A 69,563-nucleotide genomic window follows, 5' to 3' on the forward strand; every position below is an offset into this window, starting at 1 on the left:
TTTTGGTCGCTGAGCTGTAAACAGGTAGCTCTGAATGACAGACTCTGAGACTCCTGGGAGGCCTGGCTTCCCAGAAGGGAAAAAAAAAAAAAAAAGAAAAAAAAAGTCAAATGCATCCAGAATGAAGCAAAAAAAGGTGAATAGGCTCGGCCTGGCAGAGCTAGCCAGTGAATGCTCAGCGCTGTCCTAAGTGATTACATGATGTTGTGCCACCCCCTCTCATTGAGTTATCTTTACACTGCTTTTGTCTCCTCTAATTGAAGCTGATGAGGTGCTAATTGGTTGCTTTTTTCAAAAAGCACAACTTAAGACAGTGTGAGTAGAGTTAATGAGGGCTTAGCAAAAAAACAAAAACTGAAACAACCCCACCCAAAAAAACCCCACCAAAACCAACCAACCTCAAAAGTCCAAACCTAAACCAACTCCCATTGTTCAAAACTAAACCGAGAAATGAAATGACTGCATGAGGGAAATGGCCATGATGGTTTGAGTTTTGGGAGTGAAAGGGACAATTCCAGCATTAAATGAATGCCCATATTTTGGCCAGCGTTCTTGGCATTCTATCTTTTTTTTTGTTGTTTGAAGTGATGCCATCAAAGTGTTAAACCTGTTGTCACTACAGCAGTGGGTTAATACTAGCTCCTTTTTTTCAAGACCGATTCTGTCGTTCCCAGCAACTGAGAGTATTCTGAGTGCTAAAGGAGAGTACAAAAAGGCCTTGCTGTATTGCTGATGTTGCCTGGCAAGACACAGAAATAATTCTGTGAGCTTTTTGAAGGTGTTATGTTATAAATGCCAATACAATAATCCAATTAAAATATAAATTTTAGTTTTTTAAACAGGATCTAATTACAGAATTTCGGCAAAACCACCCACAGGGGAGATACATTGACGATTGACCCGGGATTCGTCAAGGGTGAACTGGGACGCAGTATCTGGCCAACTGCAGTCCGTCCCCCCCCCCCCCCCCCCGAGTTCACGAATTGGCCTTGTTCGGGGCTTAGTTTTTATACACTTTATTCCGCCTCTGGCAAAAATTTCCTCATAGTCCTTTTGTTTTCAGGCTAGTCGTTTGAATTCATAGTCGCCTCTGGCTTAGCTGAAAAGGGTTTCCTCCTCTGTTGCAAAGTGTGAATTTTTGGTTTCCCTTGAGTGAATGGACGCCAAAGTTTATGAATGGTAAAAGTTCATCTTCCGAGATATTGATGATGATTGTTATAAACGCCAGGACAAATTTATTGCTAAATTCAATAGTTTGGTTTATTAACATCTAAATTACAAAATTTAGAATCAAATTATAACAATTTTAAACAATAAAAACAAAACAATACGAACCCTACGAACAGCAAACTTACTTGACCGAAGTTCTCTCGGGAAAAGTAGAGCCAAGGGTGACCCCAGAGACACAGGACTTGGCAGCCTTGTCTCTAGCTGGGTTCACAAATTTGCCCACTTAAAGGCTCAACTTAAATACTTTTAACTTTCTCTTCGGCAATCTTCTTCCCATTGTTTCTCTAATCGTCGGCTATTAACTTTATTTACATTAAATCTCGAAAGGGTCTCCAGGCATATTCAAATGCTAATGTCTAGAGTTAGTCCTTGCTTTGAGTAACTGTGTGATGACCGGTGTGAGTCTTCGCTGGCACGTCTTTGCTGGCACGTAGCGTTTGACCTGTTGCGAGTCCAGATGAATTGAGCTGCACGTAGGCAGGGGCAAGTCGTTCTCACTTTCCATTTTTAGAACCCGGAAGATCAGGGAGGTGCTTTCCAGAAGTTCGTGAAACGTGCGGGTTGAGCATACACACACATACCTTTATATAATATATATCACAGTTCCCAATCTATAATTATTTATAAAACATGAATTAAATAACCATATTTCCCACAACTCCCCCATTTCTTTTCTTTTGTCAATAATTTTAATTCATGTTTTGTATTTAACTTAATTGTTTTCTTCTCTCGAGTTTCTCGTTCTTTGGAGAAACACTTGACTAGCGATTCCTGAACTATGTTTGCTTTTTTTGCTTTTCTTCTATCTTTCTAATTCCTATGTCTCTGACTGCTTTTGAGTGCCAGCTAGTTACTTGTGTCTTAACAGGGGTAACTTTTTTGGAGGAGCTTTATGTCACAGGGCTAGCTCTTCACTGAGCGCACAGCTTGGTTCACACTCCCTAGAGTGATCCGCAGAGGCTTCCCTCTGTCTGGCTTAGCGTCTGTCGGGTTGCAACTGAACAACGGGGAAGTTTCTTCGCGACAGCAGGGGCTCTCTGCTCGGACCCTCGGGGTGGTTCGGACGGCACACCTCCTTTTCAAAAATTCTTTACTGAGATTACTTTACTTGTTTTGGCACTACATTAGTTCGACGGCACTTTGTGGCTAACACTTGGGCTTTTAGATCTAATTTTCTCTTTAACCCTTTTTCATATATTGAATACTACCCGGGATATTTTGGTTCTATCAATCTCAAACGTGTGGCACAGTTTAAGAATCGCATAGTCAGAGTCTGTTTTTCTTCAGAACACTTGGGGCATAACTCTAGCGGCTCCCCCCACCCCCACTTGCAGTGCACTACTCAAATTTCAAGACAATAATTGTATTTGAAATGGATATATGGATTGCAGGGGGGCATCTAGGTTCAGAGCAGCGCATGGATATTTCTTCTGCCATTTGTTTCTGATATCCTGGGGTTGGAGTTCTTTCTCTTTAAATTTCTGGAGCTCCGGATTCACCCTTCCTGATGTTCTAACACTTTCCTTTTGGTTACCCTTCTTTCTCTCAGTCTTCCTTGTCGGGTGGTTATTAAGTTTCTTTTGAGGCTCTTTTAGGCTGCAGCTTAATGTTTCTAGGGTGTTGGCATCTTCGGTGCAGCCGGACCCTCAGATCTCCGGGGGAAGAGATGACCTTTTATTCGGGGTTTTCCCTCGGGGCTGTTAGTTTCTTAACCCTGGAGGCGTGTGTCTAGCCTCTTTCAGCTGTTCGGATGGCTGTATCTGTAGTTAAAAGGACAAGAAAGGGTCCCTCCTAATGAGGGGTTAATGACACTGCTTTCTAAGCTCTGATCAGTACTTTACTTCTTGGTTGTATCTCATGAATATACATTGAAATCTTGTAACTTCTTTAGATTGAATTTACTTAATACAAAATTCTAAACCAGCCTAATACTACAAGAATATTGTATAAAGAGAATCTCTGTCATGTCTACCATTCAGAAAATTTGAATATTAGAACAAGTTATCTAATAGTACATTCACACTTTTACTATAAAAACAATTTTGTCCTTGGATCACTATGATTCTCACTTCACTATTTACTTAATGTACTATACCATCTAGAATTTTTCTCCTTTTTTGTACTGTTACAGGAAAAATCAGAAAGAAAATTTTACTTCTTATTAAACATACAAACAATTCTTTTTACATCTTACTAATACTTCTGACAGTGTCTACTGGATATATAGCGAGCAAACAATAAACACTAAGACTACTCTAAATCTCATAGTATTAACACAGGTTTTAGCTTTTTAAAGAAAAATTCAGTTTAAAAAATCATAGATGAGCACAAACAATTTGGGCTTATTTCAAGAATTAAACTCAGCACATTCAGAGTGATTTGGCATACAAACAAACATTCATAAAACTCAGTATCTTACAATGCTCGGTGACAACAGCAGTTTCTAGGACAATCAGCTGTTAAGGTTACACACATCTTCACTCAGTTTCTACAGCTTCAGTGTAATGAGTCTGCACTGCTGCTAATTAACTGAACTACAAATTTATATTCTAGACCCCTACTCAGCACATTCTCAGATACACACAGCCAAAAGAAGGACGCAACTTGAGTGAGACAATGAGACTACCTTGTCCCTATTTTTGATGTGCACCCTGCCATGGCTATTCTCACTCAGCCTCCAAGAAGCATCTGCCTTCACAACTGCTTCTCACCTTTGCTTTAGCCACCCCTAATGATTAGCAAAATTAACACAATTCTAGAAGCACTATCGGACCTTTCAGCTCTGCTGTTAGCTTGATGGCGACACTTCTTATTTTGGTTTGTAATTCTACTGCCTCGTAGCAATTGTGACTACACTCCTCAGATCCTCCCCAGGACCGAAACTGGGCGGGGTTTCAAGCAGCAGCAGTACGGAGTTCTAACTCCGGGGAATTTACTAGAATTGCCTCATATTTCAATAGCTGGGATTCAGTAAGCTATTTAAAACATACTCCACCGGTTTCTTGGCTCCTGCCTACTCTTGTGTAAGAACTCTATACGCTGTGTGATTGCTAACATCTACGAAAAGCTGGAACTCCCGGTTAATATACCGGGGCAGTTCTCATCAACTACTCGTGCAGATCCGTCTATAAACTATTTCTCACAGACAGGATCAGCTGCAGACCCCTATTTCAGCGTGGCAAGATACAATCTTGCAGCAGTAGCTGAAGTGACTTCTTCTCTTCATTAGAGAGCTAATTCAAACAGTCAGTGAGTAGTACAACTTAATAAAGGATAACTTTAAGCAAAATTTGTACAAATTAAGAGAAAAACTTAAGACCTCACCCATAATCCTGGGGGAGTATTTTAACAAGACAGAAAAAAACAAAGCACACTAAATAGAAGAAACTATTACAAAGAGCAGAACTTACTCTGTAATAAACCATACATTACTTAAATTTGGAACTTAAAACTTAGAAAAGTTTTCTAAAGCTAGGAGTCACTGTAAACATCAGGCCCTGGTAATCAGACAGCTTTATCTAGTACAATTATCAGAACATTAACACTACTGCTTTTTACTTCAGTCTAAAAAACTTCACAAACTTAGCCTTTCTTAACAAACAAACTCGAGATAACTTGTGCCTAATTCCCAAAGTAAAGCTCTTGTATTTGTTATCTATTCTTGCGTATTATTAAACTTAGATACACAAGCAAACACTGACTAAACTTAACACCGGTGACAAAATGCTGCCTCTCATGCTTCACTTACTCTCTACCCCTGAAAACACTGGCACTAGGGCAACTTCAAGGTTTACATCCTCCAAATTGAGGAGCAAGTAAGAAGACATAATATCAAAGGGACAACACAAACTATCTTTTTCTAAGGAGTCAATAATTAAAATTAAGAATCTCGGTTCCCAACTAGATAAAATACATACAGAATAGGAACTGCAAAGAATAAAGAAAAATCTTGTAACTACTAACACAGAGAATTATACTACTTTCTCAACTTAATACTAGAATCCTGACTCCAATTACTATTCTAACACAGAAAGATTTAGTTTCCTGCCTCTCAACAGCCACTTTAATTTTGGCTTCACTGGCTACATGCTTCAACCTTTTGAAAGAAAAACTGAAATACACAAAACTTTTGCAGTACACTGTCTGCTAACACAAATGTCATATTTTTGCTCAAGCTGACAATCTGAATTTAAAATGTAGCAATTGTTTTAAACATAGACGAGCTACATCTACTATACTATCAACCTTTTGATTTGCACAAAATCCTCACATACAGTAGATAGACAACTAAAAGGAAGATATATTTTCAGCTTTTCAAGAACAAACACTTAGGTATTTTTTACGCATAAGTATAGCTCTCATTCTTGGTCTCTTCTCTCAATACTTTTATTTATTTTTGCTTCTTATTTCGCCTTACAGGGCGGTTTTCTGCCCCGGGCAGCCTTGTCTAATCACTTTAAAACTGCTGCTTTCTTTCGTCTCTCGGCAACTATGGACTGACTCGCCCTGCCGCTTGCGGGAAGGGGCGGGTTTCGTTCTATTCTCACGTTAGTGAAAAGAAAAAGAAAAAAAAACAACTCTGCCGATCTCGTCTAGGAGAAAAAAAACTCTTAAAGCAAAATACACAACTCTAGGGAGTCTCCAAAATGTATTCAGCTTGAAGTAAAAGATCTACCACCACTAAGGAAAAGAGTAGGCAAGATTCTTTTTAATCTCTTTTCTATCTTTTTCTCTTTTTGCAGACTCACGTGAATTTTCGCATTTCTAATTTGCACGCTTCTCAACACCACTAGTTATTCTCTAATGCATTCTAATTCACCTTTGGTAATTTCTGTTTTGCTCTACTGTCAAATTTCTTACGGGAATGCTTCTTTTCCCCCATTTTTCCTCTCGGGCCATTCTTGCTCTCACACTAACTGTCCCACCCCGAATCCTTCCTGGGCTCTTCAAGATCTCCTTCGGGGGTCTTGGTTTTAGCTAGGGCTCTAACTGGTATATACTTGTCTGGTTTATTCTTCCACTCTTCGTTTTCTTTACCCTTCTTCTCTTTTTCTCCATATTTTAGCGTCGGTGGCCGAGGTGCGGGGTCAGGACTAGAAACGGGGGCAGGATTCCCTCTCGGGAATCTCTTTGAACGGGAGGGAGGTTTCTGGAGTGGCTGCTGAGCTCGGGGCTCTGCATGGGTCTCGGATGGCAGTGTTAACTCTGCCCCTGAGAAGGCCGGGGAGGAGGAAGTGGTAGGGGTAGGGGCTGGCAGGACGGGGGCCACCGAGCCGTGAGAGAAGTTTATCTCGTAGTCCAGTTTATTCTGTGTTTCCCTTTCTTCAGAACACAGCTTTACTCGTACTTCATACCATAACAGAACATATGCTAATTCCTCAAATTCTCTCCTTTTCTTCTTCGCTACATGTTTCTACAGAGCTTCTTACGCCTATTTGTCAAAAGTACTAAACACAGGCCATATAATATTAGGTCTTATCTCCTTTCTTCCCCAAACATTCATACACAAATAAATCATCTGATCTTTAGATGCTCCTCTCCTAATTGGGCATTCTTGCCAACCTTGCAACAACTTTCTTAATGGACTTTTCTGAGGAATTTCAAGATCAGCCCTCGCTGAGGTTTCCTTTAAAGAATCCTCCCGATCTCTGCTGAGATCTGATCCCATACTCCCCGTGGCACAGAAGTTATGGGATACTAAAAATTAAATCTCGAGTTTCCGAACTCGATGCTGTTAACTTAATGATCTAGCGGATGACTGTTCCGTGGATGTTCGGTTAACGGCGGGGCTCTGTAACTGCCACTGAAAAAATTAAGCGACCCCCCTGGTCGCGGTCAAGAAGGCTTACTCGTCTCTGAACTCAAAAAGGGACGTCCTCTTTCTTTCAGGACTCCTGGTGACCTCTCCCACCCCGTCGGGTAGCACTCACACACAAAGCGAAATATTACACGTTCCAATCGCTTCCCTGTCGGTCGGCCGTGTCTCTCGCGGGAGCAGCGGAAACGCGACCTTAAGGTCCGCTCTCGCTTCGTGATAAATTACGTCTCATTCACACACACACTCACACACACATACACGTTCTCAAGCACTTGGTCACTCCTACTCAACCACGCTATACTTACGGTCCTTTTCCTGCGTGGATTCTTCGTGCACTTAGATTTTTACGAGTGAAACAATACCGCGGTTCTAGGGGAAAACCCCTGCTGAGTTCCCGAGCTCCCCCAAGCTAGCTTGTCTTAATGCCTAATCCCTTTGCTGTTGTGGGTTCTGGGTTCGTAAAGCCAGTTCGTTCTTCCGGACTTACCCGCTCTGCCAGGCCGCTTTTTACGGCGGGGCGCTCCCCGGTCAGAAGCAGGGATCTGTAGAATATTCAAAACTGGCCCCACGTTGGGCGCCAAAATTGTTATAAACGCCAGGACAAATTTATTGCTAAATTCAATAGTTTGGTTTATTAACATCTAAATTACAAAATTTAGAATCAAATTATAACAATTTTAAACAATAAAAACAAAACAATACGAACCCCACGAACAGCAAACTTACTTGACCGAAGTTCTCTCGGGAAAAGTAGAGCCAAGGGTGACCCCAGAGACACAGGACTTGGCAGCCTTGTCTCTAGCTGGGTTCACAAATTTGCCCACTTAAAGGCTCAACTTAAATACTTTTAACTTTCTCTTCGGCAATCTTCCTCCCATTGTTTCTCTAATCGTCGGCTATTAACTTTATTTACATTAAATCTCGAAAGGGTCTCCAGGCATATTCAAATGCTAATGTCTAGAGTTAGTCCTTGCTTTGAGTAACTGTGTGATGACCGGTGTGAGTCTTCGCTGGCACGTCTTTGCTGGCACGTAGCGTTTGACCTGTTGCGAGTCCAGATGAATTGAGCTGCACGTAGGCAGGGGCAAGTCGTTCTCACTTTCCATTTTTAGAACCCGGAAGATCAGGGAGGTGCTTTCCAGAAGTTCGTGAAACGTGCGGGTTGAGCATACACACACATACCTTTATATAATATATATCACAGTTCCCAATCTATAATTATTTATAAAACATGAATTAAATAACCATATTTCCCACAATGATGGTCCTCTAATGGTGGTGTTCGGATAAGGGTGTTGGCTGAAGATAATGATCTGAGGACTGTCATCCAAGGACGGGAAGACTGATAGCTTATCTTAATGTGTCCTCTCCTGATGCCAAGGAGATGGCCCGGTTTTCTGTAAATCCTTTGTCTCCTTTCTAAATGTTAAATTCCAGGGTGGTGCCTGCTTTTTGTCTTAGCGAATTTTCAAGGCAGACTGAAACTTGTATTCTCATATAACATATATGCAGTGATTGTCATAATTTTAATATGTCATAACCCATAAGAACATGAATTAACATCCCATATTTTTCACAGTTATGAATGACTAGCCAATTAAATTAATAAAGAATTTTATTAATAATTTACAATATAGAATTTCCAAAAAGCCGCAAGCAAAAATCAGTGTAGAGCCCTGGATTGGCACTGGGTGAACTTTAGTTTCAGCCTCTATTGCACCGGAGCTCCCCTGTTCACGAATTCAGTCTCTGCAGAACCAGTTTATATACAGTTTTTTTCAGCTGGACAGGGTATTGCCTCATACTTCTTTTGTCCCTTCAGTTTCTTTTTCATATTCATGTAGTCTTTTTCCTCCCTGCCGGTTGGTGGAAGGTTGGTTGAATAGGTTTCCATATGTTTCTGAGGAGAGGTGAATACTTGATTTCTGGGAACCCTGTATTGGGATGCACACCCCGATGATGGAGGCTAGATCCATATCATTGTTAATCACTGGGTCGTTGTCAGGTCCATCTCCGGAGAGGGCCCATCTCTTCTCGGAGCCACCCTTCTTTCTATTGCAAATTTTAGTCCTTGCCTGAGTTCCTGGCAAGGACTTACTGTATAACTTATAAAACGTGAATTGTTTTACACCACAGATTACAAACACGAATTATTTCACATCATAAATCACCAAGGTGACACTGCAAATCCCTGTGTTAAACACAATCCTCTGCCGTTTCTGATTTTTTTTTTATATCCAATCTAGGCACACGCGGGCACAGGATGCTTTTTCAGGCTGTTTGTCCAAATAAGCAACACCTTTAGGGCTCCAGGGAGAAGCTGCCCAATGATGATGGGTTCAGAGTCTCTGGCACAGGCTCAGGACCAACAGTCAACTCTCAAAATTCTTCAAAATCTAGCAACTGTTTCCTATTGGATGGAAAGAGGAAAGTGGAGCTGAAACGCCTCCAGTCAGCTCAAGAAGACAATGAACTCTTCACTAAGACCATTTCTATTATCTATTTATGTAGATGCGCAATAAAGTGTCAGGGCTCTTCCTTTCCTCTTTTTTTTTTTTTTTTTTTTAACCTATGTATAGAAAACCCAATCAGTGTACAAACAGCAAGTTCCTTGGGTTTCTGTTTATGCTTGGTAACTTGTAGCTCTGTTCACATTCTAAACTGGATTCTTTTCACTTTAATGCATGGTCACTTGCTTTTCTTTTAGTTGTCATGAAAATGAGGGTTTCTTGCTGGGTGCTAGAAAGAAACTTCCTAGAGAACAAAGTTACAACCAGTTCCTCCAAATGGGTGCCCATAGCCATCGAGCTATAAAACAGCTGAGAAAGATGCAAAACTCGAAACCCTGCTTCTTCCTGCAGAGGCAGAGAGCAATTCAGTGTCTGCAAAGTTCCTGGAGTGTCACATGCCAAATCATCTTTGTAATCAGCATTGCACTTGCTAGAGCAGAGCATCATTTGATTTGTTTCTGGTCGGACCTGAGTGCATTTTCAGGCCATCTCATCTGTGGCTTCTACCATCAGGGGCCAATAAATCTCATCTTTGACCTCAGAGGGAATCTGGCAGCTATCCCTGCAGGAGAGGTGGCAGATGGCAGGGTATCCATCAATTGCTGACATCAATAAAGCTGGAGAAAGCAAGCAGCAGAGGAGAGGCTGGGAAGTGAAGCCCCCCTGCCTTTCCCTGTCCTCCTTCCTGATACTTTGTCTTGTTATAAATGCCAATCCAATAGTCCAATTAAGAATATAATTTTGGTTTATTAAAAAAAGAACCAAATTACAGAATTTCGGCAAAACCCCCCCAGCGGAGTTACATTGACGATTGACCCAGGGAATCGTCAAGGGTGAACTGGGATGCAGTATCTAGCACACTGCTGTCCCCCCAGAGTTAACAAATTTGCCTTGTTCAGGGCTGGGGTTTTATACACTTTATTTTGCCCCGGGCACAAGATTTCCCCACAGTCTCTTTGTTCCCAGGGCTGGTTATTCGAATTCATAGTCGTCCTGGCCAACTGAAAAGATTTCCCCCTGTGTTGCAAGGTGTCAATTTCTGGCTTCCCGTGGGTGAATGGACACCGAACTTTATGAATGGGAGTTCTCCTCCGGGGATCCCGGTCGATGAGGATGATCTTGATGGCTCTGCAGCCCATGGGAGGAGAACTGATTTCTTATCATAATGTGTTCTTCTTTCAGATGCCAATTTCTTCATCTCCAGTTCCCGGCATCTTATTGTGTCCCCCTGAATAGTAGTTACTGGGTGTTGCTGCCTAGGAATTCTAATTCCACGCCTGGCTGGAATTTAAGTTGCAATTTATTTTATATTTTACCAAACCATGATTTTATTGTGTTACTATCCCCAAGAAACACAAATTAACCTGCTATATTTATTACAGTCTCATAGTTTGAAAATGGCTTTTCCTCAGTTTTGGTCACTCTGGAAATGTTAGTTCAGTAAGAATTCACTTGGGATAATGTTTAATAGGTTTACAAATTTCATTTGAAGGCAAAAAGCACAAGGGGTGACAGCAAAGGACTTGGTGTAGCTGTGTCAGTGGGTGTGTCTATTTTCCCCTGAGTTCCACAGGTTTCTTTGTGGTATTTCCGAGAACTCATCTCAACAAAACTCAGTTGAAGGGGACTTCCCCTGACTTATTCCTTTGGGTACCAAACCCACTGAGAACGCCTTCCTGCTCACATACAGAAATAGAGAAAAGTGACAGTGACATGCTTGCACTGAAAATGATCTGGATGGTTCTCTGTTCATCAAGAGATGTATTAGGGATCATGCCCTATATTGCCCTCCCCACAGAGACTGGGACATGTAGGGCTTTAGAGAAATGATAAGAACATGGAAACTTGTGCAGACCTGAGGGAAGGCCTATAGTCAGCAGAGAGAGAAATGTGCTGGAGAAAGCAAACAGCAAAGGTAGGGAGAGGAGATAAAACAAGGGAGATAAAAGTGTAGCAGAGGTGAGGCTCAGAGTCTGGGGGAGACATCTGACAAGTGACAGGGACTTGTCACACAACCAGAAGAGAGGCAGCAGTGAGAAATTGGGTGGTTAAAGCTGTGCTGAGAATCACATGAGCAGCTCACCCAGAGCCTGCACTCCAGAAGCCAAAGTTCAAAGGCAGGGATGTCCCCATGGTTTTTATGGCTCACTTCTGGGTCATTCAATGATAGAGATTCTAAATTTGACAATTCTTAATGTTCAGAGAGGTTTAGATGGTTTAAAACCTGTTCAGCTCATCCCTGTTTGAGATAAACACGAGTGGTTCAATTGTTCATTTTAATAAAATTCAAATTAAAAAAAGATCATCCAGCACCACAGAAGGACATGTTAGAAGGGGATCTCTCACTGATGAGGAAAGTGAGGATGGTGCAGCTTCATTCCATGTCCCGATGGCCAAACTCTGGTCACTATCAAAACAGTAATTGCCACCATGAGGCTTCTACAGGCCAAATTTGGATTAAGGCATTTGATTTTCCAAAGCATGTTAAGCTCTTTGCAGTTCCGTTAGTGGATTTAGCCACCCAATTGATGCATACTTTTGAAATCTAGCCTTTTTTATGAAGTGGGCTGTGGAAGGCATGATGCCCTTTATTAATTGATGCCTATTATAATAAATGATGTGGGATAATTCATGTTTATAATGTATGTATAATATAAATCAAGTTGTGCCCTTTGAAATAAATGGTAAAATCATTCGAGACTGGGGTAAACAGATTCAGGAATCGAAGAATGACTTTGCTGGGAACTGGGGAACGACCAAATTTACAAGAGAAATGGAGAGAAGGTCCAAGGAAGATGGGTCCTCTCTGGAGATGGGATTGTGAGCGACCCAACCATTACCACCAAAATGGGCCTTGCTCCACCATCAGGGACAAGCATCTCAATACACGGTTCCCAGAAGTCATATTTAATATTCATCTCTGTAGCAAGAGCAGGATGTCTTATGGAATGAAGGTTGAGCTATCCCAGACTGGGCCTCAGATTTGGGCCTGCAAGGCCTCAGATTTGGGCCCATGTAGTAGTAGATAAACCTGTGGCGCAGTTAGAAATTAAGGTGTGTGCATGCTTCAGCTAGGACAGTTAGAATAGAAACACGGTGGCTGCCTTAAGCTAAGATTGTTTGCATTCTTTCTCACGCTGAATGCCAATAGAAATGCACCTGCAACTGTAAACTATCTGACACTGTATAAAACCGGCCATTTTGGGAATAAACGGGGAGAACGTATGTTATAACCACATTGGTCGGACCTGCGTTTGCTCCGTCTCCAATCCCAATTAGAGTCCCTGATTTTACATCTCCCCACGGAAGAACTGTTCAACTGATCGAACGGCAAGGACAAATCTCCATGAATATGAAGGAAAACTGAAGGGACAAAGAAAGCATGAAGTAATGCTCTGTCCCGCTAAAGAAACTATAAAAACTGGACTCACAGAACTGAAGGTGTGAACAGGGGGAGCTACAGTGCGATAGAGGCCGCAGCTAAGGTTCACCCAGTGTCGATCCCGAGACTCGACACTGATTCTTTGATTGTTGGCTTACCCAAAATTCTGTTCATTGATTTTTTTTAAATTAATAAAATCATTTATTAATTTAGAATTGGCTTTACATTTATTACACCTATCCATTATTTGTAAGATTTAGCACTGATCTAGGAATAATTATCAAATTGTGTCTCCAAAAAAAAAAATCAACCAAAAAAACTGTGATGGCATCCTCAAAAATCTTGTGTAGTGAGGCTATGGCCTTGCTGGCCTTCTCGCCAGGTATTTGGCAGTTGGAAGAAAAGCAAAATATCCCCTAATATTTTGCATAAATTCTCCTTGCCACTGTTCAGACCTTTAACTTATTTAAGACTACTACTTTTTTTTTCTTCTTCTGGCAACCTGTGTGCAAATAAGGTAAATTCCCTTCTGGATGTTTGTTTGTTAGCCTGGTTTAGAGTTGTTTTTTTTTTGGTTGGTGGTTTTTTTTGTGTGTTGGTTTGTTTTTGAATATTGTTACGGGCTTAGATTTTGCCAGCTCATCTTCAGCACAGTCTTACTTTAACTGAAAGTCCTACAGTTCATGTTTGACAGAGCAGAGCATTTCAATTTCCACTGTGCAAACAGGTGGCCTAATGTAACATCACCTGCTTTTATGCCAAGGCTACACAGAAGAAAAACAGAGATCAGCTGGCCTCTAAAATTGTCCTGATTTATACATCCACATATTTCCAAAAAGCATGACAAAGTTAGAGGTGCCTGTGTTCCTGCCACAAGAACACCTCAGCTGTTACAGAATATCCCGTTGTTATGAACGAATTAAAAACTGCCCATGGTTGCTGCTGTGGTCCTGGGAGGAGGCTGGGCTATCCCTGTCCTAGCCTCATAGCAGACAGCCGAGACAGCCCCAGAGGAAAACACCGAGCACCCATTAGCATATTAAAAGAGCTCTGAATGCAACCCCTCTCCTCCCAATTTGTGCCATCACCCAGCCTTTTAGAAAAATGGGGTTTTTTCCTTTTTGCAGAGAACCCCATAGCTGGGGTGAGGCTGCTGTCCCTCGAAAGCCGCTGACCCCCTCCCGGCTAGAGGTAACCCCCACACCCCAGCAAGTTTGAGGACGGAGGGAAGCTGCCCTGAAGGAAAGTCGCCAGGCAACATTCTCCTACCTCATTAAAATGTGAAAAGAAGCAGCCCATACCTAGATAGCCCTGTCATTGTTCTCTGTAACTACCTCCTTCAGCAGGAATACCTCTGCTGCAACCAGGACAAATGCATATGCATTTGTATATGCAAATCAAACCGACCCTGTGAATCCTGGGAGTGTTTTTTAGAGAAACTGCACCCCAAGACAAGAAGCTAGATGCGTCAGAGGAGAATTAGATAGTGCCCTGGCCGAGCAAGAAGTGGACGCACCCTCTGGCCTGGTTTGAAGATTCACCATGACCTATGAGGAGTTTGGATGGAATGGGAATCGGCTAGCTGAAGTGACTGAGTCAGAAAACGGGGAGCTCTCAAGGTTTTCTCCTGAGGGTAAAGAGCTGACTCTGCACTCCAGAGGCAGACCCGTCACCGCTCTGCCTTGTGATGGTTGACCAGAGAGAACTCCCAGCTGCTTCTATGGGAACAAGGACTGGGCATCTACTGTTTGCAGTGGAATGATGAACTGGGACAGCACCTGCTCCTTCGGATGGCTGCAGCAGCGTGGAAAACTCTGATCGGACTCTGCAATCCTGTTGATGACTTTAATAATGAGCTGATCACTTTAATAAAGAGCTGAATATTAATAAAGGCATATGTCGTGTTCTTTTCACTGTGATTGTCCCAAAAAGCAGAGAATGCCTGTTTGTTTTAAAGAAAGCTTCGAAAAATGCCTGTGCAACTCTTTCTCTCACAGAGCTATGGTCCAAGTGAACTGAGAAAGTGGCAGATATTTAATGGGTCATCTCCCCTTTCTGTACTCTCTAATATTCTTCAAGCACAGTAATCTCATTCCCACCTGTTCCTTAGTCATACAGAACAAAACAATGTGAGAATCCATTTTGAAAATATTAACGTGTTTTACTAAATCCATCTATTTTGCTACAGATGAGCTGTTTGGCTATTTTATCCATGTCCATGGTATTTGTGTGTGAGATTTGCCCTGTCAAATCTCCCATGGGATCAATTCCCAGAGTCTAAAGTCCCAGGAGTGTATTGTGTCCTGAGCTCTTGGAAGAGCTGTCTTGCTTTTCAGAGTGCTAAATCCCACAGGGTGATTCCACAGGCAGAAACCTCCGGGCAGGACTAACCTCAGGAGGAAAAGAACACCCAGCACAGGGTGAGTGTGTCAGCAACGGCAGCTGATGCAAACAGTGACACCTTCACACTGGGAAGTCACGAAATCCATCAGTGCTGACTGAAGTATTTTGAGCTTGTCAAGGGTCATTTTTTTGGACTTCTCCTGACCTCACTTAGCAGAACGGTGCCACCGCCTGTAAGCTTTGTCTTCAGTATTTGCCATGATAAGTAGCTCTGTAGGCATTTGTTTTCTCTTATGAAATCATTAAATGGTAATTCAGTTTTTAGTTCGCCTTGCCCAGTTCAAATACATTTTGCAGCCAGTAACCATTCCCAGTTCATTAAGTCCCTGACCTCAACATTAACACCCCCTCTGCTCGGGTTGCCTTGGAAACAAAGCTTCCTGTGTAATCCAAGTTTATCTAGCTCTTTATCCTACATGTGACCCTTAATTACTTGCTAAATTAGAAAGGTTTTCTGAAAATCCCAAGAGGAGGTTAATATGTTCTTCCAGAGCTGGTCAAGCTAAGATGACACTAAATTCACAGGGAATTCAAATTCCATGATCCCTGAAGGCGTCTCTTTCAGAAGGAAGATGAACTTTCCAATGGGAGGCAGTGTGCCATGATAATGCTCCTGTCACTCACTTTCCTTGCCCTGCTTGTCCAGACCCAGCTTAAGCCAGTGTGAACAACGGAGTAAGTAAATATCAGGCTGATTAATTATGGTGCAAGATTCAGTAACCACTTGTCTTCTGTAATTAACATAGTAATTGAAATTCAACAATACACTTCATACACAGATTGCTGGCCTAGGAGGAGGACCAAAGGAGAATTCTCAAGGCTGTGACAGGGAGATGAAGCACAGAAAAACAGGGCTCAATATATTAATTGTCTTTTTTAAATTTTAAGAAATTCTTCCGTCAAAAAATAAGTTTTTTAAAGGCTGGGTTGACAATCTTAGAGGTCTTTTCCAACCTTAATACTTTTATTATTCTAAAAAGAAAAATTCTTACTTCCAGATGCCTTGGAGTAGAGATGAAATGGGGTTGGATTGTTGAAATACGGCTTAAAATTTCTTAAAGTCCACCTTCCCTTCACTGATTTGATAAACAGACATAATGAGAAAACGTAATGCTCTCTAAGATGCCCAGTGCTTTTCCTATCCATTGTTTCCAGTGGCAACTCAAGGACAGTGAGTCTTTGGCTTCAGAGTGGCTTTTTAAAGCTATGCTAAGGCTCAAATGCTAAGGCATGGTCTCAGGAAAAACCAAAACTAAAATCCTCTCTGACTTCCACACAGCATTTAATTAGCTGCACATATATTCTAGCACAGCCGGTGTAAAAATCCCAGTCTGTTTCAGCATTCCCATCTATTGTGACACAGAAAAGAATTCTGCCTGTGTGCAAAGGCTTGCTTTCAGAGATATTTATAAAAATCATGGACTGATCACTGAGATGGGAAGAGACCAGACAGGTCCTCTGGGTACAGATACAGCCACTTGCATTTCTGCTCAAAATCCTCAAGTTCAACACAAGATACCTCAAAAGTTTATTAGCATAAGCAGTGGTTCTCCCCACACTTTTTAGGAAAGTTCAGTCACTGGAGCCTCATTTTTTCCATTTTTCTCCTCTGCCCTTTCCAGTGCGGGCTTGTTAATGTGCCCAAATGCTCAGAGCTCTGGAGGCTGAAGGAGACATTTATAGTTACGGTGTGTTCAGAGGGGTCTTGACTTCCCTGACGAGGCCGATGGAAAATATCATGGCATTTTTATAACAATAATGACAGAGAAATTAGACCAACTACTTCCAGGCAGAATTTGAGACAATGAAGGTATTTAATTTTTTATGATTGTACAGAATTATGATTATACAGATTAACATCCTGTCAATGCTCTCAGTCTCTGCCAATCCAAGTGTGTTTCAGGTCAGTGGGCCATTTTCTGTTCTCTTTGCTGAGGCTTCATTTCCCTGTTACTGAGTTTGAATTCAAATGTAATTTTCAGGACAGAATTCAAGAAAGCTCTTACAAATAGGAAACTTTCTTTGTTTCCTCTAGTGAGCTCATGTAGCAAAACAATTCGAAGAGACTTAACTCGAAGAGTCTAAACTACTAATATCTATAACTCTGGCAGTCTCTGGATGTTTTCCTGCATGTCACAGTAGATTGGAGGGCAGCTTTCCATGCCTGAGAAGAAGACTTTTAAAGGAGTTTCCATTTTCAAAGGGGTTTTACAAATCCTCCATGCTGTCTTGGGTTATGTAACCAAAAAATGTGTATTCTATTTCATTTGTAGAAAGCAGTTGGGAGATGGTTTCTTTTTTCTTTATCTCTTGTAACTCCAAGGGGGAGGAGGGTGGATACCTTCTGATAATAGACCAGATGTTAAAACCAGGTGGGGCAGTGTTTATCTCTTTCATCAACCTCGCCACCCTCCAGGGGGTATCTTCTGTTAATGGGCCATCGAGGCTCACCAATGACATGACACATTACATCATCCAATTGTGAGATGCTCTACCTAGTGGGGAGGAGCCAACCATTCCCTACCCAGACAAAAATGGGGACACAGGGACCCCAGACATCCTCTTTTCCACTGGATTCTCAGAGGAAGATGGGACTCATCACCACTGAACCTGTTTACAGGATCATCTCTACTCCAACAGAACCACATCTGTCACTCCAGGAGGACTTATTTGGACTGCTTCCAACACCCTGGCCGACAGGGTGTCAGGTCGTATTCCTGACTCCATCAAGGTTTTCTAGGACTTTTATTTGATTGTTTGCTTGGTGGTTTTGTGTTTTTTTGTATTACTGCATTTGCATTTTTAATATTCCTAGTAAAGAACTGTTACTCCTATTCCCATATTTTTTCCTGAAAGCTCCTAATTGCAAAATTATAATAATTTGTAGGGAGGAGTTTTTACATTCTCCATTCCAAGGGAAACTCCAGTTTTCCCTGACAGGTATCTGTCTTTCCAAACCAAGACACATGCACAATTGCTAAGAGAGTGTTTATGCCAATGCCGCTAAGTGGCAAAATTTCAGCCTGTTTTCACCTGTGTGGGTGAGTGGGTAAGACAGAATTGTTTCAAGGCTTGTGCTTTTGGGTTTCTAGTCTCCTTCTGTGTGGTTCTGGTATTTTATTGGCATCAATTCTGAGGTTACTGCCAAATGTAGGAAAGAGACAGGGCCTCATGCAACTCTGTTTGGATCTTTGATGCACACACCATTTTATCCTCCTGAAGTAATTCCAGAATTTTACGTCAAAATTACTGTCTAGATCTTTAAAGGACAGAAAAACAACTGAGTTTTCTGTGTCTAGAAAGCTGTCAAGAAGAGACTACCAATTCCCTTGACATCTCCCACATATATGCTCTAAAAATGCCAAATAGATTCATAAATCAGGGATGTTTTAGAGTATTGTTGGATGGAAGACACTAGGCAAAACAAAACATCAAGCACTTCTTTCTCTATAGAAACAAGTGTTAACTGATCAAGAATACTTAATATATTTATATATAGAAATTCTAAAATTTATCTCAGAAACATTTTGTTTGCCAGGTCTCATCTGGTCATATATTTGTTTACTCTTTTGTGTAGCTGAAAAAGAAGTGAGAATGTAAGGTTTTACTTTCCCCATGCTGAAGGAAATGTGTGCCATTTTAGAAAAAGAACTTAGTTATTGGCGATTGATTGAGAGATGGGAAGACTGATTCAGTGATCAGAATTCGATTTTACTCAGGTTTCCTAAAAGCTTATATACTATTTCAGACAGGTTAATTTCTACTACAATAATCAGGTTAAAAATCACACAGAAAACTCATGCATTTTACAATAATTCTTTGCTTGCAGAAGTTGATTGAATCTTCTCTCTTCCCGTAAGCAGGTTTAATCCCATCTCCTGTTATTTTCACAGTTCTGTTTGTTCTTGCCATGGCATCTTGGTTATCAAACCAGCTATGCTAATTAAGTCTGTTTGACTCTGTCTTGTGTATTCCCACACTTAATCTTTCCTGAATGTCTCCAAGATCATCCTCCTCTTTAGGAGGCTCTGAACCTACTTACCGAGTCTTAGGTTGCTCATACTCGCAGATTAAAAGAAGACATGTCAGAATCAAATGAGTATGAAAAATGTAGAACAAACCCCAAGGATGTAAAGAAACTGAAAAAAAAAACCCCACTCCTGATAATTATTTTCTTCTCCAATAAGGCTGTAAGACAGGCAGCTAAACGAAAATTGAGAGAATGAAAAAGGAATCTCTCTACTGTTGCTTCAGTGTTTCATTTAACTGAGACAAGCCCTGCCCCTGTTCTGTGACGCTGCACACCGACAAACAGCCGTGTTTCTCCTCGTGGCAGTGTCGAGGGCTCTCCCCACCTGTCACCACTGTCACCTGTTAGTGACAGCCCACGGTCGGGGCGTGCCTATCACCTGAGGTTTGTTTTGCTCACCTCTGCGGAAGGTTGGCCTCGCATGTTGGGAGAAACAGCGTGGATTTTTCTGCAGGAGTTCCGACTACTCTGCAAATGAACTGAAAAGACCCCGTCGAAAGAACCGTGCGGTCTTTGCTAAGAAAGCAATATTGAGGGGAAAGAACAGATTATTTATCTTTCAGACATTCTGTGCACTGTTAGCGGCTCGCAGCTGTCCGAGCGGCCGCACGAATGCAGCGGACCGGTACACCAGCTCACAGTGCGCGGCCCCTCGGACCCGGGGCAGCTCGGAAATTCGCCGGGAGGGGTCGGGATCGGGGCCACGCTCCGACAGTGCCCGATGGCCCGGCCCGCTCCCGCTGCCCGCCCTCACGGCGGCCCCGCCCCGCCCTCAGCCCGGCCCGGTTCCCGCCCTCCCCTCGGCCCCGCCTCTCTCCCCGCCCCTCGCGCGCCCGCCCCCGCGGCCGTCGAATCACCGGCCGCCCCGCTGGCCCTGTGCGTCGCACCCGCAGCTTGGCTAAGATGGCGGCGCCGTTCGCCCCGCTGGTGCTCTTGCTCGCCTTCGGCCGCCCGGTACTTTCCGGTGCGCAGGCCACGGAGGGCGCGGCGGCTGTGCCGCATCGGCGCTTCGAGTACAAGTACAGCTTCAAGGGGCCACACTTGGTGCAGGCGGACGGCACGGTGCCGTTCTGGGTGCACACGGGCAGTAAGTGTCGGGCGGGGATGGTGGGACCGGGCCGGTGGCGTTCCTGAGGCGGAGGCAGCAGTGTCCGGTCTGAGGACGCGGGGTCTCGGGGAGAAGCCGCGGGTGAAGCTGGCCGTTGGTGCCCTCCGTGCCCTCGGACTCCACGTGGCACCAGAGGCGCAGAGGAGATGCTGAGGTGTCGAGGGAGTGCCTGGGCCCGCCCGGGCTCCCACTCGCAGTGTGAAGGCACCTACGGTCTCCTGGTGTGGCGGCTGCGGGCCCTGGGTAGGGGACTCGTGGCGCTGCTGGGAAGTGTTGATGTGTCACTGCTGCCGCGCTCGAGGTCGGTCCGGGCCGTGCTGCCAGAAAAACTGTTGGGTTTCATCGTCTGAGAGCTCGAAATGCAAAGTGTGCCTTGGCAAATAGGACTTGGTTGAACGTTTGTACAGTTTCTCTGCGCTCTGGGTTAAGGGTTTCGTTGTGCTCTGAAAGGCTTGTTGCCCTTCCTGAGTGTCCCCCCTTGTGAAAGGTGTTGACGTTTACAGTTCCACCTTTGCATAGTTTCTCTGCAGTAACTTCTGCTGTGGTTTTGGTTTTTGTCAGACTGTAAGTTTGTTGCTACTGCTTAATTCTTAAATGTAACCTTTTTACTTGACATGCTGCAAGTGACATGAGGGAAACTGTCCATAGATGAGGGGTTTTGCCCCTGCTTTCTCAAGAAAATAATCCCTAAAAGAAATGTTATTTAATGCAAGCACATGAATCTCTGAATGTATGACTCTTGTTCTTTTACACTGCTAAACAGAAAGTTAGAACATCTTGTTTCCTTTCTAGATGCCATCCCAAGTGCAGATCAGATCCGTATAACAACCTCCTTGAAAAGCCAGAAAGGCTCAGTGTGGACAAAAAACAAATCAATGGTTGAATATTGGGAAGTGGAAGTGACCTTTCGAGTAACAGGAAGAGGCCGCATCGGAGCTGATGGATTGGTAGGAGCAGTTTCATCTAACTGAGAAAAATAGATATGCTTTAGAAGTGAATCTTGACTTATGACTTTTTGCTTTCTTCATAGGCAATCTGGTTTACAGAAGAGCAAGGCTTGGAAGGCCCTGTTTTTGGGGCAGCTGATAAATGGAATGGTGTTGGAATTTTCTTTGATTCGTTTGATAATGATGGAAAGGTTGGTTGGAAGGAAACTCTTGTAGTAAAGATGACAAATTAATTTCCTGCCCGTTGAGGAAAAAACTAAGATGTTGTTTTCCTACTCTTCCCCTCTTTCACTTCAAAGGGATAAAATAAAATAGTCAAGTTTCCCTTATACTGGAAACACCAATTTCTGTGTGTGTCTTCAGAGATGCTCTTTTTCTTGGAAGATATCTGCCTTGAGTAGCTCAGCAGCAAAGATTTTGTAGCAGATAGGGATGACAATTACTGTTTTCAGTTCTCAGTTTTCTAGTCCAGAATGATCCTGAAACTTAAACAATACATAGTAGGTCTGCTTTGGTGCTTTTGCTTTCCCTGCACAACTTTGGCTTGCTTTCAGACATTTAAGACTGATTTTAGTAGAAGGCTGTCAGAAATGTTGCTGATACTTCCCTTCAAATTAAACAAATCTATTTGTGTGCCATTTCTTTCCCTAGAAAAACAATCCTGGAGTAATTGTTGTAGGCAACAATGGAAAGCTGCTGTATGACCATCAGAAGTAAGTTTATTTTCAGTGTTATTGCTGAATGCTTGCTTTTGAATGATAAAATCTTCCATGAAACCCTTTGAGAAGCATTGTAAAAGCTTCTTTCATATGAAACTTTGTTGTTTCCTTTACATTTGACAGTTTCTATTTGTTAAAACGCTGCTTTGGCAGTAACAGCAGAGAAATTGGCAACTGATGAATATTTAAGTGGCATATGCCCTTCGGGATGGATGAACTCAGATAAATATAGGTACAGTACAGACTATTGCTTATGGGGATCCTCCACAAACAGCTAATAATTGGCAGAAGTTACTAACTGAAAGCTAATTGCTGTTACTAAAATGAGTTGAATTAATTTTGATTTCTGATTGTTTATCAACAGTGCACTGGACACCTTTTTCGATTTTGGAGAGGAGTGGTGTCCAGCTCAGTTGGTACAGTCTCTACAGCTTATTTCCATCTAGGTTCTCAGGTGCAGGAATATATCTGAAAATTATATCTTAGAATGTATCTTAGAAAACAGATTTCCCCATTGCTACATTCCCTCTGCATTGTGTCTTGTGTACAGCATGCAGTACTGGAGATCCCTGCAGAAAGCTTAGTGCAGCTACAGAACAGCCTTGGAAAAGCTTGCAGATTGAAAAACTGGGATGAGGTTGCTTAGTGAGTCAGACACTTTTGGCCCAGGTGATTAATAATAACACAGAGTATTATTGATATTATCTTTTTGCATAGTGATGGATCCACACAAGCACTGGCATCCTGTCAGAGGGACTTTCGGAACAAGCCCTATCCTGTGCGAGTAAAGATCACTTACTACCAAAAAACACTGACTGTAAGTCTGAAATAACAGAATTACTTGTCTTTCTCAGCTTCTTAAAGTGAGACAGGGTTTTCACAGAGTTGCAACAAATTGTCAGTTCCAGTGTTGGAAATGTGGAGCTTGGCAGCAGAGGTTGGAAGATGCTGTGTTTAAATGCTACACAGGTTCTTTTGGCTGCATTAGAATGCAGATATTGCTGATTTTTCGAATGTGACTTAAGAGGCAGTCATGCAAACACACTCATAATGTGCTCAAACCCTTCTGTTGCTCTTGACTTGCCTGGAGAGGTGTCCTAAAGTCAGGATCTGTTTAAGCTACAGGTGATTGAGCAGCTCCTAAGCTTGGTATTTCTCAAGCTGATGTAAGAGTTGCAGAGGGTTTTGTAGCTGATTTATGAACGAGAGGTTCTTGAAATGTGGCTAAAAAACTAAAACTATTTAAGAGTAGAATTAGATTTTCTACTTGAGGCTTCTCACCTCCAAAAAATAGTAGGGCTTTGAAGATAAAGGATTAAAAACCACTGGTATGAGGCAGTCTTTAAGACTTGTTAATTACTATTCAGCTGATTGTGAATTCCTTCTAGGTCAGGAGAGGAAAAATACTAATGTGGTGCTGGGGTGTGAAAACTACAGAATGTGTGTTTGTTGGCTTCTGATTCCTTCTGGAAAGGTGCTATTCATATATTCACAGGTAGTAGCCATAAAGTGCTGAGTTATCATTTTGTTGAAGTTTCTCTAAAAGTAAACATGACTGCACCTACAAGAGGGTAGACCTTGTACTGTGTTGTATTGGGAAAAGCTGCCTGTCACTCTTGAATGAAAGTTAAATTTCAGCCTCCAAGGCTGCTCTGTTTTCCCCTGGGCCCTGATGCCTCCTCTAGAAGCTCCTCTGTGTCAGATGTTGCTGTTAAACTTAGCAGATCTCTCTTTGTCTCCTGTCAAATACAGGAATGTATTTGCAGACTCTCCGTAAGCTTTGAATCAGAACTACAAGGGATGACTGGTGTAGATCAGTTGCCCAGAACCTTCTTAGGATGTGGACTTTGGCAAATAGAATGCTTATGTAAAATGTTGGTAAAATGTCTCTTTCAGAAAAGAAATAGTTTTTGGTTTCTGGTATGAGCTGCTGAGTTACCCAATAAGATGTATTTTGTGAGCATTACTGCAAACTGACAAAACAATTAACACAAATGTGGTGAAAATCCTAAGTGTTTGTCCTTTTAGGTATTAATTAATAATGGCTTTACTCCGGATAAAGAGGACTATGAATTTTGTGCCAAAGTGGAGGATATGGTGTTGCCATCACAAGGGTACTTTGGAATATCTGCAGCCACAGGGGGACTTGCAGGTAGGAAATGTTAAAAATTATGGCAAATGCTGTGGGGACTTGCAAGGCTTGCAGGAGAGGTTGGTTGGGTACTAGTGTTGAGCCATAATATAAATTTTTGACCATGATGATGTAATTAACCCTCTTGCAGTCTCAAATTACTGACATGCTTTGGACTTTTCCTGACTCCAGCTAAAGAATTTTTGGTTTTTCCTGACAAAGCCCCTGTATAGTCTCATTCCACACTGCACAAACTCTTGGGAGGATACTGTTTTTTGAAGATCCTTTGCAAGCGGAAGATTGGCTTGGGGATTACAGACATTTGTAAGGTGGCTTTGTTTTGTTTGTTGACTACAGATGACCATGATGTGCTGTCATTTCTGACCTTCCAGCTGACTGAGCCTGGAAAGGAAGCAGTAAGCATTTTTATGCATGATTAGTAAAACATTTTATTGTGCATGTTATTTTATGTGCAGCACCAGATTATGGTATTTCCTTTTAAGTCACATGTGGCATTCCTGTTTCACAATTTTGGCATGTAGCTGTGCTGTCATCTGGTTTAGAAAAATTAAACTAGCATTGTAATGTTTCAGTAATATTGTCATTAATATTCTCAAGACCAGAATTCTGGAAGCACCACTCAAGCAACAAAACTCATGATGTTAAATCAAACCATGCGGTACTACAGAGTACATTTTCTTTTGGAAGTGAGCAAATGTCTGTTCTCACTTTCAACTTTCCCTACTTCTAGAATGATTCTGTATTGCTAAACAGCATTTATTCTTGTAAAACTTGTTTTAAATTTCTATTTGATCTCCATGGGAATGTGTCTTGGTTTGGAAAGACAGGTATCTGTCAGGGAAAAACTGGAGTTTCTCTTGGAATGGAGAATGTAAAAACCCCTCCCTCCAGATTATAATTTTGCAATTAGGAGCTTTCAAGAAAAAAAATATGGGAATAGGAGTAAAAGTTCTGTACTAGGAATATTTAAAAAATGCAAATGCAGTAATACAAAAAAAAACAACCAAGCAAGCAAACAAACAAGAGTCCTAGAAAACCCTGATGGAGTCAGGAATACGACCTGACACCCTGTCGGCCAGGGTGTTGGAAGCAGTCCAAATAAGTCCTCCTGGAGTGACAAATGTGGTTCTGTTGGAGTAGAGATGATCCTGTAGTGGCAGTGCAATGAGTCCAGTCTTCCTCTGATAGTTCAGTGGAAAAGAGGATACTTGGTGTTCCTACATCTCAGTTTTTATCTTGGTAGGAACGGTTGGCTCCCTCCCCCACTGGATGGAGCATCTCACAATGGGGTGATGTAATGTGTCATGTCATTGGTGAGCCTTAATGGCCCAATAACAGAAGATTTCCACCCAGAGGGTGTACAGTGGTGGAAGAGATAAGAAACACTGCCCCACCTGGTTTTAACAGCTGGCTTAATATCAGAAGGCATCCGCCCCTTTCCCTCCTGCAGTTACAAGAGATAAAGAAAAAAAACCCCACCTCCCCTACTGGTTTCAACAGATGAAATAGAATACACATTTTTTGGTTACATAACCCAAGACAAATGTGTGGGTTTTCACTTCAGCTAAATGTATGCATGTGCTGCAGTAATTTTGTTATGTGTTCACATCTGAAATCTGAACAGCCTTGCTGCAGAGTCAGTTGTGTTAAGAATGGGGGAAAACATGAGAAAAACCTCACACGTGCCCTTCCCTCCAATAATGTTTTAAAGCCAACACCAGATGCAGAAATCCCTCAGAAAGATAAAGAGAAGTATCAAGAAGAGTTTGAACACTTTCAGCAAGAATTGGATAAGAAGAAGGAAGAATTTCAAAGGGAACATCCTGATGTGCAAGGACAACCAGGTAAGTTATTTGAGCTGGTTTTCAGTTGTCCAGGAAAATATTTGTTTTCCAGGATGTTCAGAATTAGGGTTACTCTGGCTGATCTTGCTAAGCTCCCACTGATGTTACTTAGATTATTTTAAAATATTTACTGTAGTATGTTTCCTGTTTCTAAAGTTATTCTGGTAGTGCCTGGATTGAGAACAAAAGAAATGACTGGAAACATGGTGGTAATTATGAACAACAGAAGGGAGAGAAGGTTGTGCATCCCTCTGTAATGTGGTGATTAAGAGAGCATGGCCTTTTTTCATTATTTAAAGAACATCTTTTTGGTCTGTTTCTGCACATTCATAGAAAACGTTTTTAAAGGTGGGCCAGTGCATATCTTGGAACACGTGCTTACCATGGAAAAGCTTTTTAATGCTTGCCTAATGCTGGCCAGACAAGAACCTGATTAGTTGAAAATATAATGGAAGCCATTTGTTACTTCCATGGATTTTAATAGCTGTATGTGACTGGAAATACACTGGGAATGTACTTTGGGCATCTAGATGTGAAATTTCAGGTTGTCATCTTTATTGCACAGTGATAAGTTATGACTGTTCTAAAGGTCGTGCACGTTATTTTGGTCTGCATTTTTGAGATACAGCTCAGCCTTTCTTTGATAAGATATTAATTCCTTTGCCATAGAGTCTTTTGGACTTTGGGATGGTGAAGTTGTAGGATAAGGTAGATGGATGTGCATATGTTAAGGGAGCAAGAAGAATGATCCAATGCAACTTGGGAGGAGCATGCACATGTGTAAGAACCCCTTGTGGTTTTTTTCCGAGCAGCAGATGATGTTTTTGAAACTGTGAGTGATCGTGAACTGAGGCAAATCTTTGAGGGGCAGAATCGAATTCATCTGGAAATCAAACAGCTTAACAGGCAACTGGACATGATTCTGGATGAGCAGAGAAAATACGTCTCTGCAGTCATAGAGGAGATTGCCAAAAGAGGACTAGGGTTTCCAGGTCTGCAGGGACAGGTAAATAAAACCCATGGTGATTCAGAGCCCAGCCTGATTTCAGCAGTGGGATCCATTTGTTTTTTCCAAGATATGTTGATCTTTTTTCTCCCCTGCCCCTACCAGGTTTCCCAGCAAGAGATACAGACAGTTGTGAAAACCCAAGCAGAGGTCGTTAGACAAGTAAAGGAAATAAGGTAAACGCCTTCCAAATATTATGGCTGTGTTTTGAATTTTACGATTTCTGTTAAAATCCTGTGTATTATTTCAGTGGGACAATATTGACAAACTTGACATTTGTGTCAGTTCCTTAGTGAAGACTCCCAGCATATATTGAATTTCTGTAATAAAATCAGCTCATGCCCCAAGAATTGCTAAGCACTCTAATTTGTCTCTTGTATCATGAAATTCCACTTCAACAGGTAAGTTCAGCCCCATTAAAAACAATGACATAAACCCCTTATCTTGAAGGTGCTATACTGCTAAAATAGATTTGTGAAGATGCTTGTGTTTGATTGGGATGTCTCAGTACTTCTAAGATGTTTTACTGTTGCTGTCTTAATCAGGAATGGTTTTAAGCTGGTTTAGCCCTTCATTTGTAGCAGCTAAAACATTCTTTACCTTGTATTTAAAAAAAAGGAGAAAAACAATTCCTTCAGTTGTGCTTTTTCCCCCCTGTATTAGTTTAGGGGCAGCTCTTGTGATTTATCTAAGTAGGGCAGTTTTTTGTAGAATGAAGATTAGAGTGCTTCCATTTTTGCACTTGTTCTTCCACAGAAGCTTTTATGTTAATATTCTTGACAAATCTTTATACCTTGCAAGCAAATTAGATTTTCTTGTTAACATTGGCAGTCTGCCCTTTTAGTGACTACTTACCAGATTGGAGTTTGCGTAACATCATCTTAATACTTTTCTTAGATTAAAGAAATGCCTTATTTAGAGAGAGAAATAAAAAGCCCCTCGGGGCATCACTTGTCATCCTGCAGGAAAAGGACTTAGGGGCCAAGTAATTTTCTTGGCAGGATTGTGGATTTCTTAATCACCTGATTACAGAAGAATCTTGCATGTTCCTGCGATAGAAACTGTCAGCAGGGTGTTATTAATGCAAAAATCAATATAAATTCCATTTGATACAACCCGTGTCTATTAAGGGAAATTATTTTGCTTTTAACAAAGGCTGGATCAGTCTGGGGGAAGGTGGGTGTGCAGATTTTTGTTCAGTATGTAGAGATGGTTCTCTTAGGAGGGAGAAGAACCAAATGAGTGTCCCACTTGTTTTGTAACACTGTGAGGTGTGTGGAAAGACAATTACTATCAGTGGTTATTAGGCAGTGGACATGATGAGTTATTTACGATACAACCTTCCAGTGAGAAATTTACTTCTAAAATATATTATTATCACACTAAGTCCAAGTCCAGGTAAATGAAAAATTGCTGACCACTCTTCAGAGAGTTAGGAGTGCTCCATGAAAGCATTGAAATACGCTCCTATCTGAACCAAATGGCAAGTTTTAAGTAAATTAAAAAGAAATCCAAAGGCATACATTTTGATTGTCTATTCTGTTAATTATGAAGAGATTATCATTCACATGATAAGTATTTTAGCTGTAGAATAATCCTCTTTGCAACTCAAAAGAAACAGCACAGTAGGGGAAAATTATATAAACATATTGATTAGAGATGAAGGCTTTTTTCTCTCATGGACTAGTTTACCTCAAACCAAATTAGTTATGAAACCTCAACTTTGTCTGGATTTAATTTCATTTGTTGTAAAAGCAAAATGAATCCACAATAATACAATATTAAGTATTATGACAATGCATATGGGAATTGAGTTCCTCATATAAATGGTAATCACGAAACAAGGATGTATCTAAATCTTTTCTTATCCTTAAAGCCTCTTCCTTATTTTTATTTCTTACATGACTGCTTTTATTTATTTGTTTGTTTGTTTTTCAGACAGCTTTTGGATTTCTTCAAAAATTGCATTAAACTCTGCTGATCCTAAAGCCTTGGCAGGCACCTCAGACAGAGCTCTTGTTCTATAGCCCTCATCAGTCAGGCAGGCAAAGCAGATGTCTGGCAACAGAATATTTGCTAGTTCTTATTCTCAGCATGACTGAGAGATGGGGCACTCTACAAATGGCAACTGTCTGCACAATTAACTACTGTTAAAAATCATAGTTTGACTAAAGGATTATTTCCTGAGAGGTATTTTTGAAAGCTAGAAAAAATTTGCTGCCTTTTGGTGCAACTATGTATTTCTGCCTAATTCTAATGAACTAAAAGCTGTCCAGAATAACTGCTGTTTGTAGAAAAGCTGGAGTGTGTTGAAAGCTGGTTTGTTATTTGTCTTGTTTCAGAAGTTCTGTGACTGATGCTCTGAGATCCATCAGTGGGGCTCAACACCCTGGCTCTGCAGGAGTCTACGAAACAACTCAGCACTTCAATGACATCAAAGAACATCTTCACGTAGTAAAGAGGGACATAGAGCATTTAGTACAACGCAACACGGTAATTTATGTGCTGGCAGTGTAAAGCATGAGTGTTACACAGCTCTCTTTGGCTGTTAGTGGAAAGCCGGGATGAGCCAGCATGCAATTTAGGGAGCAACTAATCCTTCATTAAGCTGCTTCGCTAAAACTATGCTGCCTTGACCTAACTGCATGATCTGGGTCTTGATGAGAAGTTTTGCACAAAGAGCATGATTTTTAGTCTAATTTCCCATGGAAACAAGGTCAAGCAATTAGGTTTTCTGGGTGCTTTTTTTTTGTGTTTGTCCCCCTACTTAGCAGCTCTATACAGAGGAGATTCTGTGGTGCTTCTGCACACAAGGGAGAGCTTTAATCAGGGGAAACTCAGGCAGGTTCTGCTTCAGGCTTCTTAATGCAAAAAAATTACTCTGTTCACATTCAGAAGTACTATAGTTTAACCTAGGCAGCAATTAAGTTGAATTAGCTTATGATCTGTAGAAGGTCCTTGATTAATTTACCATATTTATGTATTCTTTCCCACATAACCCTCAATTTAACATCAGGTAATTTGTCTGAGAAATGTAAAAATGGGAGGAGAAAGTGAGATGAGGAGTAAGGTTTATTTTCAGAGTACTGTCATTTTTCTCCGTTTTCTGCTTGCGCTCTGATTTTTACATCACATTGCAGAGCCCTTGTTTTGTAAGTCTTTTGATGGGACGTCTTGTTTGCCCTTTTCTTGATTTTTAGCCATCCAGTGAGAAACAGAAGTGTCCAGAGTTGCCACCATTTCCATCCTGCTTATCTACAATGCATTTCTTCATATTTGTGGCAATGCAAACTGTGTTATTCATTGGTTATGTCATGTATAGGTAAGTCTTGTGTGGCTTGAAGACAGCAGGGCAAGACAGTTTTGGAACTGCTGACTGATGCCATTGGAATGATATCATTGTGTTAATCTTGTTAAAACAAGCAATCATTGAGATTGGAAGAGACCTTGGGAGGTCTCCAGTTCAATCTTCTGCTCCAAACAGGGTCCACACTGAATTCAGACAGGGTCATTTGGGGTTTAAACTGGTCAGGTCTTCAAAACCTCTAAGAATGCAAAAATTACCACTGTCCCAGAACCCACTGGAAATGTTGAATTATCATAATGAAGTTTGGTTTATTTTACTCCCACTCACCCAATGTGTATCAAGTGGGAACCTGACCTGTTTCAACCTGACTGTTGTGTCTTTTTTTTCTTATCTAAGCAAATTGGGATGGTCTTTCTGTTCTCTTCCCCCTCCTTCTGATGTCATAATGTTGAAATTGTATTTGCATTGATGAAAAGGACAACTTCCATGCTTGGTAGTCTTTTTGCCATCAGCTGGAATGATGATTTCCAAGACAAACAAGGAGCTGGTCCCCTCCAGTTCTTTGTGATGTATTTGTAATTCCAGCACCTGGATGTGGTTTATCTGCAGTGTCTGTATCCACTAAGAAAATTAGTGATCTGTGCTAGAGGGAAAAGGAAATCCCACTTAAAGTCAATTCTTTCCCTGCTTAGGTGCACGGGTTTCCTTTTCTAAGATGATATTTAGGCCAATCAGATACTGGGAAGCTTGAGAAAATGTTCAAGAGTATTTCAAAAGTCAGTTTGTTTGTTCTTTCATTGTTTCTGGCTTGTGTCCAGAGTGTGGGGTTGTTTGGGGTTTTTTTCCTTTTGTGTCTGATGCAAAATTGGAAATAAGTGATGCTACCCATGTCTTTGTAAATAGAAAAAATATCCTCTTTTTGTGATATGATTTATATTTTTTCTGAGTCTCTATTGAAAAGGAATGGAATCCTCTAATCCTAGAATAAATGAAGATTTAAAGCAGTTAGCTAGTTTCAAATTAAAAAGACTTGAAGAATTCTTTTCTGCTTTTTCTTTCAGGAGCCAACAAGAAGCAGCAGCCAAAAAGTTCTTTTGATGACCTGTTCTGTTTGTGTGTACATAACAGCAGTCTGTATGCACAGAAAATTCTATACTTCTGTAAATGAGGGAAATTTTAGTGTTGGATATACTTCAATATTATAAATTATTGATTTTTTTTTAATAAAATGAGTTCTCATTTCAAGTGGTGATGCTAAAAACAGGAAGCAAATACTGGATGGGGGAAGACTGTGCACCCTATCTAGGTCTGTGTTTTCAGCTGACTTTTTCATAAATACTGAGAGGCAAACTCCCCATTCCTCTGCTGTTGTTAAAATTCCAGAGGAGGAGTTAAAACACCCAGGCTTGGTGTTTGTTCAGTGTGAATTTTAGATGGATGATTTGTGCAGAAAACTTGTGAGTAAGTGTCCTGATATAGCAGTTAAAATTAAAGAGAAGAAAAAGTAGGTAAAAAATCGTAAACCTCAAAGAACCGTTCTTCTGTGAGGTTTGGTGGGGTTTTTTTTGGCGTGTAGAAATTTATTATAAACATTTTATTTGTTTACCACTTGGATTTAACAGTATAAGAATATTTTAGTTATTTCTTATTTAAACACTTTTTAATATGTGGACACAAAGACAGGCCTGACTCTTGATAGCTGATATAAAAAATCAATTATACAGAACATGCAAAGAAAGACTTCTCTCCCTGTTTTGTGGTTTGATTTTGGGCAGTGAGAAAAAAAAAGTGATAAAGTTGTTTCTTCAAGTATATTGTGGGGTTGATTTCTTTTTTTCATAGTTTCAAGTATGTCTAATTTTTTGGGGAGATTTGTTGAATTTTTCCAGCAAAGATGATTGTTTTATCCATCTTCCAATCTGATTGTATCGAGGATATGTTTAGTATGTGAATTTGTCTTTACCTTTCTAAAGCTGTCTTGTGTCTTTCACGTATCAAGTACATATGCTTTGATTTAAATCTTGACATGGTATTTTAAACTGCAGATATTGAGTGTTAACCCATTTCTTCACAAACTTGCTTCGGACATGTTTGTTAATCTGTTGAACCAGTATTTTGTGTCAATTCCTGCTTGGATAGCAAAAGCATAAGACTGAACATCTGATTTTGATGTTGCTTATCAAGTGAACATTTGCTTCAGGAAAGAAAGCCGAGGGCCCAACCTAGGAATGTAAAATTAATTAATTTTGCCTTGTTTACATATCTGTGATAACTTTTTCCTTGAATAACTATTTGTTGTTTCCTAAATTCTATAAAATACACAAATGCATCAAGATATTTCACTTAGAACTGTTAATTTGTTTGTCTGAATCTGCAAAAATTATCTGTAATATGACTAGTGCTATTGCATTTTTACAGTCTGCTCCCTTGGAGTGCAACACGTGCTGCTAAAATTCACTGTAATGAAGAACACTTCAGTGTAGTGCCTGTCAGTTTGGAGAAATGATAAATCTATGCAATATATTTTGTTACTTCAAATACAGTGACCAAAACGTGAATGTCTGCGCTATACTAAGAAAATGACACTGGCTACACACCAATTAACACATATGCAGTATGGAGGATACTCCAAGTGGTATAGCTTTATAGATTCATTTCTAAATTTGAGCAGATTTTGCTGTACTAATGGGAGAAACTACTGCCTGAGGTTAATCAATGTGTAAAAAACTTTTCAGATAAAGCAGAATAACGCATGGGAATTTATCTCTTCAGTTCTTTCAACACCAGCAAATATTTCCAGGTGCCTTGAGTCTAAGCTATTACAACCCTGACTCTTGTAACGAAACTTAATATATTTTCTTAAATGGTTCTGAAATTTTGCAGTGGTGTTTCCTTTCAGTTGCAGACCTTGCATCAGTGCAACATCCAAACAGAACTCTTTCTCTCACAGCAAGCTTTGTAAAACCACTTTATGCAGAAAGTATTTTGATAAATAATGGGCAGAATGAGGAGCAGTTCTGATGTGTCAATTGGAATGAGCCTGGATTTTTGTTACTGTGAATTTACCCACCCATTCCTTTGATTTTAAGCTGGAGCAGCCCATACTTCTGTTTGTTTGGTTAGAAAGAAGAGCAGGTTGGGGGTGATATCTAGAGGCAAACTTGAAGCCTACAGTTTTCTCCTCAGGAGGAGGCTGCTGGATCAGACATGTCTCCCACGTGTAATGAGAAAACTTCTGTGGTAGGGAACAGAAGGTCTAACATGGAACATCAGAAAACTGGTAACTTTGCTTCATGATTCAGTTCACAGTCATCTCCCCTTGGATCTTCCATAACTCTGGATCAAAAGAAAACTCCCAGCTGGCCAGCTCAAATTTTGTCCTGTTCTTGAAGTGATAGCAACAGATTGGGATTTTAAGAATATTTTTCAGTCAATGTAGCTTCAAAGCTGTTAGGTTTCTTTCATCAGTGACAGTGTGTTTGATTCTTAACCAGCAAGATTTCACAGCTAGGAATAAAAGACACCTTGGAATGCAGTTGGAAAATATTAGGGAGAACAAGTTATATTTGAATTGTGGATGATAAATGCAAATATTTGGCAATGACAAGATAATGGGATTGTACTGGTGGAGGTTTATTATAAACACATGGTCACCCCTGAATCTTTCACAAGTCAAATGCACAATACAGTTTGTAAATGACCTGATTTCTGGTTTGTAAATTAACTGCTCTGGTTTGTAACTTCTGTGGGGAGAAAATCTGACCTTTCTCAATGGGTCAATTACTGTAACACCTAAAAATGTCTACTGGTTGGGGTTTTTTTTTAAATATTAAATTCAAACAGCTGACAGTTTCATGTTTGTTTCTCACTGATGTAAATTGATACTTGGAGTTCAGAGATAACCTTATTTGAATAAAGGTGCATATTTTTAGTAAGCCTTTTTCTTTTCATTTGGTACATGTCCATGAAATCTAAGCAAGTGTATTTGAAACATTATTTACCCTCAGTTCAAGTCAGAACACTTACAGATCTGGCTTCAGTTCTACTTGACACTGGGGAGTTAATGGCATTCTGAGTGTGAATGCCCTCTGTCATTTTTCCCCAGCCAGGAGCAAGATTTTTAGTAAGTGGAGGAGAGGAATATTGAATTGAATCTATTCAAGCTGACAAAACCCTAAATACTTCTTTCTGTTGGTCCAGCTGCTAGAAAAGGCAACATCCTCTTGGTAGAGAGATGAAGCAGGGGGTAAAGTCCTGGTTCTTTCAAGAACACCCAAGTAGTTTTGCATTATGTGACTGATAGGAAGAGAGAATCAAAAGAAGACTGGGAGTTTGGATGGCATTTTTGGGCTGGCCTCTCTCTGGAATTTGCGTGTTTCAAGACTGAGTTCTGTGCTGGAGTTAGAGATCTGTGTGTTCCTTGGGTATGGAATGCAGGCTTTTATTTATCACCCATTTTCATCAGATAAAACACGAACAGAGTCTTTAATTTTGATTTCACTTCAGCTAGAGGGAAAAGACAGATTTAAAGCAAAGGAAGTGGCAACATGAGTACTTAATTAGCTGCTGTTTGTATGTTTTCATGAAGCCTGGGATTCCTGTCCTCAACAAAAAGCAGTACATTTTTTAACTTCAATAGAGCACCTGCCTGAAACAGAATTACTCCGATGGTACTGGCTGTGTTGTGCCTTTTTGTTATCAGTCTCTCCTGTGTTTCTCAGCAGCTTCAGTGCCAATAGGCCCAGTAACTTTTAAAGCCCTTTTTGTTATCTTTTATCTCAACATGGAAAAGTCTTTTGCGGATTGCAAGATTGAGAGCTGGAGGGCAAGACCTCTTAGCAGTCCCTCCCCAAGCCAGTTCTTGCCTTGCTCAATCCTGTGAAAGCATCACTTTTAGGCACAAAATTATGTTAGAAACATTTCTAGAGGGATCAAAGCCTACAGCAGAGTCAGGGAAGCTCCTTTTCAGTAAAGACCAACAGCACAAAGCTTAACAGGTACCACCTCCCATACACTTGGAGAAGACCCTTGAGAACCAACACTGGAAAAATCAGGGTTTTCAAATTTCCAGCTAGGAAAATTTTAAATAAAGATGAAGTAGTTGTTACTTGGAATTCATGATTCTGAGTGCTAGTTTAAAAAAAAAAAGTCAGAATTTCTTGTTTAGACACTAATAATACAGGATTTCAGAATGTCGGGGGGGTGTTTTTTGTTTTGTTTGGTGGTTTTGTTTGTCGTTTTTGGATTTGGGCTTTTTTGTGGGTTTTTTTTTTCTGTTTGTTTTTTTGTGTGTGTTTTTTGGTGGTTTTTGGGGTTTTTTTGGTGGTTTTTTTTTTTTTTTTTTGTAATAGTAATAGGTCTGCTTTAATTAGAAAGGCTGTAATACAGATTAAGGCATTAGGCAAACTGGAATCCTCCCATCTCTCATTTCTATTTGAAATTATGAGAGTGCTGGGAGAACCATTTAGATAATCAAAATTCCAGAATGTTGCATTAAGGCATGTGCAATCAGTGCAGTAGGATAAATGCTCAAAACCCAAACTCATGAACTTTGGAAACCCAGCAGGTGATTTTCTTTCCCAGAATAGTCTATGACCTAGGCAGCAGATCCTGGAAATCTTCACCTGAGTAGACCTGGTGAGGCTAATGATGTGACTAAAGGTTTGAAAGATGAGGACCTACAGAAACAATCTACATCCAAAAGGTATCCAGACTGTTTTATGGCATACAGATTCAGATTTATTCATCCTTTATCAGCAGTTAAGATTATAAACAGCAGGTGTTTTAAGCAGCACCAAAGCAGGGGTCTAGATGGAGATAGCCTGGGGAAGATCTGACAGAAACACAAGAGAAAGAAAGTAGGAAGATCTAACTTGCTTTCTTTGGGGTTACTTTCTTGAAATAGTCATAGCAGTGATGCCTCACTCCATCTGCAAGATAAACCAACCATATGAAGAGGGGCTGAAGAAAAACCACACAAAATATTCCTGTCCAGTAGGATAAAATAATCATGGATAAAAAGAATCAGGGGTTTTGCTTAATGAAGAACTCAAGTTTTCAAATCTCAAATCTGAAGGTTTTCCACTCAGTAGCCTGAATTTTACTATTTTACTACGGCTGTTGAATCAAGCAGGTTTTCAATTCAGTTCCAGGGAATGTTGTAATCTCTATGAAATTGAGAGCAAGCTTCAAGACTGAAGATGTCAAAATGCTATTGCACACTATAATTGAGTTTTGTGTGTGTGTGTACAGTTAGCTTAAAGTATTAATGGAAAAAGTAGATAGTTGCATCTAATGAGTTTTTGGAGTAATCTGAACCATCTGCCCCCATATATTAAGGAGTTCTTTCTTTAATCCAGATTATGGCTGACAAACTGGTTTTGGCATTCACGTTTCACTAGCACTGTGCCCTTGAAGAGCTGATGTGGCTGTAGAAACTCTCTCACTTACAACTGTTGTGTTTGAAAACATTTTTGTTTGTCTTTCTTGTAGTTGTTTCCTTATAGCTCTTTTTTTTTTTTTTTTTTTTTTTTTTTTTTGAGAAGATGGCCTTTCTAATGAAAAGTATGTTGAGCAACCAGGTAAAGAATTTTGGACTTGGAGGTGGAGGGGAAGAAAGCAAAGAAGAAAGCAGTCCTTCTGATCCAGCAGCAGCTGCAGGAATGACCAGAGAGGAGTATGAGGAATATCAAAAGCAAATGGTTGAGGAGAAGTGAGTACCTGTTCCCTTATTATGAGTATAGAGCTGATTCTTAGTAACTTTGTGCAGATAAAAATAACCCAAGAAAAAGCCAAACGTGCAACTCTTCACTATTTTGTTTTTTAAAGCAGATAAATCTTTGCTAAAAAGACTTTCCAAAATAGAAGTTCCCCATCTGGAAATTATAAAATATTACATTCCCTCTTCTTGCTCCCCCTCCCCAACCTGCAACTCTCTCCTATGTTTTTGTGCTATTTCCACAGCTTGATATGCTAGGCTCATTCCTAGGTGATGTTACTTTATCTAGAAAAAAATTCCAAGATGTAGTGCCAGATTTAATTCTCAGATGTATATGATTAGTTCTCCTAGAACTCCATGTGGAGTACACTTTCAATATGTAATATTTCGTTGTCCACATTTATTATGGCAGACCTGAAAAAGTACTGAGTGCTCATTTATCTTCAGCAAAGGTTTAAGATAGGGGTTTTTTTCTAAAATCTACTAAATAAAGCAGAACTTTAAAATCAATTAAGTCTCAATTTTGTCTCTAAAGACAATCTTTATCACCTGCTGTGTTTATGAAAACAAGTTAAATGGAGGACTTGGCATGTATAGGAGTTCAAACCATGCATAACTATAAATAAATCTCAAATGACTTAAATCTCAAATGCATCTGTTCCTATAATGGTCAATTACATAATGGTTGTGTAAATCCTTCTTGTAAGATGATTATAGGTGCCAGGTTAATGACTGATGGAATTTGAGGTATCCAGGTCTGTATTTAGCATCAGATGTTTCTCTCAGGAAGCCCTGAAGAGGTGTCATTTGGTCTGGAAAAAAGTACAGAATGTTTTCCTCTGCCTTTTGTCAAGGGATATTTAAAAGGGAAATGACCATCTGCTGGCAGGAAGATGCTTTATGGAGACTGAGATGAAATACAGGATTCTTGGGACAGGGAAGCGCCTGGGAAAAATATTACTTCTATACTGTTTTTAAGTGGGGCGTGTGCCCTTTCCCTGCTGAACTGTACTGAGGAACTGTACCCCTACAGGACAGTTAGAAACTCTAAGAGAAAAGATCATCTCAGTATGAGATGTGGTTCTGTGTCAGAAATCTCTGACATGGGCAGAGCATGTTCCTGGTTCAGGGCTCCCTGGATTTTGCCCAGTGTTCAGCTGTGCAGGAGTGGAGACCAGAAAAGTAAATGTGCCTTGCTGAGCTTGTGCTCAGGCAGTTTTTAACCCGTAACCAACCAGGCTTTGGGTTCTTCTCAGATTTTAGGTTTGTTTGTGGAAGTTTTGTTTTTAGAGAGAGAGAAATCCCAAAACTCATTTTGGAAGCAGAGGAAAAGTAATATTTCATTTTAGAGGTAGCTTTTATGTGCCAAAATACCTATACTAAAACAAGATAAATTTTGCAATAGAATTTCCATGAAAATGCTACTGGGGAAAAAAGAAATTAGAGGGAGAGGGGGGTGAAAGGTGAGTGTTTTCAAATGTTACCAAAAATCTTTGAGAAGACACATTTTGCAAATAAATACATATGTAATCTAAAAAAATAAAACGGTGCAGACCAGTTCTTAAATCTAATGAAAACATTTTATAAAATCACAGATGAAGTCAGTGCTTTTCCATACAGGGAAGCTTTAGAATTCATTGCCCTTGTGAAACAATGAATGCAAAAAGACCAGGAAAATTCACAGGTGACAGAAGCACAGGAAGTGTCACCCCTTGGCATCTCTTGATTGGTATTGCTCCTTTTGTGCCTTTGGACAAGTTACTTTTCTTGGGGAATAACTCCCATGTGTAGCTTTTTGCAGCCAAGCAACTGGTTTAGTGCAAAAGACTGGTTTTATTAGCATCTTGAAGGACCATTTTTTCTGATTTCCAGGATGGAAAGAGATGCAGCATTTGCACAGAAAAAAGCAGAGCGAGCTGTTCTGAGGGTTCACCTGAGAGAAAAGTACAGACTGCCCAAGGTAAGCCTGCACCTCATGAGCTCATCTAGTCCAGAGACCAAATTTCAACCAATTTTAAACTGCCCATTCCTTTTTCTTTAGTGATCTTGGCACTGTCAAATATTTCCAGGAAAACTAAAATATTGAAAGCAAAATCTTCAAGAAACTTATTTAAATTTTTTTTTTTAAATTATTGTGTTATTTTGTAAGCTTCTGCCATGGGCAAGAGAGAGGTAATACAGGACAGAGTACTCTTTCCAGGAGTTTGGATCACACATTTGCTCTGACCTGTCACTACTGGGAAGATGTTGGCATATTTCATTTATATCCCTCGAGGATATGTGTGGTGGTTCTTAGCAATTTGAGAGTTTAATTTGTATTACTCACCTGCCAGCTCTGAGTCATTACCACTCATTTTCTAATCAGTACTTTTCAGTGCTCTTTGATTAATTAAAATGGAGGAAGGTAAAGAATCCATCTCCTGTAAATTTAACTGCTAAAAAATGTAGTGCTTAATCCAAATAAGTCATTTAGGGACTCATCATCAACAGAAAGAGACCAGCACTTGTAGCCTCATGTAGTCAAACTTTTAAATAAGAATTTAAGGTGGAGTTGGGTCACCTCCCAGTGGCTGTGTCTCTTCCAGAGGGAGGCCAGGTGACAGCTGATCTCATGTAAGATGTATTCCAGCCCTAAGAGCCTGGTTCTTCTGGTGGTCTAGCTGGACAACATACCCTAAGGGTGAGTTTAATTACAGAAAGATTAATTATGCAAAAATATTAAGTCCAAGATTTTAAGTGATTGATTGGATTGGAGGCCTAAGTCTCTAAACACTAGCATTTTAATTAGCAGCTGAGGCGTAAAATATCATTAAACTTTGCTTTCCTTTTGGAGGCATATGCTGAGACAGCTCCTGAGCAGCATTTACCCAGCATCTCACCAGAGCTTTCAGCTCCAAGCGGGGCTGCTTTGGAAAGTTCCAGGATACTTGAGTGCCCAGGTCTCAACTAAACATCAGTGGAGTTGGGTGTCTGGTTTTCAAATTCTCCCACTTGTAGTGCTTTTTTCAGCTCGAGATGGTGTCCAGGTCACCAGTCCCCCTTGGCTGAGCACCTCATAGACACACAAGTATGCAGTGGTGATCTGACCCATCTCCAGCAGGATCTTGGCTTTGGCATGTACTAAGTGCTCTCTGGGGCCATATTTCAGTAATAACAATAGGAGACTTGTCTCCAAGGTAGGAGGGTAGCTCTAAGCCAGAAAAAAAAATATTGCAGGGTATGTTTTTCTGCATTTGTTTCTCCCTACATAGCATTTCTTGATTTTCATCAGCCCTTATGAAAACATGTTATAGCAGGAAGAAAATGAAATTATTACATGCACGCTATATGTCCCTGAAAAAAAATTTCAGTGCTGTGATACAACATTCTGGCAGCAAAATGCTCTCAGACTTGTGATAATGCATTAAATATTTTGAAAATTGAAAGTCATTTCAGGTTGCCTAGTATGGGCTAGAAACACTGAATATTACCAGTATCAATCACTAGCAAGCATTTTAAGTAAAAGCATGAAATTCAGGACTAAGCAGGGCCCCTTTTGCCATGAAAAATCTAAAGCTCCATACTATCTGGGCCAGATTTATGAGAGAAAGTAGACCCTTAATGAACCCAATCCTATTAACAGAGTTGTCAACTTAGGTTTGTCATCAGAAAGATGTTTTTAACCATGAGACATTTGATCTGTGGACAACTTTTTCATCTTTGGCATATTCAGTGCATCACATTCATACAAAAGAATAAAAAAAATATATAAGTACAGACATTAATATTTTAATAATAATATTGATTTTAAAAAAACTCACCAAACTCTCTTATCCACTTGCTGCCTTTTTTCTGAACTGGGATTCAGTAATAAATGAATTTCTGCAAGGTCTAAACACAGGGGCATGAGTTGATGGTAAGCTGTAGAAAAAGTGTCCCAATGTCAGGAGGGAGCAGTCCTCACCCACTAGCTCTGTGCTCCAAGCTGTGATCTCTGGATTCTCTGAGGGTGTTTCTGGGAAGGAAGGCTGCTGGTTCCAGCATTTGGCTCCTCGTACCTACTTGTGAGGTACCTGCAGCCCTTCAGTGACACAAGGATAGTGGTGCTGCTGTGTTGCTAATTTAAGTCCCACCTGCACGTCAAGGCAAGGTGAGCTCTGATTTTGTATGTTACTTGTGCATTATAGGTGATAAATCACAGGATAAGGTCTGGAGTCAGCTACCTAAGGATCTCTGCACATCAGCATGGGTAAATGTTATGACAGGCTAAGTTAGGCATAAGGAAAGCAGTACATCACACAGCCATGGTGGAAAAGTTTGGTTCCCCTGTGGATTAGTCTGTGAGCTTTGATCTTTTTAGTTTACAAGCAGACTTCTTATAAGCAGTGTTAAACCAGCATTTGGTCTTCTTTGCCCCTTAATTTGCACAGAAGACTTTAACATCATTGTTCAGAGAACCAAAAGTGCCATTTAACAAGCAATACCAAAGTGATTTTCTCCCCATCTGGAGGGCGTAGTCTCCCATTGAGGGAGCTTGACAAAACTTCTAGTGAAAGAAGCTGTCTCTCCCTGAGGGAGATTGCTTTTCCTGACCGGCGGGCATGGAGCTGTCTAACGTTAAACTGTATCCTTTACCTGTGGGATCCAAAGAAGGAATTTCCCCTGTGATATCAGATGGTGACCATCTGCTGCTTGTACTACTTTAATCCTTCTTCCTCTCTCTCTTTCACCTTTTTTCTCATTTCTGTACACAATGCTACAAATTAAGTTGGTATCCTTGAACTGGACTTTTGCACCTTAATTTGGGCAGAAGACTTTACCATCAAATTGTAATAAAGCAGATATTTAGACGGTTTTCAGCTCACACTTACCTATGTATCATGTATATGTTAAGAACTCTATTGTATCTATAGCAAAACAGATCTGGGACTGACTACATCAGATCCATAATCAGGGTCAAAAAATATTACCATGCATTTGGACTCTATCGCCTATGCTGTTGAATTGTCAGAATAATGTCTGACCCGGTTTTGGTCTGGGCACTCTCCCAAGCAGTTCCCACGGCCACTTTGGGAGTTAGGACAGGCATTCCCAATCGGCAGTTAGATCGGATCACCCTCTTTGGTAGGGTGACAGAGTTCAATAGCATCCCAGTGGGTTTTTCCAGGCCAACTGGCCTTGGGGCAAAAGACCAGTGCCAGGCATATTTAATTTAGTAGAATAGATCTTGCTTCTGTGTTCGCTTTTCCATTTCAAATCAAAGTAAACAAGAATCAAATGTTAAAAGTTTAGAAGGAAGAGAAGAGGCCATACATGTATCATGTGTTTCTTCTTGTTGAGCAACCCCACCCTGTTGAAGCTCATCTTAGGTCTATTTAAGCTAAATGTCAAGTGGGTAGAGGCAGGTGGCTTGGGCAGAATTGTACTGCTTTAGACTATATCTCAATATATTCTTTTTTTGGTCATAGAACACTTTGAAGTCCCAAACTGTTGCACATCACATCTCAGACTTCCATAGGACAGTGAGCTTTGGTGCAAGAACATGCTAGACAATTGTTCCCATTGCCAAACATGTGAATCACTACAGTAGCATGCAGTGATGATGCCTTAAATTAAAAATCATTCTAAAGGAAAGAACGTGTGATTTTCTGATTAGGGGCACTTTTTCAGTAATCACATTTTTTTATCATCCTCCACTGCTACTGGTGAAGATTTCAAAAGGGCTAACTCCTCTGATAGCCATCAGTTGCTGAATAAAAGCTTAACACAATTTTTCCTGCTACACAATCAATAAAAAATACCTCTTCTGTTTGGGAGATACTTTCTAGCTCCCACAGATCTGACTGCAGCAACCCTTACCCAAAAAGGTGAAGAGATGTCCTCACCCATTTTATCCACGTAGTAGTGGCAATCCTGCTAGAGCTCTCCACAGATTCACAGGAAATATGGGGGGAAATTGGATTAAAGGGAAATACAGTCATTGCAAACATAAAGTGTGGAAATATGGAACCATAAATAGTGGTTATGCAGCCAACCACCCCCAATCTGCCTGTCCTTGCTAAGGCCTCCAACAACAGACATTGCTCATATATGTCCTTGCATTCATTCATCCTTTCATTCATGCAAAGCCTAGACCCCTCACTCTAAAAAACAGTTCCTGCTGATAGCATTGTTGCTTATTCATATCATGCCTTTGCTGCTGTCATGCTTAATTTTGGAGATGTAATGAGACATTAATGCTTATCTTTGATGTTTGAACTGTGTCAAAATATCTTGTTCTTCTGAACTCTGGATCCATGAGAATCCACCAGAAAACGTGAACAAAATCACCATTGTTTGAAAAATGGACATAATCCCACTGATGGAGTGTTTCAGTGGGCAGGCAGGAAGCAAGTGTGTAGTGCTTACTGCATCTCAGGCCTTTTAATTGCTTAACCAGTTTCTTCTCCTGTCTCCTTTTGCTTTCTCAGACTCACAACCAACCTTCCTCTTCTCTTTTGTTATCCAAGTCCTTCTATTACCCCACTTACCAGCACTGCAACACTGATTATGTGCCAGGCAGCCCTAGAGAGGCCAACCAAAGACCTAGACAGAGTTTAGAGATGGTTTGGGAAGATGGGGGACCCTTTTTCCAGTAATTAATTCTGAAGTTTAATGCATCTTTCTTCCAGAAGGCTTCAGTTTAGTGCTGATACCTAAAAATCCCCCCCACACCCCCTCCAGCAATTGAATAAGGAAATGATACCACAACTTTTCTAAAGGTCTTGTTTCATTGACCAGAAGCTGACAGGCACAGCAGCTGACAGGCTCGGTAGTGTCCTGCAGCATGGTTTTGGGGGATACAAATAACTTGGTGTCTTGGTTTGAGAATACAGGTGTCTGCCAGGGAAAACTGGAATTTCCCTTGGAATGGAGAATGTAAACCCCTCTCCCTCTAAATTATAATTTTGCAGTTAAAGGTTTTCAGGCAAAGCTTTGGGAAATGGAATAACAGTTCTTTACTAGGAATATTAAAAATACAAATGTAGTAGTACAAAACCAAACAAACAAGCAAACAAACAAGCAAACAAACAAAAAAACCCAAACTAGAAACCCTGACAGAGTCAGAAATACGACCTGGCACCCTGTTGGTAAAGGTGTTGGAAGCAGTCCAAATAAATCCTCCTGGTGGATGAGATGTGGTTCTGTTGGAGTAGAGATGATACTGTAGAAAGGTCCAGTGCTGGCGAGATGGGTCCAGTCTTCCTCTGGGAATCCAGTGGAAAACAGGCTGCCTGGTGGTCCTATGGCTCAGTTTTTATCTTGGTAGGAATGATTGGCTCTCCCCACTGGGTGGAGCATCTCACAATGGGATTATGTAATATGTCATTGGTGAGCCTTAACGGCCCATTACCAGAAGATATTCCCCCCAGAGGGTGGACAGTGGTGAAAGAGATAAGAAACACTGCCCCACCTGGTTTTAACAGCTGGCCTATTATCAGAAGGCATCTGCCCCCCTCCCCCCCGAGTTACAAGAGATAAAGAAAAACATCTCCCCAGCTGCTTTCAACAGATGAACTAGAATACACATTTTTTGGTTACATAACCCAAGACACTTGGAATGGAACTCCTGCGGTATCACCATGGCAAAGATTTCTAAAATAGCAAGTGACACTCAGGGCTTCAGTTTTGACAGTGCTGAAGCCCTTTAAAGAAATATTACTGACATTGCCCAAAAAATCTTAGAACTTTCACGGAGGCTGATTGAGGCCCTGAATTCACAAGTTGCATCCAAAAAAATTGAGTGAAAAATCTGTGCATCTGTTTTGGTTCTCCCTAAAACCAAAAAAAAAAACAAAACAAGAGGCTCATTGGTAGACCCTGGGAGAGCAGAAATACTCTCATCTGCTGGTTTTGTTTCCTGCTTTAGAGTGAATTGGATGAGAATCAAATACAGATGGCTGGAGATGATGTGGGGTTGCCAGAAGACCTTCAGAAGATGGTGGCAGAAGATCAGGAAGAGGAAGAGGACAAGGACTCTATCCTGGGCCAGCTGCAGAACATCCAGAACATGGACATGGATGCCATCAAAGAAAAGGCACAAGCCACTTTCACTGAGATGAAACAGGCAGCTGAGCAGAAATGTTCCATGATGTAGAAGAGCCACCACTGCCCAAGGGCTGTAACTTCAGTCTTGTGTTGCTGGGGCTGCAGAGGGAGAGCAGGCAGAGGGATGCATGTAGCTCTATAGCATTCAGTGTAAATATAGAAAAGTGATGAGAGAGAGACTTAAAACCCTGAGGGAAGAGTAAAAATTTACCTGCTGGGACTGCCTGGAAGGAAGTTAGAACTGATCCTCACTTTTGAACATAACTTTTTCCCCCATAGAAAAAATGGCTTTTAAAAAGTTAATATTGGGGGGAAAATGTGCCTTTTTCCATTTTTTCCATGTGACTGAAATGCTATTAAATGTGTATGTTTGAACAAAATTTTACTTCTGATATCACACAGAGGTAACTGCTCATTTAATCCTGCTTACAGAAATAAACACGTAAATTTCTTAAAAAACATGTCTGTGTCCTGGTTTGAAAGACAGGTATCTGCTAGGAAGGGGGCAGGACCTCCCTAGAGATGGAGAATTCGAATCCCTTCCCTCCAAATTATTCTAATTTAGAAAATTAAAGGGGCTTTCAGACAGAGGTATGGGGATAGGAATAACAGTTCTTTACTAGTATATATGACAAAACAAACAAACAAACAACAACAACTACAGCATTAATAATAAATAGAACCAAGAACCTTGAGGGCTTTCTTTCACAAAAAGCCCGGGGCAGTTTGATCTCGGTGCCCCTGCAGGACTCCGAGAGGCTGAGCTGGAACGGGGGAAAGTCCCGGGCTGGTGGATGAGATGAGGAGCTCTGCGCTGGTAGCTGGAATGGCAGGGGATGTCCCGGCAGGGCTGCACAGTGCAGGGCTACAGAGTAGAAGGAAAGCCTCAAAGCTCCGAAGAAGCAGCGGTGGTGGGGGGAGGGCTGGAGAAAAACAAGCTCAGGATTCCCGGGTACACAAGCAGATGATGGTAGATTTCCCAGGACGAAGCAGAGGCAGAGTGATGGCCGTGAACTCTTCCTGCAGCGAGGGGCAGCGTGACTGTCTTCCTCGATGCTGAGAGCAAGAGTGAGCCCCCCCCCCCCCAGCTCTGTCTTTTTACCTTTCCCAAAGCTCGCGTTATCTCTCCCCTCTGAGGGACACTCCCAGAGACTTAAAAACAATAGGTGTAGCCTTGTGCTGCCATGTCCTTCAACTACTCTCTTTGTTCTGGCTAAGTACTGTCATCAAGGTTTCTTAGAAACTTATGGGAAAAAAATTCTGTAAGTGAAAAAAAAAAGGCAAATCTAACCCCCAACAGTCTGTTTCAAACATCTTGAGGCAAACACAGTGTTCAGGTATTGATATTTGCTGCAAAACCTTTATTTTTTAAAATCATCTCTGTACTAAGTGTAGCAAAAGGCAAAAAGTGAAGCATGTAACTCAACAGCTTGGGTCAAAAATGTCATATACACTGAGTGGGGACTTGTAGGAAAGTAAGGCTTGGTGGCTCTCAGTGAGCCCTGCTCTTGAGCACTGCAGGCTTCTCCAGTCTGCTTTCATTTCCCAGCCTCTCAAAGACACTTCAAACATCAAGGGACAGCACTAGCCCTCTGCTTGTCTGCTCTGGAGTTTGGGGTACCAGCACAAGGCTAAAATCAGCTCCCCACGCTGATTCTGGGAGTTGTCTCCATTGAAGGCTAAACATGGAGGGTTATACCAGGGTAGAGCACCTAAACCTGAGGAAAGGCATAGCTCTCACTAATGTTAAATCTGCCTGTGTCTATGGGACATGCAGGCTGCTACTCTCAAGGAATTCTATAAAATGAATGGCTTTGTAAGTTCTCCAAGAGCTAGCCTGGGAATTAAATTTGGAAATGAGCATGTGTAGCACCTTCCTACAGGTTTATAAGTCTCTCTCTCTCTCTTTCTGTCTCCAGCCAATCAAGTAAAAATATTAATTTTAAATTAACAAATGCACTAAGTATAATTTATCTCCTTTCTTTCTCCTCTCCTCTCCTCTCCTCTCCTCTCCTCTCCTCTCCTCTCCTCTCCTCTCCTCTCCTCTCCTCTCCTCTCCTCTCCTCTCCTCTCCTCTCCTCTCCTCTCCTCTCCTCTCCTCTCCTCTCCTCTCCTCTCCTCTCCTCTCCTCTCCTCTCCTCTCCTCTCCTCTCCTCTCCTCTCCTCTCCTCTCCTCTCCTCTCCTCTCCTCTCCTCTCCCCTCCCCTCCCCTCCCCTCCCCTCCCCTCCCCTCCCCTCCCCTCCCCTCCCCTCCCCTCCCCTCCCCTCCCCTCCCCTCCCCTCCCCTCCCCTCCCCTCCCCTCCCCTCCCCTCCCCTCCCCTCCCCTCCCCTCCTCTCCCCTCCTCTCCTCTCCTCTCCTCTCCTCTCCTCTCCTCTCCTCTCCTCTCCTCTCCTCTCCTCTCCTCTCCTCTCCTCTCCTCTCCTCTCCTCTCCTCTCCTCTCCTCTCCTCTCCTCTCCTCTCCTCTCCTCTCCTCTCCTCTCCTCTCCTCTCCTCTCCTCTCCTCTCCTCTCCTCTCCTCTCCTCTCCTTCCTTGATCTTGGCCTCAGGTATTGGTTTGTGAAGTGCACAAGATACAACCACAGCACACTCCAGGTGTGAAAACCACTCTGTGCTGAGCCTCCTTTGCCTGCTTTGGGTCATGTACTCCAGCCCCATAGAGCAGTGGGGACTCTGCCAAGCCCCAGGGAGTTACAGGACTTTGTGGAGAGAAGTTAGGTCTCACAATGGATCCTGGAAGGTCCCATCACCACCAGGGAGGAATTGCCTCCAGGAAGAGGCACAGGAGAAGTCTGGATAACATAGGTTCCACAGGTAAAGCAATGGTTGCAGCAGGCAGCCCACCAAGCCTGAGCAGCACAGAGCATCTTCCCATACTTTCCTGGGATGGTCCCTGTCCCTGCAGAGGGGTCAGCAGTCACCCACAGCTACATGAGGACAGGAACAAGGGGCAGACAGACACAGCATCTAATGGAGGATGTGAGCATGTGCTAAGCCTGCAGTGTTTTACTGGTCACTTGGAAAGGAGGCCAAATCCTCCTTTTGGCAAAGTCACCTCTGCGGTGAGGCAGAGAGAAGGGCAAGGGAGAGAGGTTCCCCTCCCTCCTGCTCCAACAGTTGCTGGGTGCCAAGGTGGCAAGGGAAAGTCCCCCTACCACCTCCTGGTGCACTGGCACAGACACTGACATACAGAAAAAGGCCAGAGAAAAGCTGCTGCCTTTAAAAAGCTCACTACCACTGACAGTCACAGTGGTGCCTGCCTCCATGTCTGCAAAAAAACAGGGAGGGCAGCATGGTGTGTTCATCACATATGGATTGTGATTGACTAAGGCAAATTACATTTATTTGGCAAATACATTTATTTCTATGTCTTTTAACTATTTTTGACTAGAATCCTTTGTCACATGTGAAAAATGCATATTATATGTCTCTAGTCAGTTATTTACTATATGTATTATGCTAGGTTGAAAAGTTATGCTGTATTAACATTTGAATAATATAGTGAATGTAGTTTTGTAATTAACATTAAGCTGTAGTAATCAAAAATAAAAACTATGTGTGTGAGATATTTTTAGCTCAAGAGAAAGAGAAGATAACCAGGAAATTCTTCGCACAGAGATAACAATTACAGAAACCCCTAAATTTTCCAGAGAGAGAGAGATGTATGCCTTCCTGATCAACAGAGACCATCACTTCAAGCCGGACCCAGACTCAAAGGCGCCTGGGGAGATTAGCAGAGGGTTTTAGACAAGGACCAGATAACTTGTTTTGTTTTAAATAAAATACGCATAATCATGAAGTAACTCCTCTTAAGAGGAAAATTCTACTATAACAGGGTCCTTCTCCTAGCTGACTTTTGTCTAGGGAGAGGGGACCCAGCCCGGGCTGTACTCTTTGCTATTATTGTCTCAGTAATTGTCCTAACTCTAAATTGTTTAACCTTTATTATTGTATTTGTATTACTATTTTTTTATATAACCATTTTTATTTGTATTAAATTTTCATAAATTTCAAAAGCGAGTGATTGGCGTTTATTACATCACATTTCAAGTTGATTTGCCAGTTTTTCCCTAAGGTTTCTGCTGAGCACACAAGCACTTTCTAAAAACACTCCTCCCAACAATATGCTAAATGTTGTAGGTAGTTTCTAGTTTTCCTGAACACATTCCGTTTGCTAACAGTAAAATGAAGCTGAGATTCCTTCCTACAAATAGAGCTTGGGAAAGTTCTTTCATCAATCACTCTTCAAATACAAACTGAACAGACTTGCTTGAAAACCTGTTATCCAATATTTTCCCCATTGTAGCATTAAGAAAATAACCATTTTCTTCTCGCTCATTTCTTTCTTACCTAAGAAACACAGAGTTGACAAGTTCTGAACTTCCTTGCTTTTTCCAGAGGAAGTCCTAGTGCTTTAAATGGCTCTCATCCAACAAGTATTTTCTTTAGTGAAGAAAACCTATTTTCAGCAGGTCCCTCAAGCATCACAGCTATTTTGCCTAAAACCACCAAGACTTCAGATCCGATTTCTTTCTCTTGGGATTCTGCTCTCACATGGCACCACAGAATCTAATTATCTATGTGGAAAGACAAGTGGAGTCTTTTAGGAGGTCTTTACATAAAGTAGATAAAATAGTCACCAGCTCAGCTCAATCAGCCTGAGGTTTGTGCGGCTCAATGCATTTCCCTCTGCATTGGTATATATCTGGGTGGTATCTCCACACAGTTGTGTTGCTTTACAGACTGAATTGTCCTATCTATAAAACACCAAAAAACACCAAAATAAACAAGCCTAAGGGTTTTGACCTTTGAATTAAAATATGCCTGGGACATCCCGAAAATCTTACTGAAAGCATCTGGTGCTTTAAAGGATCTAATTAAATTTGTCAGCAGATATAGGATCAGCATTTTCACAGTTTAAAGGGTCAGAGAAGAAAGTACAGTCACAATCACCAAACAAACGATTAATGAGATTCCAAAAAAATGTTAAGGCTGGCAGAGACAAGTGGGACTGGGAGGTGGCTTGGGACTGGTGCAGGATGGGAGCCCAGACCCATTGAAGTGCTGCTGGCACAGGAGTGAGTTGCTTTAGGCACCACTGTTAGACCAGAGCTACCATATTCAGTCTGGAGTGGCAGAGCCAGGGAAGGGTGGCAAATCTGTGCTGCCTTCAGCAGGAGCCTGATCTTCAGCTTGCCGGAGGTGGCTGCCTGCTCCTGGCAGCACCTGCAGGGCTCATCCCTCCAGCACCAGCTTTTCCCATCTTCAGCCACCAGCCACAGGCCTTGGGAGGCACATGAGTAGGAGTTGGTGGGCCCACCTCAGGTACATGCAGCTCTCAAGGTGCTTAGCCCTGGGAACAGGTCACAGTGGAGCCACTGAATGTGTGCATGTGCACGTGTGCTGGTGAGTCTGAGAATGTGTCCATATCTGTGCACAAATGCACATGTACATGTGTGCATGCAGTTATGCACGTGTGAGAATGGACAGGGACATGTCGGTGTTTCCATGTGTCTTTGTCAGGAGCAGATTAAAGGGTTAGGTCACATGGCAGCTACTGCTGGATGGCCCCTACCTGGGATTTGGGTTCTTAGAGTTAATAGGATCTCTGGATCTCAAGACCATCATCCTATCAAGATAAATGTCTCTAGTGCCCACTTTTAAGCAATCTGAATTCAATTAGGCTAATTGGAAAACAAGTAAAGAAGGATTGCATTAATATAGCCTTACAGCATGAACCTCCCCTCCCTCCCTCCGAGCGTGGCAAGCCTAAATGCTGGCGCCCTCGCATCCAGTCTGTGGTGCTCCCACCAGAAAGGGCTGCCTGGCTCCCACAGCCTATTCCATACCCACAGCCCAGACAGACAGCGGGACAGCAAGATCTCCGTGCAACTCCTGGGTGCCAGACCAGACCCTGGGAGGTGGAGAAAACACAGCTGATTCTCCTGGGCAGATCAAGCAAAGTCTCAGCAGAAAAACAAGGAAGGTGTGAGTGATGCAGTGACAGGAGGAGGCAGCATCTTCCTCATGCATTATGCTTTCAAGAAGGTTCTGAAACTGCACCCTTAGGAATTTTTTGGGAGGAAAAAAAGCGAATCCTTTTTTTGTTGTTTTTAACAATTTGCTGGATGATACAGAGCATGCAAACTGCAGGAGGGTACAGGTTCCCTCTAGGTGAATATTTACTCCTTTTCCTTGCTTCCCTCCTGTTGATTTGCAGTCTGACCTTGGAAGTCCCATTTATCTTTCAGGGAGGCCCTCCCTGCTGCACATTTTTGGTCTGGAGAGTGATGTCTTTCCTGCAGCATGACTTCAGCTTCAAATCTCTGCTCTGCAAGGCAGTAATTATTTCATCTGGACATAAAGAAAAGGCAGAGGAGAAAAGGAAGCAGGAATCTGTGGCATTTTATGGTGCTGATTTCATTGTGTGAAACTATGTCCCATGCATATGTCTCAACAGCGACTACAGGATGAAAACTATTTCCCTTTAGTCTTCACTGTACATGTACAGGAAGGAGGTACAGCAGACAGCTGCACTTTACAGATAGTCCATCTTGAGAACTTTTGCTACTTTCCAAGCATAACTTCAGAAATTTTAATAATACATTGCAAAAAAATAAAAAAGGTGATGGAATGGGGGTATCCCTTGGAAAGGCAAGTAACAAACCCTGTCTGTTTCATGCCCTAATGAATACTCTCAAATTTGATTCTGGTTGCCCCCATAAGTTTCCCAAGGTCAACGGTCTTTGCAAAGCTGTGATGTACCACAGGATCAGTTTCTGAGGCTTCATAGTAATACGATACATATCCCAGAGGGCTGCAAAGGATTCAACTGACAGCCAGGACATCAGACCCAAAGGGAAATGTTCTGTTACCGTTCTTTGCCTATCTAAACCCTCTGTGTAATCAAAGGAACCATTAGACTTCTTCCCTCCCTGGAGCACTGTAATGCCTCATGCGTGTCACAGTCTGTGTCTGAAGCATGGCAAGAGAGAAAAGAGATCTAGAGCTGGAAGAGTCAGAGCTCTCTCTGCTCTGCTACAGGGTTATGGGGGTTTTTTCAGGTATTTTTTCAAATTGGGATCAAAGGAGTGGCTTCCTCTTTCAACAATTCCGCTCGCCTGCAAGAAGGATGCTACAGTGACAAATGGAACCGTATGGGAAACAAAAGTGGAGTATTCTACTGCTGAGGAAAGAGGAGCCTTCTCTGTCAGGGAGGAAGGTCTCTTATGTCCTGCTTCAGGGCTGGAAGGCTTTTTTGCTGCCTTCATATTGTGATTAACAGCAAAAAAAATCGAGTATTGACCCTGTAACTAACAACTTTGACAGGTACCCCAAAAGCAGCATCTGTGCCAGGATCCAACACCCTTTATGGCATTGACTAAAGGGTTTTTGCTCCTTCGTCTCACATTCCTATTTTTCTTAGCTACAACAAGCAAAACTGATTCCCATATTTGCCCAGGACTTCTGGAGGGACAGGTGTGTTTTGTGCTGGTTTTGAGTGCTGTAAAACCCCAGCTTCAAATCAGAAGAAATTAGGGACATTGCATAGTTCGTTCATCTTCACTAATGGAGTTCCTGGGAAACACACATGTAGATTAAAGGAACACAATGGCCCCAGGCTGATTGCTTTGAGTACCCCCCTCCAATGTCCCTACAATGGTATTGACTGGCTTTTTATAGTGTCCACAAAAGCGACACTAACCTTTTCTTGTCTCTTCTGTTGGCCTCTTCCCTCTGTGCAAACGGACATCTGAGTTCTTTCAGCCTCAAACCACCCCCCCCCAAGCAGTCAGTGAAGGCAAACCTCACCTGGAGCAAGGAAAAGCCGTGCACTCCTAAAAGAAACTAACTTTGGGACATCAGAACATAAACTTGCAAAAGGTGTGGACACTGGCAGAAGCAAGCACTGCCAATCTTTGAACTGATTCTTCCAGAAAAATCTACATGATATGGAGCCTGTTGGGGCAGAAGGGGAATAAGAAAATGCAAATTTATCGAGAGGTCATACTTATTAGATTAGCGAATATATCTGGAAGAATGAGCAGCAGCAATGGTGCTTTTCCTTCACATACACTCTCCTGAGGCTTCAAATGGAAGCATCTTCAAAGCTAAGTGTAGACTGAAAACCATTATGGATGTTACTGGGTTTGTCATGTAAACAAGCTGGGACACTCAGAGGAACTGGGAAGTGCTAGTGTGAAAAGTGATAAAATGACAGAAAGACAAAAGCAGGGAAAAGATCGATGCAGGAGACGTGATGCTGTTACCTGGTTGGTCCTATGGTGAGTCCACTTCTTCCACAAGCCAAATACAAAGTGATGTGTGGGATTTGGCTCTCTGCTTCACCTCCAGAAACATTTTGTGCATCCCCCATGAAGCCATGCCCTGCCTGCTACACTCCCAGCACCACTCGCATCGTGGAGTACAGGGTCAGAGAATCAGAGCTTCTCACAGGCTCTGTCCTATAGCAGCATACTGGAAAAGTTCCCTGCAAAAATTGCTTAGAGCTTCCTCGGGTTTGTGAACGCTGAAAGGCTGAGCCCACCTCCTACGTCCATCCTGTCCAGAAGCACCTGGTCTGTGAAATGCCGTTGGAGGCAACCGGGCACAGGGCGAGTGTCCCGCAGAGCACCAGCGCAGCGGCTTTTAACGCAGTGCCCCTGAGTCGGGCCAGGGCCGCGGATTGTCCCGCGGGGCAGCTTTCGAGTGGCCGCCGTGAACCCGACGCACCTACAAACCGTCCAGGAGGGATCTGGGCTGTAGCCGTCGGGCAAGAGAAACGCGGGGAGGCTCCGAGAGCCTCCGACCAGCACGGGGCCGTGCCAGAGACCGGCTGTCCTCCGGCCAGGCACCTCGGGCTCCCGCCTCTTTCCGTCCCGTTCGCTGAGTCCCCTTTACCGCGCCCCCGGCAGCGGCTCCCGCGGCTCCCGCCGTCCCGGCTCTGTCCCCCCGTGCCTCTCGTCGCCCGTCCCGCCGCGGGTTCCGACAGTGCTGCCCCTGCCCCGGGGCTCTGACCGCAGCGCTCGGCCCGGACCAGACCCCGGCTGCAGCGGGGGCCGCCCCGCCCCGTCTCGGGGGCCCCGGATGGCATCGCCCGGCGCCGTCTGGTTCTGGGGCCGGGGCCGGCGGGGAGGGGCGGGACAGCCGGCGGGGGCCGGGGGATACCCTGCCTCCCCCTCTGTGCTGAAGAGGTGCGGAGGCCTCGCCTTCCCTCTCGCCTACCACCTCCCGGCACTCCTCCCCCGCCCCAAGGAGGCCAGCCCGCCCGGCGACACCGTGCCAGACTTGCCCGCGCCGCCCGGAGGCCGGGTGAGACTGCAGCGCTGCGGCGGAGCCCCGGGCCGGCCGCCTCATGCACCCGCCCGGCGCCCCGCTCGCCATGGCCGAGGGCGCCTTCTCGCTGGCCGCCCCGGCGGCGCGGAGCCCCGGGGGAAACCCGTCGAGGCTGCACAGCATCGAGGCTATCCTGGGGTTCACCAAGGAAGACGGGCTGCTGGGCGCCTTCCCGCCCGACGGCAGCGCCAAGGAAGCGGACCAGCGGGGGCCCCAGCATTGCCTACCCAAGATGCCCGCAGAGCCGCCGCCGGCCGAGCCCCAGGGCCGCGCCGAGCGCTTCCAAGGTGAGCGCTGTGGGCAAACGCCGGGTGCCGGGGGCGGACGGGTGGGCACTTCTCCCTTACGCTCTCGGGCAAGCCCCGCGGGGAGATTCCGCCGGTGACCCCCCTGTCTTCCCCTCGCAGAGCCGTATTGTCCCGGCAGCGCCAGTCCCGAGCTGCCCGCTGGCAGTAGCGGAAAGGGGAAGCCGTCGGAAGAGGAGCAGCCCAAGAAGAAACACCGGCGAAACCGCACCACTTTCACCACGTACCAGCTTCACGAGTTGGAGCGTGCCTTTGAGAAGTCCCACTACCCCGACGTGTACAGCCGCGAGGAGCTGGCCATGAAGGTCAATCTGCCCGAAGTCCGCGTCCAGGTAACGCCCGGCCCGGGCCCGACGGCCCCCGGCGCCGGGAAGCCACACACGTCCCGGCCCGACGCGCCTCGGCGCAGCCCCGCAGTCCCGGCGGCCGGAGCAGCCCCGATGCGGCGCTCGAGCCCGTGACCGCAGCACGGCTCCGGCCACACTCGAGGCCCCACTGGAGCGCTGGGCGCGGCTGCCGCACAGTCGCGGGCCGGCCCGGCCGGCGGGACAGCGCGGGGCTCGGGGCCAACCTGCGCCCGGCAGCCGCGTCGTCGGTGCTGCTGCCCTTTGAGTAGCGTGTCCCAACCTGGGGCCGCTGAACCCGCTGTATGCCAGGGCAGTGGCAGATGGATGGGCGGGCCAGCTCTGCTGCGGGACAATTTTCCATCTAGCACAGGGCTGTGGATCGTGGAGGAACGCCCGAGCCCTCCAAATTCCCTTCTGCCCCAGCTTGGAAAGCCGTGTTTCCCTCGCTCTGTTTTGTGTGCACCACTGCAGCCAGAGGTGAGCCTCTGTCCACTTCCTGGGGTCTGGCTGATACAGCTCTGCTTGCAGGTTTGGTTTCAGAACAGAAGGGCTAAGTGGAGGCGGCAGGAGAAACTGGAGGTGACCTCCATGAAGCTGCAGGATTCACCCATCTCGTTCAACTGCTCACCACAGGCAACACCCATGGGTCCTCTGAACAGCAGCCTGCCCCTGGAGACATGGTTCAGTCCGCCGGTGCCCAGCAGCACAGCCCTGCAGACCCTGCCTGGCTTTGTGGCCTCGCCTCAGAGCCTGCCCAGCAGCTACACACCACCGCCCTTCCTGAACTCTCCAGCAATGACCCATGCGCTGCAGCCCCTGGGGGCCATGGGGCCACCGCTGCCTTATCAGTGTGGGGCCACCTTTGTAGACAAGTTCCCTTTGGATGAGGCAGACCCACGCAACACCAGCATTGCTGCCCTGCGGCTGAAGGCCAAGGAGCACATCCAGTCCATCGGCAAGCCCTGGCAGACAATCTGAACTCCTTCTCAGCACCTGGGAGAAAGCCATGGGGAAGGCATATCCCAGAATGCCCGAGGGACACCCATACCCTGCCTTGGCTGCTGTAGATGGCCAGGCACAGGAGGGCTGTCCCTTGCACCAGCCTTTCCTCTATGCCTTGACTTGCTTTTGTATTTTGTGGTCCTTTTAATTCCCTTTTCCACAACCCCTGAAGAGTTAGGGGCCTGATCATAGCTTAGAAAGAACAATCTCTTTTGCTCTCCCTCCTTGGCTGGATGCTTTAGTTGCAATAAAAGCTACAGTAGGGCAAAGAGCTGTGTAAGGTGGCTGGGAGGCCAGGACTACTGTACCTGGAGAGAGGGTTCTGCTTTTGCACCATTAAATGGCACCATCTGCATGGAGGCTGTGCATCATGTTTCTGAACCCAAATGGGCATCTTGAGCTGGACCCTCCACTCTGTATGATGCACAGAGGTGTGGGAGATGCCTGGCTGTGGGCTCTTCTCTGTACTCCTCCATCAACAGAACCCTGCCCAAGCTGGCTGTGGCACTGGGGTTTGCAGCCCCATGATGGACAGTGTGCCCAGATGGGAATGGGCACAGGGACTGGAGCCCTGGCAGTCCTTCGGCCATGCACACCACTCACACAACTGCCCTTGGTGAGCAGTGCCAGGCTCAGGTGGGCTTTGCAGACCAGAGTCAGTGACAGTCCTTGCTGCCTCTGTAGAGAAGGGGAATGGCAGGACCCTCAGGGCCCCTGCCCCCCTGCAGCCCAGGCTGCCCACAGGCAGACAGACAGTCTCTGGCTGGGCACTGACACCTGGCTGGGCCCTGGCAAGCTACATCCTGCCCGCTCTGGCTGCCCAGCACAGCCCCTGGAGGCTGGCACAGAGCTGGGCCATGCCCACTCTCCTGCCCACCCAGTGCCCATTGCCAGGCTGCCAAACCTAAAACTGCGGCATCTTTATTTTTCATTATCTCCGTTACTGCCTGTAATAGGGCTGAGAAGCTGTAATGAAACAACCCTTCTCCTCTGCTGGGCATGGGGTGCACTACACTAAGGTTGTGGCAATTAATGTTTCTCATTAGGGAAGAGAGAAGGATGCACAAGTGCCCTCATTGTGTCCTGGGGATGATTCAATGCAGGCTGGGAGACCTCTCCTTTCACCATTTCCCACTTGTTGTGGCCAGACAAAGGCTGGCGTCTAATTATATTTTCACAATCTGTGCATATCTTTTAAGAGTCCTGTCAAAAACAAGTATGTCAGCTTTGTTCATCTTCACTTCAGAGAGCTTTTTAACCTTAGATGGCAGTTTCTAAACATCCCTTCATAGCCTTCTCCACAGCAGCCCCCATCTACTGTATGGAGAGCTTCTTTTACAGATAATAATAGGAATTCCTCTTGTTTGCAAATGCCTTTTCCTCTGTCTCCAGCCTCCCTGCAGATCCAATCTGCCTTTCTGGACCAGAGCACACACACTGTGTTCAGGACCCCCAGCTTCCCTTTCCTGAGCTGTGCTGGTACAGGGCATGCAGGAAAGCCAAGTGAGTGGTCCCCCCTGAATTTGGGGGAAATGAAGCCCTGCTGGGGGAGACTCTATTGACAATTCTACTCTGTGTGCATTTGTGGTGGTGCCCACCCTTCCCAGCACACCTCTCTTTGTTTCCTCAGCAGAGAGAGGAAGTCCTGCCAGGAAAAGAACTGCCATTGGTGTCAGGATCAGGGAGGTATTTTGCTAACTTCTAGTAAGGACACTTGGGTAAAAAAGGAGAACAAAAATCATATTGCTTCAGTTTTTAGGTCTTATTCTAGTGGTCCTTTCACAGGTGAGCTTTGCTTGCATCACCTTGCAAGAAGGCATGGCTTTTCTGGTGGCTGCAAGAGAAGGATTTCTCTTGGTGTGCTTGAGAAGTGCCTGCACAGCCTGGCTTGTGTCAGCAAGAGACACACACTAATGAGTGACTGCACAGGCTCTGCACACTCTTCCTTCTCAGGGTGGGAACAACCTCTCTTGTCATTACTTGGCTGCAGTCCAGCTGAAGCTGAAAACCCTCCTGTAGGTGAGCACATTAAATTGCTGCCCTTAAGTTCTCACCTGTGCTTATTGCTCATGGTTAATAAGCAACTCCCCAAGATTTCAATAGTGCTTTCCCACATTTTGGCATTACTACCCTCCCTTTCTCTTACCTACAGTTCTTCTGTATCCTGTAAAGCTGTTGGAAAGAAGCCCCTGACTTCCTGATTAGCTGTCACCAGTGCTGATACTTGGTTACTTGAGATAGTCAAAGACTGGCAGTAGATAAAACCACAATGACAGGGCAGCAGAAGTAGCAGCTGAAGATACCTGCTCACTTTTAATAAGGTCCTGATCCAGCACCTGCATATCACCGTGGAGGCCTAACCAGGAAAACAGACTGGGGACACAGATCTGGGTGCAACAACAGCAGCAGGGCAGAAGACCCGGTTTATTTACAAAAACCTACTCTTATACTTTTACTATGAGGCCTGTGGATTGGAGGAAGGAATTCCCACCTCCACATCACATTGGTGAAGGGGACTGTCACACAGTCTTGTTTGTCCCGGCAAGGAATGTAAAAACAATGGCTATGTTTATAGAACATAGCTGATGTTTACATTAAAAGAGCGTGAGAAGGTACGAACTTCTCCTTTAATATGAACGCTCAGCAAAACCAGGAAAAACTCATGGCAACACCTGCAAACAAATAAAAAAAGATTATGGCAAGCTATGGTGGTTGTTCTTTTACTGGCCTATTAAACAGGTCTTATACCTTGTACATGTGAACCCTGTAAGTGGATTGACTGTGTGCAGTCATGTCCTTCAAGGAAAGCTGTGAGTTTATTGCTAAAAATGAGTATTTTACTAGCTACACATAAGTGGGCAAATAAAGAGACAGAGGCAAACACAACTTTCTTCTAGCCTGTCTAGTTTTCCATGTTCCTATACTTTCTTTCAAACTGTCCCATTCTGTTTTAAAAGCCCATTTGTTCATTTTGTTGTAAATACCTTCTCCTCCTTAATTGGATGCTGAGTCTAATAATCCTGCTTCAGCTTGTTAACTGTACAATACCAGTCAGTGTTAATGACCCATTAGCGATTAATTCCTTAAACAGCATGTAATTGCTCACTGTAAAACCTTTTCTTAAAAATGGATTAAATAATCTAGATCCTTAACCACTTCTTTAACTTTGCTAAGGCTATTAGCATGGCCTTCTGAGTCGTCTGTTTCCTCTTTTGCTTAAACTGTATTAGCAAGATAGTATTTTTAGTGTCCATACTTGACTTCTTTGCAATACTTGAAGTTATAAGGAAGAACAATACAGATAAAAGAGTGCCAGGGAATGAATAATTATGAGGAAAATGCCATGATGGAATTTGTTCTCAAGAGTGTATTCTGGTCTCCCTTCCTTCTCCCTATCCCTGCTCAAAATCCTGTCAGTATTCAAGAAAACTAGCAGATACTTGAGCTCTTTAATTTTGACTTGAGGTTCAGCTCATTGGCATCCCGGTGGAGCAGGACTGCCCCTGTGTGCAGGAGGGATCCTCAGTCCCTGCTGCATGGCTCAGAAGCTGTCATTCCCTCCGGAGCAGCAGGCTGGCTGTTGTGTGTGCTACTGCCATGGTAGCTCACAGCCTCTGTGACATGAAAACACACATTGCTCAGCCATAGTTTTAATTTCTATTACTAGCTGCTGGGGCTGAGGGCAATAATGTTTCCTTTGTGTAGAAAGTTGAATGATCTTGTTTCCATCTGCCCTGGCTACATCTGACAGGCATTTCAATTATGGACATTCAGTTTCTTACTCTTGAAATATCTCAAGTAGCTGTTCAAAGCTCCTGGTTACATCTTTCCTCATCTCTAGGGACCTACTATGAAGCCCAACAGGCATTAATTCAAGGGAGTTCCCTTCAGCTACAGTGTTTCAGCTTCTCTCTTCTATGCAGTCAGCCCTCCTCCTTTGTCACTGTTACAAACCTTGGGACTTCCTTCAGTAGTTTGTCAGCCACAGAGTACCCACCTACAAAATGCTAGCATAGGAGAAAAAAGTGGAATAAAACAAACAAACAACCCCCCCCAAACAATCAAAACACACACACACACAAAAAAAAAAAAAAAAAAAAAAAAAGGCGAAATGAAAAGCTCGTTAGACCAGGACGCTGACATTACCAGTTTCTCTGGTAGAATTAATACCGTGTCTCCTCTCTGAGCATCTCTGTGTTCTGCCAAGGCATTATGTCAAAACTGGCTAACATTTGGCAGTCATCCCTGTGTCATATGACACTTCTGCCCCACTAAGGTTGGGATTGCAGAGCCGGGCAGAGTGGTGCGCCTGAGATACGGTAAACAGCCGCAGCCATGAGGCTCACCTGGCACCGGAGCGCTCCCCTCACGGCCGGGCCGAGGGCGCCGCCTGGCGGAGGCGGCGGTCGCGGGCGGTCGCGGCTCGTCCCGGGCCGAGTTCCGCCTCCGGGCACAGCGGAGCTGCCGTCAGCGGGCCGGGGGCTGCGGGGACAGCGTCATCTCCCGGGCACGCACGGGGCACAGAGGCTCCGAACAGAGCGGCTGAAAGTGCAACGCGCCCTGTCCTGGGGAAGGCAGCGACCCTTGCTACTGGCTTTTACACAGCGAATTTCACTGCTTGACTGAAATAAAAGCATAAACTCTGCCTTTTTCTTGGTACTATTTATTGTGAATGTTGCAATATCATGGAGTTTCAAACCGAGATGAAATGATTCGATAGGTAAGTCATATAATTAATTGGAAGACCCTTTCGTGACAATTATATATATATATCTCAAAGCCATTCAAATGAGAAAATGCAAGCTTGAAAATGAAGAAGAGGATTTAGTCCTCGCTGAACCATACAAGAATATGTGTATTTAAGTACTTTACACAAAGGAATTCTTGTGTACAGAAAAGTGATCTTGATTATCTGATACAATCAAGTGCTTGTGAAATACAGTCTCTAACAAAGTATTCAATTTCTTCATGATTTAGTGATCTTCTTTCAGCTTGGAATGCTCTCTTTCATACTCACAACTTGAAGCAGATAGTCCATCATCTAATAAAAAGAGAAATATATTTTTTATAGGCCAGTCCTGAAAAAAGTAATTCACTAAGTTAAGAAACCTACTATAAGTTAATAAGCCTAATAGATAACTGCTCTGTGCATTCACATAACAAACATGTTCCTAATAATCTTTCTGAAAGACCCCATTTGTCTTGGTTAGTGTAATAATCAACTGCAAAAGTAGGAGGAAAGTCATACTCACAAATAATTCTATGAGCCACCTCATTTATATCCTGTCTCATTAGTGTGAAAAAGCCAAGTAATAGAAACAGTTTAAAATTTATTTTCCAACTTACTTTGCACTTAGTCCAACTTGCAGGAGAAATTTCCATCCCCTTTAACTACATTAACTGTAATTTATTCACAGAATAAAGAGCAGGCAAGGTATTAACTGAAAACAAAATAACACAGGTGCACCATCCTAAGCCAAACTCCAAGAAGTATTGGGCTCACCTTTTCCATTTTTTGACTATTTGTGTGTTACAGCCATTTCCCTCCTCTGTGTGAGTCCTTTAGAAAGAATTCTTTTCTTCTTAAGAAACGTACAACCCAGTGTGAGAATCAGTGGGGATGCACTGGATGATTTGAGCTAATAAGAAGGACCCTGAATTCAGTTACCTGAGGTACTTATCTGTATTTACTTTTAGCTTTGGGGCTTCCTGATCTTAAATTTAAAATTCAAGTTTTGAATTAAATCAGCTAAATTTGAAAGCATCCATGAAACAAAGTTCTTGGAGTCTGTTCCCAACACAGCCAGTCTTTGCAGTGTGCAGCAGGTGGAGCACAGGGCTGCAGACACAGCAGCCTGTGGTTGGCATCTCTGTCAGTGAATGGGAATTGCAGCCCTCGGTGGGCATGTGGTCCTGGGACAGCGATTCCAGAAGCTGGCAGCAGGGTTCATTATTTACCTTCTTTTGGTCCCATTTAGTATCTCAGTCCAACAGGCCACAGCACAGGGAACAGTAACCCACTGCAAATCTGGTGTCTGGTTCCTCCTAGGACAAGTTTCTGTTCCAAACTCACACAAAATATGCCCGGAAAAGTACTTCATGCCAAGGACAAATTTTCTGGATGCGCTGTGCCATCATCTTCAGCTTCCTGTACCTGGTAATCCTCCCCAAGGTGTTGTCTTACCAAAGTCTGTGCATCTGAAACCCCTCACATCCTGACAAATCTACACAATCAACCCCCAAAGTCCACTTATGCATTTGTACCACATTACATATGAATATCACATTCCATATATCAGAGCTCTACCTTTATAAATAAGGCCTTTTTTATTCAAAATAACTTCTAAGTGAACAATAATTCTCATTATTTAAATGTTTAGGAAACTATCAGCCCTCAAAAGAGTAAAGCACATTCCTTTTGATCTTCATGTTTTCTTCATCTAGAAGGAAGATCTCAGAAATACCTTAAATTTCAGGTGCTGTCTTGAAGCCAAGGGGAAAACAGGACATCACATCCTATCTAGGCAGTGTATCATCAGTTATTTGTGCCCAACAGCAGGAAAGTACAGCTACAGCTTACATTAGATTTTACTTCAGGGTAGAGACAAAGAAACTATTGAATGATGGAAATCAAAGGTTCTATGGCCAAATGAGGTTCTGCAAGTTGTCCTCTATCTTAGTCACAGGAAAAACATGAGCTTTTTTACTAATCCTTGCAGAAATCTGGATTCTTAAGGCAATAACCTCATTATTCCATAAGGATGTTTAATGTCTGACCACAGAAATGTGGAGGTTAATTTATGGTGAAAGTACACACATATGGATATTATTCAACTTACTGGAGGCAACTTCCAGCCTTCCTAAGTAGGATTCATTGACAGACACTTTTAGAAGTCAGAACATTTCCCTCTTTACGTTAAATAATGGGATTTGTTCACTTAATTTGATTACAAAGCTGCACACTGCAGAACTGAAGATGGGATAAATAGTTTCTTTTTCAGATAGTATTAATAATCAGTTACTATGATGCATCACTATCATCAAGCCACAGCCAAAAAGAAACCTATGGGCAGCATTTGTATCACTGGTGTGAGAGACTTAAATCAGAGCTTAATTTAAAGGGTGAATTTTTACCCACATTCAAATAAAAGCCTAAGAATTCACTGATTTGATTGCACCAGGATTCCAGGAGGGAAACCGAGCTGAAGTTAGCACAGGAATATTAATGACATCATATTGCAGTAGAATACAGGAAGGAAAAAAATCTTCCCATTGATGTCTTTAAGGGGGCGTATTAATCTTTTTATTCTATTTCATTGTCACCCAAAAGAATTCTGCAGCTTTATCACCATGACTGTGCCTGAGGCATTATAAGAAAAAGAGTTTTCTTGTGGATTCTGTGATTTACATTAGACCCCAATTATTTTCTTTAAAACCTCACTGTTATCCTTCACAGTGTATTTTATAGGATTTCCCCAAAAAAATAGGGATTAATCTGTTCCAAAACCCTGTTGTTTTGTGCAACAGCACTAGGAAGAACATTAATTTGAGGGATGGGGAGGGGCAGCTTATCAGTAGCCCCAGACTCCTTTGGCAAACCCAGGAATGACCACAGAAGTAGCCAGCACCATGGGCTGGAGAAAAGGCAAAGGAGACACGGACAAATCTGTGACCAGAGAAAATTCTGCAGCCCTGTGGCTTTACTCAGCCCAAGGCAGAACATCCTGAAGGGTGATGGAAGGGGACAGTCAGTGTGATGTGGTTCCTCCTGCCCCCACACTTGTTTTTCCCACTAGCTTGGCTTTACTGGGCGATATGTGCTGCTGATGTGATCACCTCTGCACGAAGAAGAGAAAGGAATGGCCCAACCAAGCAGCTTGAAGGGAACCCAGGCACTAAAATCTGCTGAATGCATGCCATGTTTATGCCCAGTAGCAAATGAAGTCATCAAAAATATAATCGGTGAGTGACAATCTAATCAAGAGCAGAGTGTTACTGTATTGAATGTCTCATATGTGAGATGCGTTTCTGCTGCTTTTCTGGACAATCCACCAGTTCGAGGAAGCTGATATGTTACTGTAAACCAAAAATTGAACACATGGAGTATCTTTACAGGTTATATCTTACTTACATGTTTCCAACTGCTATTGTCATCTCTCTCCCAGGTGTTCCTGGTGTACCAGGGAAGCCCTCCTTTTAAAAAGTGACCACTTTTATTTTCATTCCTTTCCAGCAGCCTTAACAAATATTTTGAGATTTCTTCCCACTTCAAATACTCTTCCAGCTGCTTGATATTGTTAGGTAATGCTGAAAACGGTGTCTTGTTTTCTTCTTCAAAACTGTAAGGAAAATCTCCAGTGCTTTTTTTCCCCATTAAATGTCCTGTAACAACAATTAAAGTAGCACAAAATTAACAAAGGAAGGGAAGGGAAGGGAAGGGAAGGGAAGGGAAGGGAAGGGAAGGGAAGGGAAGGGAAGGGAAGGGAAGGGAAGGGAAGGGAAGGGAAGGGAAGGGAAGGGAAGGGAAGGGAAGGGAAGGGAAGGGAAGGGAAGGGAAGGGAAGGGAAGGGAAGGGAAGGGAAGGGAAGGGAAGGGAAGGGAAGGGAAGGGAAGGGAAGGGAAGGGAAGGGAAGGGAAGGGAAGGGAAGGCTAGATAATGTCGAATTGTAGCACTACTGGGACTGAAGATTTTCTCAGTGTCACACACAATTAATTTCTTCTGTCTCTTGTGTTATATTGTCAGAGAAAACATGGCTGAGAAAGGGGCAGCGATAACCAAGCACTTTGCCTGGAGACAGAGAGAGGCGCTTGGTAAGATTTGCTGGAATAAAAGTGGACGGAGAAGCTGTAGGTTTTAGACTTACCCTGCCTCGACACAGGACGCAGGAACCGTGCTTTCCAGCACCTTTGTAGAAGTTAAACCGCACTTACCCACAGCCCAGTGGCTGCCGCGGGGGTAGATCTTGGTGAGCGCGGGGGTCCCGCCGGGCTGCAGGGGCGCCGCTCCGCCCTGCGCCGTCAGCAGCGCCAGCGCCAGCAGCGGCAGCACCGCGGGCCGCCCGTCCCGCATCCTGCCCTGCTGCGGATGCTGTCCCGAGCCGCGCTCCCCTCCGGCTCCGTCAAGGCTCCGAACTGCTGCCGCCGCCGCCCCCCATTTATCCGGAGCCAGGCCCTGCGCCTGGCGCCTCCTCACGGGCCCGCTCCCCGCCCCGCCGGTGCCCGCGGGGGGAGCTGAGGCGGTGCTGGTCCCGGGCGCGGCCCTGGGCGGGGGAGGCCGTTCTCTCTCTCGGTTACCTTCGCAACACGGGCACGTCCCACAATTTCCCGCTCCGTTCGCCGGGGGTCGGTACTGAGAGCGGCTCGGGGCATCTCGGAGCGGTGCTGCCGGCAGCGCTCGGGCACCAAGAGCTCCTCAGAGGGCGGCAACAGTCGCGGAGGGACCACTGAGGGGACCCGGGAGCTGCAGGGGGCGAGGTCACCCCCGCCCTGCGGGACCGCACCGTGCGGGCTTCGGCTCGGCTGCACTTGGGGCAAAGGGTCATGTTGTCCCTTACTGGAACAGAAAATCTCGTGCAAAGAGCTTATTTTAATTTCCAGTATCACCTAAATTTCCTGCCACAAGTGACAGTAACGTGGACGCGCATTTACAGGACTTTCTGCTTTCTTTGCACAGGGACCCTGTAAATTTTGCAGCACCCTGAGGCACCTGGAACTGGCCAACTTTGTAGTAAATGGATGAAAAGAATTCCTGCCTGAAGAGGCAGTGCAAGGAAAAGATGGAGACGTTATAACCCTGGAAAGGCCCTGAAGTGGAACACTTAAAGTGGTTTCACTAGAGTGAAGGTGGGTGAGCAGTGATGGGATATGAAGTCCTGATGTGCCGTTTGTCACTCAGGAGAACAGCAGGGACAGGATGAAGCCACGTGTAATGGGTGCAGTTTATGTGATGACTTTGCTGTCTAGAGAACTATGGCAGGAGGTGGGATACACAGGGAGCGGAGCTGACTGTAAGGAACCTGCCAGCTCCTCCAGCTAGCCCCAGATGACTGGAACTGAACTATCCCTCCTGGAAGCTCCCATGGATGTGAATTAACATAATTTCTGGGCAAACTCTAGTACAATTCCTTTTGAAGGCAATTGTGTATCCCACTATATTGAGCCAAATTGTTCCCTTGTTTAGTCACAGTTTGTTTTGCCTTCTTTTACTGATTAATGTAATTCATTCTTTTCTTTTGGTTATTAATTATGCATTCCTGCTTAATTCACAATAGTATTCTCATGCCTCAAGTTTCATTGTGCAGCCTGCAGTACAGCTACAGACATGTGCTCTGTGCTGAGTGACAGCTGATCAAATAAAATATTGCCATCCAGAGACACTGGATTGTTTAGAGCAATCAAGGTGTTGCCATTTGATTGAAATAAACTGTATCTAGCTAGTAGAGAACCTTATAGTTGACATTAGTCGTAGTAGTCATGCTAAGGCTTGATAGGCCGCATATAACCTGCAAATGAACTATCATAGTGAAATTTGTAGTGTAAGCAATGTATCTAAGGAATAATCACTTATCTAAGGAATGTACCTGTTGGCAAGAACCTAAATGTCAAGAAGATAACAGTACCAGGCGATAGAATTAAGTAAGATGTTGTAGTGATTAAGAAATCATGTAAAGAAACATATAAAAACCCTGTAAAATTTCTGTAAGATGGGGCTCTGATTTTGGACGCTAGTCCACGGCTCCCAGGGCCCTCAATAAAGCACCGCATAAACGACTTTGGTTGTTTGTGTTTTCTTCGGATCGGGCAACAAAGGCAGGAAATTGAAAAATTCAGGAAACTGTCCATTTGCAGAAAACAAAACCAAAACTAACCAAACATGAATTTTTACTCAGCTCCTTGTTGCCCAGTAGTCCCAAATCTTTTAGTGAAAATACCATGCAAACAAATAAACCTTTCTCATATGTTGTATATGTACGTCTTTATTATTTATTTACTTGTTAATAAGGTTTTATTCTAATTCTTAATTAATTACCCTTCTAAGAAAACTAATAACTTGATAATATTGGGAAATATTATTCTGGACCCCCCACAACAGAAAAAGAACCAGGTACAACCAAAGTATGTTACGAACTGTGAGTGACTCAACTCACTCAAGACAATCTTTCTCTTTAAGAAGAAGCCTGATAACATCAATTTGTGTTTGAACATCAAGAAACAGCTCTCTCTGTTTTAAAATACCCTTCTCCTATTCATATATCCCATGGCAAAGCAAAAAGTTGCTGTGCTTCATGGCAGGAAAACATTCACGGTTTTTAAATGCTATTACCACGATAACACTCTAATTTCCTTCCTTTACATTTTAGACAAGCATCATTGTTCTATCAGCAATGCACATTTGATGGCTATAAAAAGGGATAAGAATGGTGTGGCTTTCATAATTTTCTTTGTAGGGATCCTAGTGTTAGACACAGCCAGGATGTATGTACAGAACAAACACTGGTGGAAGCCTATCTCCAATGTAATAACAGGCATGATCACTGAGGGATACTCTGTAAATGTTGAAGATGCTGAATAGACTAATCTCCAGCATTTCCAACCTGCACTCAGGGCAGGTGTTCTGCAAATAACCAGCATCGACTCAGTGCTGCAACATTCCCTGCAGAACTGAAGACATTTCTCAGAAAAGAGCTCCACAACTTTACAGAGGCTGAATAATATGAAATAATTACATTTATTTAATAAGGCCCAGTGTAAGATAGTTGATACTGTTTGTGCTGCATTTTGGGAAGCCCTGGAAAGTTGAAGCTTAACCACAGTGATTGCTCACTGCACATTTAACATGTGCCAGGCTGCTGTGACAGCCACAAGTTTGGGTTTATGATATTTGCGGTGGAGGGGTTCAATAATTGAAGAATTCAAATGGGAAGCATTTATGGACATGCCTGTGGACCAGAACAGCCTACAGAGACCATCTAGACCAACAGCCTGAGCCCTTCCAGGCTGCTCAGAAGCTGGAGCATTGTCCAAGTACTGCTGGAATGCTGAGCCTGGGGCATCCACCTTCTCCCAAAGGAGGCTGCTCCAGGTCTGAGCACCCTCTCAGTATGGAAATGCTTCCTAACATCCACTCTGATCCCCCCTGGCACAGCTCTGAGCCACTCCTGTGACTGGATCCCAGTGTCATATCGGCTAGCTGCAAAATGTCCAGCTGCACTCTCCAAGTCAGAGCTGACTGTGCTCACATTGGGGTATGTGGACAGCATAAATCTGGATTTCAGCAATACCAAGAGAAAGAAAAAATCTTACTCCTCATATGTGGAATTGCATTTTATGGAAATGGTTTGCTCTGGCTCACCCCTGGAAAGTGTATGGTTTATCTCAAGTCTGTAATCTCCCTGCAGTATCATGTATCTGTAACTCTATTGGCTGAGGAATCTTACCGCGCCTACTTCGAAACTCCCTGTTAAGAGTGCAAGGGGAAGTGGGCTCCTTCTCTTTGCCCGGGAGGTCTCCAGAGGCTCCCCTTCCCTCTCTCCCCTTCCCTTCCCCCTCTCCCTCAGTGACCATGCTGCCTTCCTGGGGTTGAACTCCAAATAAACCCTCATCTCATCAGCACCTCACCAGCGTCTAGAGTCTCTTTACCTGCCTGCATGCGAACACCCACGACCCTAGAGCCCGGGGGGCTTCTGGGGAACCTTCCCCGGGGACCCCCCTTAAATCTAAATCACAACACTCATACACTGTCTCCAAAAACACATTATTTTTTTCTTAACTAGGATGATACACTTCCAGGAAGACTGCATTAAGGATCCCAACATTATTCTGCCATGCCATTTGTTGCCATGAGGTTTTTCCCTGGTTTGCCGAGCGTTCATATTAAAGGAGAAATGTGCAGTTTCTCGCGCTCATGAATGTAAACACAGGACCATGTTTTGTAAACACTGCCCTTGTTATGAATTCCTTCTCAAGGAGAATGGGAGGTTGAATGACGGCCTCCTTGGCCAATGTGGTGGGGAGATGGGAATTCCATCCTCCAATCCACAGGCCTCATAGGAAATGTATAAAGGTGGGTTTTTGTAAATAAAGTTGTCTTCCTGCCCTGCATGCCCAATGAACCCAGATCTGTCCCCGAGTCTCATTTCTGGTTAGGCCCCGCGGTGATAGCCATTTATTATACTCAACTTTATTTCTATACAATTTGACACAAAATAAGTAATTTTTATAATACAGTTGGACATGAAAACTGCTTAGTAGGACACAAAAGAAGTAATATTACTTAGAGAAATTCAGCAGTTGTCTGTTGAGCGTGAGCTGTTACAACAGAAAAGGTGTCAT

General features: G+C 43.2%; 4 protein-coding genes across 7 annotated transcripts; 3 read left to right on the forward strand and 1 right to left on the reverse strand.

Annotated features, from left to right (window-relative positions):
* Window positions 1–20,222: 20,222 nt before the first annotated feature.
* LMAN1 (lectin, mannose binding 1) lies at window positions 20,223–31,675 on the forward strand. Of its 2 annotated transcripts, none has more exons than XM_063424463.1 (13): window positions 20,223–20,460; window positions 21,274–21,428; window positions 21,512–21,619; window positions 22,080–22,141; window positions 22,865–22,964; window positions 24,176–24,299; window positions 24,636–24,694; window positions 26,011–26,143; window positions 26,953–27,149; window positions 27,255–27,325; window positions 29,492–29,642; window positions 30,350–30,471; window positions 31,518–31,675. In XM_063424463.1, exons 1-13 carry the CDS (start codon window positions 20,277–20,279, stop codon window positions 31,552–31,554), a joined length of 1,503 nt encoding a protein of 500 aa, XP_063280533.1. In that variant the 5' UTR covers window positions 20,223–20,276; the 3' UTR covers window positions 31,555–31,675. The 2 variants fall into 2 exon arrangements, with proteins under 2 accessions (XP_063280533.1, XP_063280534.1); XM_063424464.1 differs by having other exon boundaries at window positions 20,226–20,460; window positions 26,956–27,149.
* A 140-nt stretch (window positions 31,676–31,815) lies between these two features.
* CPLX4 (complexin 4) lies at window positions 31,816–47,158 on the forward strand. Its single transcript, XM_063424465.1, has 3 exons — window positions 31,816–37,168; window positions 39,047–39,134; window positions 45,063–47,158. Exons 1-3 carry the CDS (start codon window positions 37,002–37,004, stop codon window positions 45,288–45,290), a joined length of 483 nt encoding a protein of 160 aa, XP_063280535.1. The 5' UTR covers window positions 31,816–37,001; the 3' UTR covers window positions 45,291–47,158.
* Window positions 47,159–54,545: 7,387 nt separating this feature from the next.
* RAX (retina and anterior neural fold homeobox) lies at window positions 54,546–56,207 on the forward strand. Of its 3 annotated transcripts, none has more exons than XM_063424552.1 (3): window positions 54,546–54,897; window positions 54,985–55,214; window positions 55,758–56,207. In XM_063424552.1, exons 1-3 carry the CDS (start codon window positions 54,597–54,599, stop codon window positions 56,205–56,207), a joined length of 981 nt encoding a protein of 326 aa, XP_063280622.1. In that variant the 5' UTR covers window positions 54,546–54,596. The 3 variants fall into 3 exon arrangements, with proteins under 3 accessions (XP_063280622.1, XP_063280623.1, XP_063280624.1); XM_063424553.1 differs by having other exon boundaries at window positions 54,546–54,864; XM_063424554.1 differs by having other exon boundaries at window positions 54,546–54,855.
* Window positions 56,208–60,880: 4,673 nt separating this feature from the next.
* GRP (gastrin releasing peptide) lies at window positions 60,881–65,494 on the reverse strand. The gene is made up of 3 exons (XM_063424473.1): window positions 65,163–65,494; window positions 64,363–64,613; window positions 60,881–61,272 (listed from the first exon to the last, which is right to left on the reverse strand). The coding sequence occupies exons 1-3, from the start codon at window positions 65,299–65,301 to the stop codon at window positions 61,219–61,221; spliced, it is 444 nt and encodes a 147-aa protein (XP_063280543.1). The 5' UTR covers window positions 65,302–65,494; the 3' UTR covers window positions 60,881–61,218.
* Window positions 65,495–69,563: the final 4,069 nt, after the last annotated feature.

The sequence above is a fragment of the Prinia subflava genome (assembly GCF_021018805.1).
Source record: "Prinia subflava isolate CZ2003 ecotype Zambia chromosome W unlocalized genomic scaffold, Cam_Psub_1.2 scaffold_33_NEW, whole genome shotgun sequence".
NCBI lineage: Eukaryota > Metazoa > Chordata > Aves > Passeriformes > Cisticolidae > Prinia > Prinia subflava.

Bases quoted from the DNA above. Each gene is read 5' to 3' on its own strand.
- LMAN1 (XM_063424463.1), top strand. From the start codon at position 20,277: ATGGCGGCGCCGTTCGCCCCGCTGGTGCTCTTGCTCGCCTTCGGCCGC. The intron at 24,695-26,010 runs GTAAGCATTTTT...AATGTTTTAAAG, and splicing joins CTGAGCCTGGAAAGGAAGCA to CCAACACCAGATGCAGAAAT. The intron at 26,144-26,952 runs GTAAGTTATTTG...TTTTTTTCCGAG, and splicing joins TGATGTGCAAGGACAACCAG to CAGCAGATGATGTTTTTGAA.
- CPLX4 (XM_063424465.1), top strand. From the start codon at position 37,002: ATGGCCTTTCTAATGAAAAGTATGTTGAGCAACCAGGTAAAGAATTTT. The intron at 37,169-39,046 runs GTGAGTACCTGT...TCTGATTTCCAG, and splicing joins AAGCAAATGGTTGAGGAGAA to GATGGAAAGAGATGCAGCAT. The intron at 39,135-45,062 runs GTAAGCCTGCAC...TTCCTGCTTTAG, and splicing joins AAAAGTACAGACTGCCCAAG to AGTGAATTGGATGAGAATCA.
- RAX (XM_063424552.1), top strand. From the start codon at position 54,597: ATGCACCCGCCCGGCGCCCCGCTCGCCATGGCCGAGGGCGCCTTCTCG. The intron at 54,898-54,984 runs GCGGACGGGTGG...TTCCCCTCGCAG, and splicing joins GCAAACGCCGGGTGCCGGGG to AGCCGTATTGTCCCGGCAGC. The intron at 55,215-55,757 runs GTAACGCCCGGC...CTCTGCTTGCAG, and splicing joins TGCCCGAAGTCCGCGTCCAG to GTTTGGTTTCAGAACAGAAG.
- GRP (XM_063424473.1), bottom strand. From the start codon at position 65,301: ATGCGGGACGGGCGGCCCGCGGTGCTGCCGCTGCTGGCGCTGGCGCTG. The intron at 64,614-65,162 runs GTAAGTGCGGTT...TTGTTGTTACAG, and splicing joins CGGCAGCCACTGGGCTGTGG to GACATTTAATGGGGAAAAAA. The intron at 61,273-64,362 runs GTAAGTAAGATA...TCTTTTTATTAG, and splicing joins ACAATAGCAGTTGGAAACAT to ATGATGGACTATCTGCTTCA.